Source organism: Tinamus guttatus, unplaced genomic scaffold (assembly GCF_059628265.1).
Source record: "Tinamus guttatus ecotype Peru unplaced genomic scaffold, ASM5962826v1 Tinamus_guttatus_pri_ptg000156l, whole genome shotgun sequence".
Classification (NCBI taxonomy): domain Eukaryota; kingdom Metazoa; phylum Chordata; class Aves; order Tinamiformes; family Tinamidae; genus Tinamus; species Tinamus guttatus.
In genome coordinates, this window is record NW_028288690.1 from 451,771 (window position 1) to 523,859 (window position 72,089).

Genomic DNA, 72,089 nt, shown 5'->3' on the forward strand with positions numbered 1-72,089 from the left:
TCTGAAAATAGCTTTCTGAAAGGGAATTTTGGTACCAACGCCCACAGCAGGGACCCCATCGACGGCCTGGTGACCCACGTACTGACGGGCAGGCCGGGGACACACAGCGGGACTCTGAGGCCTGGTCCGGGCAGCTGCAGCGCGCTCCTCCTGGGAGCGCCGTGTGTGGGACCGGCAGCCTGTCTGCCTGGGAACGGGGAGGCTGCTGGAGACCCAGATGTGCCAAAGTCAAGCTCAGTTCTTACTAGCACAGTGTAGGATAATTCTCTTCAGTGAATTTACCATGAGAAAGTTTGTTTTTGGTTTTGGTTTTGTTTTCCCACTTTCCACATAAGATTAAGCCAATTCTTAAGCCACTTCCAATATTCTTCTTTTTTTGGAGGTGGGGGGAGAAGGGGAAGACCATTCAGGTCACTTACAAATAGAAAGATGAATGTTTTAGAAAAAAGTATGAATTGTTCTTCTCATGAAAAGAGGAGTCTTTAATTGAAGTGCCTAGGCAACCACAGGCATTGCTGGTGCTGGTGCTGTAGGAAAGTTCAGCAGATATGCTTGTATACACCCATGTAAAATGAAACTACAAGTGTGAATGGGTTCTTTTTTTTTTTCCAGTTATTTTAATGGAAAACTGCTTGCTTTCCTCAGTGTAACATATACTATTACTGAAGGAAAAAAAATATATGTAACAAACAAATCTACTTTGTCAGATTAGATTTCTTCCTCTCCAACAGTGAGCACACTGTGAACACATACACATAGCAGCTTTGCTCTTCCCAATAAATCAAGCTTTCTTGAGAAAAAAAAAAAGTAGCTTTATCCACAAGAAAATGCATGCTACTACCATGAGATGTTTATTGGCTCTGCTACCCAAAGACATCCAATTTTCTAAGTTGGCAATTTGTACCTCAATTCTGACATTCTTTCCAAGTACACATGCATAATTTCTCCATACATAAGCAAGCTTTTCATTGGCAAAGCTGTTTGGGAAGGACGCTATCTCAGTGTGCCAATGCCTCAGAGCTATATCTACAGCTCATTTGGATATGAAGAAAATGGCATTGAAATGAGATATTTGATTTAAAATCAACTATAGAAATAAAGCATTTTAGAAAATGAATTCATTTCTATTCATTTCTATTAATCTAGGTAGAAGTCTTCCACTTTATCACTTAAAATGAACATTTGAGTCATTTTTAGCAATTTGTTTATCCACATTAATTTATTGAATCATTTTTTTAAAAAAATGGCTGATTTTAATTCAAAATATTTAAAGGTTTTTTTTTTTTTGCTAATTGTGTCATTATAATCTTTCATTTGGAGATGACTGTTTGGGTCTTAATCTTGTTCAAGATTGAGAGTTTCAAGATTAAGACACTGAAATGCAGGTAGCTACTGCCTGTGGGTGTCTACATGTGCTTTAGGTGATCAAATCCCATTGTGGCCAGCAGATCCCTAGTTAATACTAGGAGCAGTTAACACTCATCCAGGTGGAGCCTGGAGCAGCAGCAGAGTGACCAGGGCCTGCTTTAGGGTGAGCTGGGCCATTGGGCTCCACTGTCTGAGTTGACTAAAAGAGCTCCGCGAGTGGCACCAGGCGCCTGTGCAGGGGCATTTGGGCTGAGGCCCCTGGTGAGTGTGGGGACACCTACAGCAGAGACTCAAACCAGGTGTCTCAGTGGGAGCTGAATCCTGCCTGAGTTTAGCAGGGAAAGCATATATTAACAGCAAAACTTTAAAAGTTTCCTTGGATCTTGAATTTCGCTTGGCCATAGTACTAATCCATAGCATTTCTAACTCCTGTGAACTTGCTTTGGTTAAATGACCTTTTTTTAGAACAATTCATCTCTCCCAACTCATGTTTGTTGTGTCTATCATCAGCCCTATAAAAAATAAGTTAATGCAAAGCAAAATAATCTGGTCATTATCAAACAATCAATCAGAGGTAAATTTTCCTCCAAGAATGTCAGATTATTCCAACAATACAAAGCAATATAGAGTTCCAACTCAGCAAATTTCCTGGAAATTTGCCATAAATTTTGCATGCATTTTAAATGCATTTGAATAATCCATCATGGCTTGCTACAAATTGGTTACTCAGTCTTTCCTCAGACCAACTGCAAAGCAAATATATATTTATTTTTAAGACACCTATACCTACGCAGAGATGATGAAACAAACCTATCTGCCTACTCCCTTCCTTACTTGCTGCCCTGGAGACACACGTACCCACTGTCTGTATGCAAGGTATTGCAAAGCAGACACAGTTGTTATGCCTCCTCAGGAAGACCTGGCTTTTCTGTCCTCCAACTTTCTCTTTTGAGGGCAATTCTTGAATGGGACAGCAAAAGGGGAGTCCGCATTTTTTTATTTTCCAAGCTGCACGTGGCAAAGAAACACATTGGTGGAAGGCACCCGCTGGGTCACCCTCAGGCGGTGGGAGAGCAGCAGCTCAGATCTCAGGGATGCCCAGGTCAGAATGGGGGGACCAGGAAAAAAAATCACTTTGCTTCCTCAGGAGACTGTCATGTGCTCAGAGCCTGAAAGCCAGGCAATCCACACAGTTTACCAGCCCTCCACCGGCATTTTAAGTGGCCTTGAGAAACACTCTGGGCATCCCCAGCCCTTGTGAAAAAAGCAGATAATAGCAGTGCCTTCTCCCAGCGTCCTCAGCATCCAGCATCTCTTCCCCACGTGTCCCAGGTGCGGGCAGGGAAGGACAACATTGCTGTCAGAGCCCACAGCTAGTCCTGCTGCTTTTAACCAGCCCAGCTTTCACCCCGCCACGGTGAAGGTCCTTCACAGATAGGCACTGCCAGCACTGAGGCCAGCCAGCTTTGAAAAACACGTACAATAAAAGAGCATTTGCTGGGGGCTTCTAGTGAAGGGAATCGTTTTAAATCAAAAACAAACGAAGGAAGGAGAGTAATAGGAAAACAGAGTGAGCTTTACCAATTTTGCTGGTGAGAAATGAGACCAGCAACGCCTGAAATCAGGCAAAACGGTTCGGAAAACTCAAGAAAAAAAAAAAGAACACTTACTGAATAAGCTGACCTACACATGAGAAACAGTTTGCAGCTTTACAGTCTGGGGTTGGTGGTACAAATCAGGAACAGGCCAGTTTTGGAAAAAGGCACATACAATAAATACACATGAAATATACATTAGATAGATAGCTTCTTTTACATCCCTTTTGCTGGATCTGCTCCTGTTTTGTATATCAAGAATGACATTGCAAAAATCACCACTACCTTTGACATTGGTTCTGATAAACAACCAAAAGGCTTCAGGTGCAGAGAATTTGAGGAGCTGCTTCCGCTTTTCCAGCTCCACAGTGGCTGGAGAACAACACAGACAATTTTACCTTATCTCTATAAACAACATCCACTGCTGTTAGTGCATCACTTTTCCGAGGTGCCTTTAAGACAAAATTTCTCTTTAATATGAAAGGCAAAATGTTAAGGAATATACAGTTTTCAGACTGGAAGAAATCTCTCCTGCCCAACTTTGTGGAATTTGTGAAGGAAGATGAAAGTTATTAGACACAAGGAAAGCATTCAGAGAGGCAAAAATCAGACTTTGAAGAAACCTACTGAAAGTTTTGCATGTGACAAACCTACATTATAAATGACATTTTTCCATCACAGAGGAACACACAATTCAGTAATTCAGCCCCCTCTGCCATCACGCAGTAGAAGCCAGCACTGCTTGTCCATTCATCCAAAAGTGCACACTCTTAGAAACTGAACAGTGAAGTTCCTAGTGGGCTGCCTGCATGATAATAGTAAGCTGTTTCCTTCTGAGCCCACTCCATGGCAATTAATATAGCTTCAAAGATGGTGATAATCACAATTTTATACTGTTCTGCAGTGGAAAAAGGAGCCTTTACTAGTTCAATAGCTGGGATTTATAGGTTTGCTGAGCCCAGTTGGGCCTTACTTGGGAATCCTAAGAAAGAAAATGTTACTAAATTTTATTATCCCTAGAGGAACCTTGGGCAACTTTGGGGAACCTTGATAAGCTCTCGTGGCATATGGTTTCCACAGTGACTATTTCTAGCTACAAATACTCCACCTCTCTGTTCTCTAGAGGGAAGAGCGGGGAGCAGTTTCTACTCCAACTTGTAACTGCTCACTTTGGCTGTGGTATAGACAAGGCCTCAAAGTTATTCCTTAGACAGAATCCTACCCATTACCCAGAATACAGAAAAATCAAATTCGTATGCATGCAATCAAGGGCTCCATCCTTGGAATTTTCAATACCCAGGTAAGACGAAGCCATAGGTGACCTAAGGGGACTGGTGATAATCCTGCTTTGAGCAGGAGGTTGGACTAAATGACATCTAGAAGCCTCTTTCAGGCAACACTTCTGTGATACTTTTGAATGTGCATTAAAAGCCTGACATATGTAGAATATGTTGGTTTTGCATATGAATTGCAGTCTATTTGCGATGGAATCAAGAACACTCTGTTTAAACAATGAAGGTACTTTTCCACCACGCTGGTCCAGGACTTGGGATCACACATACTATCAATCACATGCAGTGTTTATGTAGCTCATCTATCAGTTCCTTGGTTTGCAGAGTGCTTTTGATTTCAAAACAGGAAAATGGAACAAGTCAGTGTGGTCCCTCCCATGCAAGAAGGATGCAATTAGCTTCAGTCACTGTCCTGACCCAAAAACAGAAGGCTCTGGTATCAGAGGAGCCGTTGACACTGGTTAAAGTTCAGAGAAGAAACTTCCAACAACTTGCAAACAGCACAAAGCCCTTAAAAGGGAGCAAAGGAACAACACAGATCAAGAATTCTCCTTATTCCACTGAATGAAAAATGTTTAAAAGTATGTAAAGACTCTAATTCCTCCATTATGTTTGGATTATTTCACATGTGAGAGGTTTTTTTTTTTTTCCTCTGAAGTGTTAACAATAGCAATACCCTAATCAAGACTGAATTCAGGGTCTTTCATGTGTGTTTCAGAGTGGTAGTCAAAGGGCATCCTCCCCGCAGGGAGCTGCTACAGGATGCTGTGTTTTAGGAGTACTTGGGAAGCAGTGCTGCCTAAGGGAGCACTCCTGAACGTTACAGGGGAAGCTGTGAAGTACCCTGGCTCTGAGGTTCAGGCTCAGAGTCGGAGGGACTAACGAGCAGTGTACATTTGTGTCTACTTGGGCCACGTGAATATTTTAGGGAGTGCAGAGGAAAGGGCTATAATTTAAGGTTGGGCTGAGAAAGGTTTGGTCTTGCCTGTGTAATTTGAAATCCAGATTAGTAGGAGGAAGTGATTAGCATAGTTTTAAAATATTCATTATTGACTTTCTATGCATCTCATTTCCTTTCCTTTAAAGTACTTAACGACCCCATTATTTTAGTGCCTGAGTATCCCAGTAGGCACCCTTGAAGTAGAGAATATTATCATGATATCTTTCAGGTGAGAAAGATGAGCAGGAGACTACAGCCAGGTGTTGAAAGGCACCTAAGCACCTTTGAAGATTTATGTGTAATTAGCTCAAAGCCATACAGAACATCACTTTCAATGTCTTGTATTTTTGCTCACTAACCACCCTAATATCCTTCTCTTCTGTTATTTATTACTCCACAAATTGATGTAATTAGATTACGTCAGTAGGTGCAAGCACCTACTCATTTATTTCTAAAGACATGAATAATAATTTAGTACTGTCAAAACCATGTGCTGTCACCCTCTCTGATTTATTTGGAGATTAATGTGGTAGTGAATAAAAAACAATGATGTTCTATTGCTCCAGCAATGTTGTGGGGTGTTGTTGTTGTTGTATTGTTTGTTTTTTATATTTACCATCTACGGACAGAAAGGGGCTAAATCTCCTCACAAGAAGTCTTAGGAAAATATCATTTCGGTTTTCAAACAGCTTCAAGGCTGGCTGAGATGTGGCTATTTGAGGAAAGAGAAAGAAAGAAAATTAATATTTTTCTGTGGGCTGGTAGAGAATATAAATATGTTGCTTAATAAGGAGAATAACTGTATGAGACTTGATCAACTGAAAATATCAGCGTCATTGAGCATGGAATGTAATACTGCTCTCATACTGCCCTGTTCTATTTATAGCCATTTTTCATTTTGTGCAATTTGTGAAATGGGAAATACGCTACCAACATGTTGAGAAATCGATATTAACATTCACTTGGCTCTTTTCAGTGCATGATTCTTCTGTAAAAGCTAATGGGAAACCCATGCCCGCACTTTACACTGTTTAATTCCCCAAGGAAAAGTCAACAGTGTTTCAAACCGGAATTCTCCACAGAATTTAGGGCACAGACTAACTATTTCTCAAACTTCTTGGAATTCAAGTGACCAACCATTTGAATTCTCTTTATATCAGTTTTCATCACCTATTTCTGACAGGCTCGGGGATTTGCATGTCTGACATTTCCCTCACTGGCCTGCGGTGCTAAAATATCACTTAGTTTTTCATCTAAGTTTCATTTACTTTTCATTCTAGAATTATGATAATGATTTGCCCTTTCCAAATCAAGCAATGTTTGAGAAAAAAATTCATCTGACAATTGCTTTTGGAGGAATTAAGTTTTAATGCTAAGCAAGTGCAATCCATTTACTTAATCTATCAAGTGATCAGTTAGCAAGACTATCTGAGCCTCTCTCTCTCTGTTCTGTGGGAAGTACAGAGCATGCACGCTATCTTTTTCCATGTCACTTTCTTCATTTGACTCTCACCAATATTCTGAAATGAATTTCCTATATTTTCCCCAAAGACCAAAGCAGGAGCCACTATAATTGTGCTATGAAAGCATGCTTCTGAAAATGAAGTTATTGGAGGTGACAGTACAACCCAAACTTGACATTTGTTGTCTGATTTCGTTCAGTCCTCAGTGTTAAACCTTGCTGCATTATATATATCTTGATTAACTTCACAGAATATCTGTCAAGTGTTTGGTGTGTGTGTGATTGATAGCACAGAAAGCAGCACAGAATCACCAAGTCATTTGAGTCTAAAGGGACTTTGGGAGGTCACAGTGGGAGTAGACTCACTTAAAGTTCATCTTCTAAATTGTGGGTACCTCACACACACAGTCCAGGGTAACTCTCTAATCAGTAGAAAAAGAAAGAGAGAGGTCTGTTCCTAAGGAAATTTCATATGTAAAACAGGTGTGCAAAGCAGGTAGGTTGAACTGATACCTACAACTACCTAGGATGATCTACTGACAAGAGAAAGAGGCCAGCCAAAAAGTTAATTAATTAAAAAGTTAGTCCTAGTTAAAGCAGAGGCCTAACTTGCAAATGGCCAACTTTGGGTGAAACAAATCCTGCTGGAAAAGATACAGGTTTATGTCTTTGGATTTGCTTGCCATATTTATGTGGCACTGGGCAAGAAACATCACCTCTTCATTCTTCTTTTCCTCCGCTTTAGAAGACAAGGGTAATGCTTGCTTTGACTTGTATATCCGTGTGGTTTGACATATGGAAAGTGCCAGATGAACGGGGAGGACAAAGGTCCAGCATGAAGCCGAAAGCAAATGAATTACTGGGCAGAAAACATAATCCTTTTTAAGTGGCACACTCCAGTGGTAACAAAATGTAACTTTTTTTTTCTTTTTCTTTTTTTTTCCTTTTTTTTCAGTATTTCTGGTTGGTAAATAGATGAAGTATCTCTAACAAGCCCTGACAGGGGACAGGTCTTGTAAAAGGACACAAACATGAAAAGATTTCTCTTGACTCTGCCTGGAGAATTCCTAGTCTCTATGGAGAGCAGGCCTACAAAAATCTTTCCTCGTTACAAAGTCATAATGAAAACATATCTATATTATTAAGAAAAGGGGGTGGAGGGGGAGAAGAGAGAGAACTGGCCCTCCTTAATCTTATCTCTGTAACTGCACCTATTATGGTTCGGTACACACCTTCAACTAAATACAAGTAACATTTGAAATCTTTTTAAATCTGATTTTTCATGTAAGTGTTGTAAGAAAATGATTCAACATAGTAATTACCTCCAGCCATAATTGTTTGTATTTGTTTACATGGTAGATTATTAACAAAACAGTATCTGAAATTGAACTTTACCTGTAAGCACAGTTAAGATTATTGCAGCAATATACAAATATAATGTCATAAATGTGCAGCAGGTGGCTACTTAGCTGTAATTTAGTAACATTCTGCATTCAATTTAAATATGATTTTTGGAACCAAATTAGTTTTCTTGCAAGAGTGATTAATTTGATCAAGAAGGCACTATACAATATGACTTATAAGCAATATGCTGTGTTATGAGCCAGTACCTCACAGCTACACCCTGATGTCAATCTTTGAAACTCTATTTTACAAAAGGAATGAATGGTCTGTGTTTCTTTTGGGATCATCTATTCTAGGAGCAGTGCAGTACTTTGTAAAGCACAGATTCATCACCTTGTATAGCCTGAAGCCATTATGCTCTCCTGTAGCCAACTCACACTCCAGATTTATAACACTCTTTGAATGAAATGCAGTAATACTGTGTTTGATTGAGTCCCTAACGACACAATGGTTAGGGTAATATTCTAGGTTTCTGTGTAGAAACTGCAATTTTGATTAAAAGGTTGGGTTTTTTTTGTTTTGTTTTTAATAAAGGTAAGGAAGGTAAGTAATGTTACCCAAACTTTCTGGCTATACTAAGGACAGGCTCATGGAAGAACTAAATCCTTTCAGCACATCCTTCTTCATGCTCTCAGAAAAGTTAAAATGCTGCTGGAATTGAAGACAGTGATGTTGGAGACATTACGGATATGGAGCCCCAGGCACACAGTTCAAAGAGAATTTTTGAAATAGATGGGAAAGGAATTGTGGGGAATTGGGAAAGAGGAGAATATAGGGAAGCCAGGACTGCCTGTCCTATTGCAGCACAGACTCCTGAAGCCAGATACTGTGATCTTATAGTTTTTAATAAGCAGCAGCAAGCCTGCTACGAGGCTAATATATATGCGCAGCTCCTTTCCCATGCACTTCCCATCACCCCAGTAAACTCCTTCCAGCAGTTTGTTACATCCACTCTTGTGCCTGTTGCAAGCAAGGGTCAGCGAGAGCTGCAAAGGGCTGGGCTTGCCACGGTACTCAGCAGCATTAGAGCACAAACTGGGAAGATTTGGGTTTCCGTCCTTGTAGACAGAACATTTGCACTTGTTCTGTTTGTTCAGAGGGGAGTATGGTGAGATACTGAGCCATCTTTAGGGAGCAGCAATGGTGCAGACGGTGGGCACGTAGGTGGGTGTACTGCATCGTGGTGGAGTGTGAGAGGGTCTTCCTGGAAAAAAAAAAAAAGAGAGACTTTGGAAAAGGAGATGTCTACCTGCAAAATCAAAAAGTGTCTTTAAACAGTTAAGGAAAAAAATCTAACAATTTTTTGTAACATTTGATAAAAATGAGGTACACTTTTCAGAAAAGGTTGGTATCTCAGATTCTTACAGAGTCAACCTCTAGTGTACTGTAAGTCTCACTGAGAATCTGAAAATGTGTCTTTCCAGCTAATGTAAACCACAAACTGCTAGGCGGGAATGATTGATTTGTTTACAAAAAGACAGACAGGAAAAAGTGGAAAGAGAAGGGAAAGATTTGTTTCAGTGGTGGTATGGAATACTCGGTCTTACTTTGAGTATAATTTAAATTGAATTTGAGGATCCTTAACCATGATGTTTCTTAACCATAAGCTTCTTCCAGGGTGGAGCCTTTTCTGTATTCTTTTACACACCCTATTTCACCAGCATATTGTTTTATGTCAGATATAATCTGTAGATCTTTCAAATCCCACCCAATTTATTAGCTTTCTATGCCTGGCTGAATTAAGGCAATGATGACAACAGACTTAATTCCCTTGTATAACCACTGACTTGCAAGTCACTAATGTATGGACAGCTCTAGGCAGTCCATACATTATATCTAGGACTCCCCACATTCACAGAAAATCTGTGTCCCAGTGTTCAGCCTCCCCAGTCAGGATGAGGAAAATATCAGGATCCCGAGGATAATATTTTAGAGTATTTTACAGTTTACATGTGAGTGCTTGTGACACCTAGTGGTTTGGGCTGAAAAATGCAAAGAATGCAAAGAGGGGAAGGGGAAGCAGCGGGTGGGCTGCGATACATCTGCCTAAGGCAGCCACCCTCTGTTTCCCATTACCTAGCAATTCAACTGTAAGAAACGTTTCTGTTGGGCCCATGTGGTTATAGTTGTTATAGATATTATAGATGTCTGTGTTGGGTGATGAGATGAAGGCTCAGCTTCAGCTGAGCAGGAGGGAGCAAGGGAGCTGTGAGTGAAGAAGGGGTTCCCTGGCATCCCAATGACATTTAAAGACACATCTAGATTCAGGCAGTAAGACATTAAAAAGATAGCCAGTTAATTGCTGCTTTTTACAAAGTCGTACTTGAAATCTGACACTTAAGCAAGGTATCTTAAGCCTGTATTAATAACTTCACAAGATCACTTGAATAGTGTGAACTTCAAAAAAAGACCAGATCAAGAGCTAATAGCTCCTTAATGCATATCAATCTGTTTGGAATTCGATGGCAGACACAGTGACGAGGTCACATAAACTGTGTTGGCTAACTTCATGGCAACCTGCACCTTGAAAGGGACAGTCCTCTTGCTGGTGCAGTGTGGCACACTGCAAATCACCCACCCAGACTTTCCCACCCACCCAGACTTACCGTGTGCAAAGCGCCATGAGTCTTGGATATTAGAGGTTCTTGAGAGAAAACTCTTTTATGTTACAAATAGCCATGTCCCATTGCTTTTAACAGTCTCTAGAAGAAATGCAAACAACGTATGCAATATAGTGCAAAGCTTCCTCAGAAACAAGTATTCAAAATTAATTAATAAACCTATTTCTATGCACTTGACCATTAATACAAAATACCCATCTTCAGATGTATGTTTAGAAAGAGATAGCACACACACACACAAGAAAGAAGCTATTTCATAACTAACCCATTCTGCGCAGCCAGATGAAAGACGTAATAAAACATATCTTGTAAGCCTGTGTGTGTATATATATATATGTATTCTTATGTATGTACTTACGTATGCATGGCTTGTGTATGGTCAGTATGACTCACGAAGTACGTGGTGTGATTCATACAACTCCTGTGTCTTTCTCTGAGTAGTGGATATGTCATGGACCTCCTACTATATCATAGCACAGCTAGTGCTATAGCTAACTATACCACATATAGTACTACCTAGTTGTTAGTAGCATCATATGTCTCTGAAAGACTCTGAAATTGCTCCCCAGACTCTGCCACCTGATATTCCCAGGTCACATCTATCCCTCTCCACCACCTCTGCAGGAGCACAGGGCAAACCTGGTCCGTTTTTTAGCTCCTCAGATGGGTGCTTTGGAGTAGATGAAGTAGGATGGACTTGACAGCATGATGTACCTCACTCTTTATAACTCCTGTCAGATGCTATTGCTAGGTTTGTCCAGTGAATGGATGAAGTTCAACTGTATGAGTTCAGCTTCTCATGAGGCATGAGATCAGATCCCTTATCACTCCCAAAGCCACTCTCAGATGTTGTAATCTTGTTTGGACTTATCTTTTCGCTTATAATTGTCATCTTATTTGGTCTGCTTAGCTGTAATTGCTTGTCTTAGGGGAGCATCATTGTGTGTCCCTTCATAAATAGTTATAAAACAAATAAAAATATATTTTGTTAGAATGCTGCTACTATAATAAAGGAAAAAAATTGATCTTCCCAAGAAGCCAAGGTGGAAGCTGTATGCCATCAGAGATAGGATTTGTTGTATGGAAAAGTAATACATCTGTCAGTAGGAGTGAAACCTGCTAAATTCTGCTAGAGAATCATCTCTGTTTCTTCAGTCCAGCCCTAAACTCCGTAACTGCAGTTAAAAATGGAAACTACATCAGCGGATACATTCCTATCCGCACCATACTCCCATTTTCCCACGTGAACCCTCAGTCTTGCAGGAAAGCCAAGAAATTATGAACTGTTGGGCCAGCAGAGAAGCAGAGTCACTTCAGAGGCATCATGTGACCTGGATAGATCCAGAGTCTGACTAGACTTATACCCAGAATAAACAGAACCTGGAGAAGTAATCAATTTGACACTAAGACCTTATCAGCTCCACCTCACTGTGCACAATGCAGACAGCAGAAGACCAGATGTCTTGCATGATAGGCAGAGCCTGTAGGAAAAGTGGAAGCAATTGGGATGAAGTTGCCATGATAGCCATCTTTCACTTGTCAAGGGCAATGAGAAGAATAGTTTGACTAGGTTTTTGACATTCATATCAGCTTATGTGGTAAGGTGCAGAGACAAACTGCAACAGAAGAAAGGTTTTGTTTTGTTCAATGTATGAACAATGTATTAAAAAAGAGTACACTGACTGAATGAAATTCACCTATCGAATGCTAATTGCATGGGAGAACCTAGATTTGTTTGTCTTGGTTTGATTTTCAAACACCACTTTCTCCAAGCTGAGGATTGGTGCATTCCTACAAGAAAGAAGTCAAGAAAGGGTGGCAGGAGATCTGCATGGATCGGTTAGGAGCTGTTGGATAAACTTAACAAGAAAAAGAGCATTTACATAATGTAGGGCCAGACCACATGAGAAGAATATAGGAACATTGTCATAGAATGCAGGGATGCAACGAGAAAGGCCAAGGCCCATCTGGAATTAGAGTTAGCGAGAGATATCAGAGACAACAGGAAGGGCTTCGATAAATACATCAGCAGCAAGAAGACGACTAGGGAAAATGTTAGTCTGCTGCTGAATGGGGGCAGAGGATGCAGGGAAGGCAGAGTTACTAAACGTCTTCTTTGCTTCTGTCTACTGCTAAGGCTAGTCCCTATGAACTACAGAGCCATGGAGCCATAGTAGACACCCATAAATCTATGGGCCCGGATGGGATGCACCCAAGAGTGCTGAGGGAACTGGTTGGGATCATTGTTTAGCTGCTCTCCACCATCTTCAAGAGGTCATGGAGAGCGAGGGAGGTGCCGGAGGACTGGAAGAAAGTCAGCGTCACTCCAGTCTTCAAAAAGGGCAAGAGGGAGGAGCTGGGAAACTACAGGCCAGTCAGCCTCACCTCCGTCCCTGGAAAGGTCCCTGGGGCAGCTCATCCTAGAGACCATCTGTGGGCTTATAAAGGAAAAGAAGGTGATTAGGAGTAGTCAGCATGGTTTCACCAAGGGAAAGTCATGTTTGATGAACCTGATAGCCTCCTATAATGGGATGACTCTCTGAATGGATGATGGGAGAGCCGTGGTTATCAGCTACCTTGACTTCAGCAAGGCTTTCGACACAGTCTCCCATAACATCCTCATGGGAAAGCTCCGGAAGTGTGGACTGGATGAGTGGACTGTGAAGTGGATTGAGGACTGGCTGGATGGCAGAGCCCAGAGGATGGTGATAAATGGGGCCGAGTCTAGTTGGAGGCCTGTGGTGTCCCGCAAGGGACAGTACTGGGCCCAGTGCTCTTCAACTTGTTCATCAATGACTTGAACGAGGGCACAGAGCGCACCCTCAGAAAGTTTGCAGATGATACCAAACTGGATGGAGTGGCCGACACTCCAGAGGGATGTGCTGCCATTCAGAGAGACTTGACAGCTTGGAGAGTTGGCAGAGAGGAACCTTATGAGGTTCAACAAGGACAAGTGCAGGGTCCTGCAACTGGGGAGGAATAACCCCAGGCATCAGTACAGATTAGGGGATGATCTGCTGGAAAGCAGCTCCGCAGAGAGAGATTTGGGAGTCCCGGTTGACAACAAGTTAACCATGAGTCAGGAATGTGCCCTCGTGGCCAAGAAGGCCAATGGGATCCTGACCTGCATCAGGAGGAGTGTTGCCAGCAGGTCAAGGGAGGTGATCCTGCCCAACTCTACTCTGCTCTGGTGAGGCCGCACCTGGAGAACTGGTGCAGTTCTGGGCTTCCCAGTACAAGAAGGACATTGAGCTTCTAGACAGGGTGCAGTGTAGGGCAATGAAGATGATTAAGGGACTGGAGCATCTATCTTATGAGGAAAGACTAAGCAAGCTGGGCCTGCTTAGTCTAAAGAAGGGAAGGCTGAGAGGAGATTTGATCAACATGTTCAAGTACCTGAGGGGAGATTGTAGGGAGGATGGGGCCAGGTTCTCCTCCGTGGAGGTCAATGACAGGACAAGGGGTATTGGGAACAAGTTGAAACACGGGAAGTTCCATCTCCATATGAGGAAGAACTTTGCTGTGAGGGTGACAGAATACTGGAACAGGCTACCCAGAGAGGTTGTGGAGTCTCCTTCTCTGGAGATCTTCCAAACCTGCCTGGATACAACTCTGTGCCTCGTGCTCTAGGTGTCCCTGCTGGAGCAGGCGGGTTGGATTAGATGATCTCTAGAGGTCCCTTCCAACCTTAACCATTCTGTGATTCTGTTTGGGCATTAATAGCAATCATGTTAATAAAAATGTGTTCTTATTTGCATATCCAAATTAGCCTCAAAATGCTATTCTAAACTACATCCAATTACATTCAAGTACATCCTTCAAAATCAGAAAGTGAAGTCAGAAAAGTCAAAGAGATATCTCACAGAATCATAGAAAAGTTGAGGTTGGAAGGGACCGCTGGCGACTAATCTCAAGCAGGGTCACCTAGAGCACATCACACAGGATCACACCCGGGTAGATTTTGAATAACTCCAGAGAAGGAGGCTTCACAGTCTCCCTGGGTAACCGATGCCAGTGCTCTGTCACCCTCACAATCAAGATGTTTTTCCTCGTGTTCAGACAGAACTTCCTGTGTTTCACTTTGTGCCTGTGACATCTCATCCTCTCACTGGGCACCTGGGAAGAGTCTGGCCCTACTCCTATAGCAGAGTCCATAATTTGCTGGTGATATGAGAGCTATACAAAAAATGAATCTGTATTTTCGAATTTGTGTTATATCCATAAGACTTATGGTAATAAAATGGTATCAGGTTTTCCTTTTTCAGTGGTGGTATGTTACGATGTAACCATGTGCAACTTAATAGGGAACAATTTGTCCTGATTAGTGAGTAATTGGCATTTTATTGCATGAATTTAATTTAAAGACATGAAAAAAAAGACATTGAATCCTAATGTTTTTTCCTTGTTTATCTGCCATCATAACATTAGTGAAGTTATCAGTGAATTGTTATTGTAAGATGCAACTGAATATCCTTCCTTCTAAAATCTGTTGATACTATTCAAGGCCAATAAACAATGTAAGGGAAATGTTTTCCCTGTGATAATGTAATTAAATAAGAATAACACCAAGAGAATACAGTATATTTTGGGCTCTATTGCATTTCCACTGATTATGCACTGGTTTTATTCCAAGAAGACAGAGACAGTATTATAAAACCATATTGACAATGTTGATACATTTTCTCCATGGTAAATTTTAGCCTCATCAATCTATCATAATTATTAAGTAATTCATCAGAACTTACTTGTTGCCAGAATTTTATTCCAGGGAACTCTGTTACCATTTTAAGTATTATAGAACTCAAGGAGGAAACTTACCTAGATTTTAAAGAGTTTATAATATGTCTTAAAAGAAATCTTTAATTGTTCATCTCTAATATTAGTCTTCAGTTACAAGAGCCTAGCCAAATCTCACTGACTTAAGTCAAGACTATCAACGTTGCTATAACCATGTTTAGCTCTTGGTCACAGCTGGAATCCAGATGAGAAATACAGCTCAGTATGCCTCTACCTTAAAGCAGTCATTAGGTTTCTAGTACAATCTATAGAATCAATTATAGAAAACATCCCCTGCTATATCTGAAATTGAAGTGGTATGTACAACATGTGGAAAAATCCCACTAAATGGAGCCAAAAATGAATTTTATTGTTTTATTATCTTAAAACAAAGTCAAGTTGACTAAAAATTATTAGCTGGGGAAAAAAGGGGAAACGTTGTAGACTTTTGGACATCCTCCCACATGAAGCAAGCTGTTACTCACATGGAGAGGTGTTCAGCAAGTCCCTAATAAGTTAGCATCTGCATGAGTGGGAATTATGGTGAATGGCATGAGTTTGCAAGGCCTTATCAAAGATTTTTTAAATCTTGGTACACATTTTTTAAGTCTTGGTACACTTTATTTTTAGTGACAGGTAATGTTTGTATTGTGTTTTCCTTATCTGAAACATTCAGTATTCCTAATGGAAAAGAATCTTTGTGGAAATCTTTCTTTCAAGACTTATTATTTTGGACACATAATATCAAAAGATATTTAAGTCGGCAGATCCAGTGAAGAAGCATGAGTATAGGAACCTTCTATGGGACAGTGTATTATCCATCAGCTAAGTGGGAAGCATATTATTTAGTAACTTCCCAAAGCAGTGAATATTCCACGGATAAAAGCAATTCTCCGGGGAAAGATCTAAAAATGGGAGACTGAACAAGATGCAGCTGTATTCATTCTTATCTTTCCTAATGCCCTTTCTAGTAATCAGGCCAACTTCAAGCTCAGAATCTAAATCCAAGAGATATGATGATCAACAGGGCAAAAGAAGAACCTGCATGCATACAGCAAGCATCCAGCAGGATGATGTGCAACCTTAGATAAGCTTAAATCAAGTTATACAAATATATGGCAAGAGGCAAAGGGAGTGAAGATGCTAAGGCACTGACACATGTAATTTTTGCCTATAATAGATTGGTTTCCTCTCTTCAGGCACAGTATCAGAAAAGCAGCTATTGCTTAGCCAGTTAAGGGACACCAAATTCCTTAGATTCTGAAAAAAGAATGTGAATATTCAAATAATACTGCCAATAAAGATATGCAGCTTGAATTTTTCATTCTGAATCACACCAAAAGAAAAAGAAATACCTGTAAAAGAATGGAAACATCCTATTTTCTCATCTTTATTTATGTTGAATTAAATATGTATGAGGTGAGATGGTTTAAGAGAATTAGTGGAGATGAGTCAATAGGAAACACTCAAAGCAAAACCCAGCATAGGCTGCTGCTTAATGTATTTTAAGAGGTGGTGGTATTTGCAATATCTTGCTTTAATTTCATACACCAATAAAATAGAAACAGTTACTACTCATCTACTTCACTAGGTTACTTAAATAGTTAAAAAGCAAAACCTAGGCCTGGCCCTAATTTCTAGACTGAGAAGTGAGTTCACGTTGCCTTCAACTCAAGCTCCCCTATCTACAGAGAGCCCTTCTGCTTCAGGAAGCTCTGAGTAATGGATCCTCTCATTTTAGGCCTCAGGGTGCTGTGGAGGGCAGGAAGGGCAGGTTATTCTTTATGGAGTTCACCGTACACTGATCATACCTCACAGCCCCAGAAGACACCCAGAATTGCCCCAGGGAGTGCTTGAGCACACCCAGCAGTACACTGCAAGCCCAGGCTGAAAACTGCATTCAAGCCTTTGATTATCTCTTTAGCATTTTCACTGTGCAATAATCTGAGGTGAATCTGTAGTGACATCAGCTGATGCCTTCTCCGGAAGCAGACTCATCAATTTCAAGCAAGAATTTCTAAGTGGAACCAGGTGCTGTGTTTGTGGATTCAGATGTGTGGCCCTAAATAGGTAGTAAGCATGGTACTCGGAGTGGAATATTTGCCTTCTGAAGTTTAATTTCCTAGTGTAGATAGGATAAATATATTACTTTAAAATCTCAATTGTAATAATTGGAATTTAGAAGATTTTTGCAGGCTATTAGCGGGAAAAAATATTCTGAAATATTTCTTGCTGAAATTTTACATTTCTTCTGGAACTGTAATGGACTTCACCTGGAAATATCTCCAAAATGTAATTAAGACAATCAGGTAGAGGGAATTAAGTTAGTTTAAAAACATTTTTTCAGGAAAGGAAACCAAATTCACTCTTGGGAGTGGGGTCTCTAATAATGTTTCCTCTTCCTTTAAAATAATACTAGATTAAAACCATTCTGGGAAGTGTCAACAAAATCTTAATTTCATGTCCAATGGCAGAAAAGCCAAAGCCAGAAGAAAAATCATGTGACAAAGTGTGTTTACACAGATGCTGGACTGCCTCCAAACCTATGCAAATAGTACTAAATCTTCCCAGGGTTGAACAATGGGTCTGAAATGAGGCATCAAAGAATAATTAATATATATTAACTTGGTCCCATCCATTATCACGCTACACAGAGTAGGTTTTTTTCCCCATAAGCAGAAATAATCAACACAGTGCAAAAGTTTCCTAATCCATTTGTGGATTTTGTGTGTGTTAAAATGCAAATATATATTCAAGAGTTCAGTAGCAAGGGTTTGGTTGGTGCTGGTCTGCACTGTTGCTTTTATTTTGTAAAAAAATTGCAGGTGGAATGCAAACCCTTTCAGAAGTCTGCTGAATTGTGCAATGACAGTTCCCTCATTAAATAATAATAAGAAGAATAATATGAGTTTTTGTACAAAAGTTGCAGGTGCATGTCTCTGTTGGTATCTTATCTTGGGGAGGTGAATACTGGCAAGAGCAAGAGAACAGGGGCTCCTGGTGCCGTCCCATCTCCCTGACCCAAGGGAACAGCACTCCAGGGAGTCAGGTAGCCCCAGGACTGGGAGTCATCAGGTAAAGCCAGGACTGAAGCCAGCAGCAGGACACTTAATTTCAGCATTCGACCTCAGCAGGAGTTACTTTGGAGTTACACTACTTCATGAGTAAGGGTATTTTGGACATAGTGTGCTGAAAGAGGAGGTAGGATTGTTTATATGTGCTAGAATCAGCAGTACTCAATTTTAAGGAATATCCTAAAAGCACAGAGTGCCTACTCAATGTCTCATTTTCTTTGCGAATATAGAATTTCTTCTTTTACATTTATCATAGCTAATATTGCCCAAGTCGCTGTTGACAGAGCTAAACTGTCTTCCTTCACTTGACCTCCATACTTCAAGAAATAATCATTACTCTTTTTTCTTATGACATCTGACAGCTAACAGTGAGATAATAACCTCAAAAATAGAGAGAGTTCCATTTATTTTGTTTTTTTTTAAAAAAAAAAAACTTTGATCTGAAGTGCATATGTGAGGTAGGGAGGGGACAGGAAGAGGAAGGGGCAGTATTAACTGTAGAGAGCACATGCAGGCTACGATAACAACTTTGAAATAAATCATATAACCAAACCACAACAGGAAAATCTTTGATAGTCTGAACATTGTATAGAGCTAGTATGGTCTCCCCAAGCACAGTGCCTTTTCATTGGTGTTCCTGGAAAGCCTGGATATGAGATTTCCCTAACGTGGTAGAATATCAGATATAAATTGCTAAATAACCTCATTTTCCTCTCTTCTCTTGCTTCCCTACCAGAAAGAAAAAGCAAAAGACTGCTACAGAAGAATTTGCAAAGAAATAATTTGAAACCAGTAAGTGAAGACAACGAGATATAAAGACATGAATCAGAAACAGCTCGTTACTTTAAATGAACGTAAGGTGCTGTGGATAAGGGCACTGTGTCTTTTAGCAAACATTACTTGCAGCTTCAGTCTGCTAAAGACGTTTCTTACATTTCTCCGAAAATATTTTCAAAAGCACACACCAAAATGTCACACCAATTCTTGTTTCCTTATCTTTTAACTGTGGAACATAGTTTCTTGTTGTCTCAAAGGGACAACAACATTCCTGGATAATACCTAATTTCATCTTTTTCACTTGTTCCAAGAGCTCCTATGGTGAATTATTCAATTTTCAAGACAATTTTAGCACCGACAAGAGCAGTTTGTTTACACTCTTTTTAAAGAGTAAGAAAAAGCCTTTTCACTTGTAATGTACAGAGACAATTTGGATAGAAATGATATTTTCAAGCCTTGAGCATTATAAATATTGGCCTTCGGTGGTTATAAAATAAGTGTCCTTTTAATCTAGTTTAATCTAGATCTGTTTAATCTAGTACAACAGATTTTATATGTGATAGTTCTGGGTCACAATACACTTACATAGAAGCCACCTGCAAAATATGCTAAAGCTCAAAATAAAGCAAATAAACATGTGAGCCTAAGCAGTTTTAGAGATTTAGTTCTGAAGAACTGTAGTTTCCTGTTGAATTGTGCCTTATGGTGTCTGAGATTACTTTTTATGCTTGCCAAGAGTGCTTATAATGTTTTTCTTCCATTCAATGTCAAACAAAGTGGGACTCCCAAGGGCAGCCTCTCTATCACCAGGCTGCTTCAACAGCCTGTCACATTTATCAGGCACCTATTTTCATGTCACTTGTAGAAGAATGATGATCTCTGGGACTTCTAGCCTCTGCTTCACATGTGGCTGCAATCAGAGGGCATGTTCAAAAAATTATTAGGGGGAAATGCACATACACACACATATACACAAACACAGATTTTAAGTCTTTTTTTTTCCTATAGGAAATCACTGTAAAAATATACTCTTATGCCTTTTGCTTTACCAGAAATGACCTCATAGTAATTAAAAATGGATGTCCTATAAAAGACACTGGATGCTTTTTCCATCCAAATGAAAAGATAAACAGTTAACACTACACAGTATCAGAAGAATAAACAGGCAGCAGCAAGTGACAGACCAGTGACCTCGAAGAGGGTACAATGCAGTACTTAAAGAAATAATGTTCTGTTACTTTTGGAAGGGCGGCAGGGTTTTTTTTTATATTATATGATGAATTACTGCATCCATCATCCTGCTACTGTTTAGTGTATTTCTAATTGTAAAACAAATTCCTTTTCAGGTCAAATTGCCTTCTATTTCTGCTGTGTCAATGGGAGATTCTCTCCACTAACAACAACAACAAAAAAAATTCTTCTGTATTCTACACTAGAATGCCTTCAGGGTTACCATTATATCAGGAAAAAAAATACAAAATAAAAGTGATATAAATTTTGGCCAACTCAAAGGAGAAGTTAGGGGGAAGGAAAGATTTTACACAGAGTATGGAAAAAAAAAGATTGTAAGAACAATGTTCCATCTATAAACGCCTTCAGGTAATGTCGACAGAAGGCATGATTCATAAACACTCAGGAAATCATGAAAGAGATAAATGATCCTTCTACCGGCAGCTGCAAGTAGCCTCACAGTCACAGACCCTGGTTCTCATGCGGGAGTTCAACCACTCTTAATATCCTCCAGCTCAAGATCAACGCACTCTTATGAGTAAGAAGTCAAGCAAAGAGGGTAGGAAATGTGCATGGATGAGGAAAACTCAAAGAGAAGGTGGTAGGCAAAGCACTTGGGAAGAATATAGGACTGCTGTGAGGGTATATAGCGATGCAACAGGAGGGCTAAGGCGCATTTAGAATTAAATATGGCAAGGGATGTTAAGGACAACAAGAAGGGCTTCTTGAAATACCAAAAGGGGGACTAGGGAAAATATAGGCCTGCTGCTATATGGGGTGGGTGCCCTGGTGATGAAAGATACAGAGAAGTCAGAATTACTGAATGCTTTCTTTGCTTCAGTCTTTACTGCAAAAGCCAGCCCTCTGGAATCCCAGACCCTGGAGACAAAAGAGGAAACCTAGAGAAAGGAACATCCAGAAGGCCAATAGTATCCTGGGATACATTAGGAAGAATGTTGCCAGCAGGTCAGGGGAGGTGATCTTCCCACTCTACTCAGCCCTGGTGAGGCCACATCTGGAGCACTGTGTCTGGGATCTCCCCGTATAGAGGGACATGGAGCTGCTGGAGGGAGTCCAGTGTAAGGCTACAGAGATGACTAGGGGACTAGAGGGGGCCCTAAGCTGGGCCTGTTTGGCCTGCAGAAGACAAAAAGGGAATCTTATCGATGTATGCAAGTATCTGAAGGGAAGGTGTCAAGATGGAGCCAGACTATTTTCAGAGGTGCCCAGCAAAAGGACAAGAGAAGTGCCATAACCTGGAACACAGAAGGTTCCATCTAGATTTGAGGAAAAGCTTATTTACTGTGAGAGTAACAGAGCACTGGAACAGGTTGTCCAGAGAGGTTGTGGAGTTTACTTCAAAACCACCTGGATACAATCCTGTGTAACATGCTCTACATCACACTGCTTGAGCAGATTGGGCTTTGTGATCTCCAGAGGTACCTTCCAACCTCAGCCATTCTGTGACTTGTAGTGTCATAGGCTCCATTTCTCAACTAGTGTAAAAGTAATAGTCAACACACTGGTATTTCTTATCATTTATTATGGCACTTAAAGTTATAAACTCCATTTCTAGCCCATTTAAAAAATAGGCTTTTAGATTTTAGGCAATATTTCAATGGATTTTGTTTAAGAGTTTTCAGAATGTTACTAGATAGTAAATAAGAATCTTGCTAGGAAACAAGGAGTGTTCTCAAAATAATGCTTCCTTTCAGCAAAGTGCTGAAGCACTTATAGGTTTAAGTTAACCCTACCAATTGGTTTGCTAGTACATATATTTTAAGGAAAGAAATTTCTGGATGTGAAATATGAAAAAGAGAGCAAACCTATCCCTGAAAATACTTTCCTTTGTTTAAAGCTAAAACAAGCTTCTGTCTTATCTATTCCCACCCAGGTCCATTTACTTTGTAGCCCTCAAGCGAGGAATAGCTCCAGAAATGGAACTGAGTAGACTTTCTATTTCAGAGTTTACTACCTTATCAGTAAAGAATGGGATGTTTGGTCAATCCTCAGTTTGCTATTAACCATTCCTTACTATGAATGAGAAGATATTGTGCCATCTTAAACTGAACCCAGTAGGGCCTAAAACCAAACTGAATTTTCACAAAAGCTCACTTTATAGTAACAACATTTCCACTTTGTATATTTGAAAATTTTATTTAATAGCCTCAATAGATCAGAATAGTTACATAATAGTTACATCACGGCTTTTAAAAAGGATTGCACACAGCTACTCAGTCCATTGAAATACTAGAAAACAGGGAAAAGGAAGAAAATGGAGTGTAAAGGAGCTCTGTTCACTGAACTGAGTTGTTTGTAGCAAGTTCTTACTGAATATGAAGACCTGTCCTCATGCTTTCTGGTAGACTCTAACACACTTGACACCATTCATGTCACATTCCTAGAAGATATAGAAATGAATTCATTAATTTTCATCAGCCCAAATGAGAAAACTGGCTGCAGCTAAAAATCTCTTAAACGTTACATGTCAGGCTACTAGCTAGCAGCACTCAAACAGAAAGCAAAGCTGAACTCACCACCACCAATTGACCATCCACTAGTTTCCGTGTTATTATGGTCTTCTTGCCATCCCACTCCTGTTCCTGAATCAATGACCCATCATCTTTTAAGCTGACAAGGGTCTGAAAAGAAAACAAGAACATTAATATTTTACCCATGGCACTTGCCAAAGATTGTTTTCTAGCACCTTATTTCAAAGGAAAAATTCCCACCCCAGGTCACTTAATAGCAATTTTGACGTTGACTTCCACAAAGTCAGGATTTGATCCCAAGCTTTAATTGATCCCATTCTTGTATTATCACGCTGGTTGTTCAGTCACTGCTCTGGCACAAGCCCAGACGAAGCAGACCTTTGACAGCATGCACAATTCCAATTAACAAGGGCAGACGATGTTCTCTATTCATCTCTTTGTACATGGGCTTCAAGCTTTTGTGCCACATTTATCTGATCTTGCAATAACAGATGAATTGCCAGTGTGTGACCAAAAGCGGGTAATACGACACAGAAAGCTCTCAAACAAGAAGACAAAGAGACATATTTGAGGGTTTCTTTGTGTTTAACCTCCTCTGACATGAACATTCTCCCTACTGAGGGCAAGGAGAGTCTCCTTGCCTCAAACTGGAGATTAGGGGCTGTGACTTGCTTTTATGCCTTCTGTATCAGTTATCCAAATGCACACTCAACTAGACTCTTGTTATGCAAATATGACGGAATGAGCCATAAGGTTCACAGTAGGGCTGCCTCTGATTAAACATCAATGGGATTTTTTCCATTGGCTTCAAATAAACTGGCAGTTAGCCTTTCACATGGATTTAGAGGGCTGTTAGTTTTATCAGCACAATGCCTGTCTTATATTATTAGTTTCAGCATTTTTCCGCTTTGCAGACTGCTTAATGCAGAAAAAAATCAATTTCAATGAGACTTGCAGTGGTAGCTGTCTATCAAACAAGGAAATACTAATGTGAACATCAAAACTGTTTTTAAAATACTATCTTTGTTTGCGAATCCCCCAAAGGATGTGGTTACTCAGCAGAACGCCCATATACTGACCTGAGTTTTTCGGCCATCTAACGTATTTTCCTCAAATTTCTCACCAAGCTTGAAACTGAACTGTGAAGTTTTGAAGGTGCTTTCTGTTTTTATAGTGAATGCATCTCCATCCTTAACAATGTAAACATCCGGTTTGGCCATACTTCCCATTTTTCTCATGGCCATACCCACACCTGCAAAGCAAGAGAAACAACATCAGTCAGTTAAACCCCAAGGTCAACACAAGAACTCAAACATCTAATTCCCATTTAATGGACTTGAGTACATTTTAGAACTAAAGCTCAAGAGCCACAAAAAGAAGATATTATCCATTGATAAGGAAGGGGGAAAAAATGCAGGGTTATTGTCTTGCTCCACAGGGAACTGAAGCTAAATCTACTTTGCCCTTTAGAGGATTAGCGAAAAAATGACAAATTCTCAAAATTGGACACTGAATTTTTACAAAAACAAATAAACAATACTCAGAAAAATAAAAAAATGCAACTAATATGGTTCCCTTTGACTTCTGAATGCTTTAAAGATTCTGCAGATAAGACTTAGCTGACAGGTGAATCCACCTGCATATTTATTTCAACTTACTCCAGATATCCCCTCCTTAGTTCTGCACAGACTTTTAAATATGCTGTTTTTTAAAATTTCATCCCTACATCCAGTAAGGAATTCTGAATGAGTCTCTTCCTACCAACAAAAGTGTTCTCAGTGCACACACATATTCAAGGACTTTGACAACATGACTCAAAAACCAGCACAGTGAGAGTGTCATCCAGAGAGATGATCTTCAAGGCCCTTCATCAGAGAAGAGTCACCCTACTTAGCCCCTTCGGGCACTGCTGAAGAACTCTGCTTGAGTCTTTGATCTGATAGATGAACAAGGAGGTATACAGGCAGCAAGATGGGATCCAGCAAACTGATGGACAAGCAGGACCGAGAACAGATAAGCAATCAAATGGAGCAGAAAGCACCACCAAATAAGTGAACATCTGTGTCCTGCAGCTGGTACCATTAGAAAACACTGTGTCATACAGTGTTCCTCTGGAGAGGATAGGTCATTTGGGTGAGGGCTGACTCCATAGCATAAAGATAACAATTTCATCAGGGATGTAAATGAGAAAATAACACCCGGATCAAAAACCAGCCCTCCTCAAAGCTGTTTTTTGACTGGAAATGAAAATTGTCATGGCAACTCTTCCTGCCTTTGCTAGTGCCCAGCACAGAGTATTAAGTGAGTTATTTCATCAGCTACACCTTGGAATCCAACTAAACAGACAAGAGACATTTTTCCTCAAGCTGTGCATTTTCCCCATACAGCAAACAGCAAAATTCAAAAATCTTCAGTCTATTTTTCACTTAAATATTCTTCTATGCAGACTGAGCAGAATCTGCAGAACCTCAGTGCATCTCTCTAGGATCAAAGGCAGAGATTTGTGCAAGTAGTCAGCAAGGGCGAGATGCAGTAAAGGACTGGCTTCTAATGTGCAGCTTGAGATAAACTCAGTAGCCTAAATTGTAATTGCAAATAAAAAATGCTTTAAGATTGAGATCTTTAAAAAAGAGAAAATAAGCACTCAGCTGCTGCCTACACATGGGAGGTGCTCAGTGGCTGCAGTGCATAATTTCTGCTTTGAAATTGCAGCCTGAGCATGTGCCTCATCCTGGCTCATCAGACATGGGCAGGGTGGCACCAGCGCATGGATGAACTGAGATGAACCTGCAATCTCACCCACCCTGCACCAAAGTCTCCCGAAAGGCTCATTCTGGAAGGCATCCTCAGATCTTACCTAATGCATATGCGTAACCCAAAGGGTAATTGCAGCCACCACTGTCTGCAGACTCTAAGTGCAGCAATGGCTTTTGTGCTCTACATGAAGAATGTGAGATCTGAGCACCTTCTTCCTCCCCCTGCAGTGAGATTCAAGGCCTCATTGCCCACCTCTTGAGAGGTTAACATAGCTCTCCAGAGCAAGCAAAGCACAGGGAATAATTCAAGATTCACTGAACTACATGCAGACACTACAAGGTTTCTGCAACCTGTTCGCAGGATGCTCAGGGGGAAGCACAAAACCCAGGCTTTCAGAATAGGCTCCAGGCATCAATGCAGTCCTTTCCAGAGCAACTCAGGCTTACAAAATATGCTGTGACCTGGCATTGGGAATAGCGAGCCAGGACCACACCCTCACAGAGAAGGATGCTGCCCACAGATAAAAAATAAATAACAATAATAAACAGCAACAAAAATACCACTGCATGGTGGCAATGCAGGTAGCTGTCAGTTCAGCCTGCTCTCATTTATCTCCATCTGCAGCACGGAGGCACCCGAGCCACCTCCCTGGAACAAAAACCACCCTCAGGAGGCGGCTGCGGGGGCGCGGGGCAGCCCCGCGGACCTTGGCCGGGGCCGCGCACCCGCAGCACCGCGCGGAGCCCCGCTGCCCCCGGCGGCGGCGCCCGCCGCCCGCTCTGCTCACCCAGCTCCTTCATGTACTCCTCGAAGCCCTCGCTGGAGACGAGGCACCACTTGCCCAGGAACGCGTCGACGGCCATCGCGGCGGTAGCGGCGGGCGAGAGGACGCGCTGCGCTGCGCCCGCGCCGCCTTTATAGCGGCGCCGCCGCCACGCGCCGCGCCGGGAGCCAATGGCCACCGGGACCGGCCCGGCGCCCCCGCCCCGGCGCCCCCGCCCCGCGCCGGGAGCCAACGGCCACCGGGACCGGCATCCCCCGCGCCCGCGGCCACGCGGTGGCCCCGAAGCCCCGTGGCGGAAGGCGCGTGGTCGCGGGGCCCAGGGTGCCGCTTCCATCCCCGTGGGGCGGTGCTGGTATCTGCCTCTTCTGGCTATGGAAAAGCACAGGCGGACTCCCCCCTTCCCTCCCCGCGCCCCCCAGAAATAGTGCCGCTTCCAAGCAAAGGGAGATGCCGGGAACCCCTCGTGCCGAGGTTTCCTTGGGACAGGGGTGTCAAAACTGCACAAAGACACAAGGGCTCTGCTGGTTCCAGGCTTTGCAGCACCAGAAGGTGACGCAAATCTGAATGTTTGGGCCCGCTAAAAGTAAGAAGTGTGGCTTCCCTGTCACTCTCTGCGATGGGGCAAGTTAGTAACGCTGAACAGAATCAGAAGTTTCAAAACTTTATTTATACTATTTACTATAGTATCATTTTTATTAGATATACTATTATTAGATTTATATAGACAAAATATTTTGCTATTTTTTAAGTGTTTATTTTTTTTTAATCCCTGCGCTTAACTATCCTTCCCTGCTGAGCTGCCTTTAATTACCTTCCACTTCTCTGACTCTGTGTTTTCTTTTAATATGCAAACAGTGCTATAGCATCTTCTCATAAGGCAGTAGGCACATTGGTTTTGTTTTGTTTTGTCACTAAATAGGTGCATTTAAATACAGGACTTTGAGCTTCTTTCCACTTTTACACTTTTTTTTTTTTGTGAGTGTCTTACACAAAATATTCTTGAATAGATTTTAAATTAGGTTAGTGCTTTCCACCTCATTCCTGTTAGCAGAATAAGAGTGCTGTCTGCCCCATAGTTCCTTTCTGGTTGCTTTTAGAAAGGATAATTGATAAACAATTAGATCAAACAGAACCTTTTTTTTTCTTTTTCTTTTTTTTTTCTCCAGGAGTTAGGAATCTTCGGTCCTGTGAAATGGGGCCTAGAAATCAAAATCTTGGCCTTAGTCTATCTATGCTAGCAAAGAATTTCTGATCCACATGTCTGCAGTGTTGACTGCAGGTAGCTTACAATATGCAAACAGTATTCTGACAGAGGTGCTGATAATGCAACAGAAGATGAAAAATCCACTATTTCCATCTAGTGGTGAGAGAGTGTTTCTGGATCTGAAGTATATGAGATCTAGCAATCTACCTGTGCAGAAGGTAGCTGCATTTCTGGATTCTAGAAACCTTTTGCTTAATTCAATTTCTTTGCAATTTTTCAAGTCTAGGCATGTAAATTCATATAAGATTATATAAGATTATCCTTTTTTTAAGAAAAGAGTATCTTTTTCCTTTTTTTCCCCATAAATAGTTAACATCTCTTTCATTATTTACAAAAATCTAATGTTCCGAATATTAGTGCTGAGATGAAGTGGTCTGTCAATGCCACATCTTGAAAATTCATTGAAATAGAATATAGTGCTGAAATCTGTGGTATCCACACATCAAAAAAAAGTCTGAATGTGACCAGAGATGTGTCTTTCTGGGTAAGATACATGTAGTCTGTGCTACAAAGTAATATTTATTTTTATACGATGATGCTATAGTATATATTAGTCTAACATTTCAAAGATGAGGGAGTTCATTTCCCTACTCTGGCAGCAAAAATAAAAAAGATTAGATATCCAAAGATACTTAACCCACTGGGGGTTAAGTTTACCCCCTGTAAATCCAATTCCTGCTTGATAGGAGGTTGACATCGCAAGGTCAGGGGTTTCCAAGTGTTGTGTGTGTAGTCTCCTCTCCTGCCTAGATGTACCCAAAAGAAGTAGCAAATAGATACTAGCAAATACTTCAATACATTGAATTTTCTTATTATGTATTACTGTTTCAGTGCAGACAGATGTTCTCTGAGAGAAGTTTCGTTTCTCTCGAGGTTGGGCCATGCATTCATTGTCCAAGAGAAGCAGAACTGAATTTACATTGAGAGCTGTACATCTTCCTTTGAAAACTGGTTGCACGGACAACACGTAGCCACAGTGAGAAGCAACCACCACTCAGGCCGGCCGGAGAGGATGCTTTCCCAAGGCGGTCCTGCCCTTGGGTCTTGTAGGAGGGAGGATATTGCACTGCTTTAACATCAGTGCCAAAGAAGAGGGACAAGGGAAAGGAGAGCAAAGAGACCGTCACCCCACTGCTTTGGGCAAGTGCGCGTGGTGTAGCTATGCTGCATCCGATGGGAGAGCCAGGAAGCTGTGGCTTGAGGTTTCTCCTCACGTAGCCATAGCATTAGCCAAGCCAAGCCAAATTTTGCCTTTCAGAGTCGCAATACCTGTTGCTTGGGCAGGGCAGAGCACCACCGCCTCTTCTGCAACACATTGCTGATCAGGTTGCATTGGAGGTGCAACTCTTCCCCTAGACCTTTACTCATTAAAGTGCCGTTTTCTGATAGTATCGGGTCTTGTCTATTGTGTAATAGGGAAGATCTCGCCCTCCTTCTAGCATATGTGTACTGCACTGCACATTCTCTAAGTGCTAGGCTTAGATGAGGCTCCCTCTTAAGAAAGCTCTGAGAAATTGCCAAGAATATTGAACGTCACAGCCCAAATTTTACTCTTCAGCCTACACCTAGTTGAAAAAAAAAATCCTATGAATAATATGAATAATAGTTACTCGCCCTCAAGGTATGGATGAGAGAAATTGCACAGGTAGCATTGCTTTGTTTCTCTTTCCTTATTGTACAAGAGCAGTTTTCCCTTCCCAGACATGTCATCATTGGGCAGACATGATGAAACATGTGTTATGGTTGCATATGGCTGCGTAGCTGGCCCAGGTGAACTCAGGAACTCATTTCTTGGGCAACATTATACCAAGGATTACGAAGCAATACATGAAAGCACACGTTTCATTTGTATGTCAATACACTCAAGATCTTCTTACCTATGGGTATTTTGTTTACCTCTGAGTTAAAAGTGATGGGCATGTCCTGGGTTTCATCAACAGGTTTTATACAATAAGTCTCATTTTTTTTTCCAGTCAAAACGAATCTGTTTTACTCCTCGGCATGGGTTTAATGTTCAATGTTGGGATCTAAGGAGACTTTGTGATGGATCTGGACCTTGTTGCTCAGGCTGTCAGACAGGCTGGCTCCCAGTCGTACGTGTACAGTGTCTGGCCCGTTGGAGCCCTGACCGGAGCTGATGCCACAAAGTATTACTATAATGCAATTATCACACTGCCAGCCTCAGCATACGCTCTGTACGCGCTCGCCAGCATGTTCACAACGCGTTCAAAGGGAAACGCTTACGCTGGGGCAAAACCTCCCGCTGCAACACCGTGACAGCTCGCTGATTGTACCCTGCCCAGAATGACCGGGAGGAAGCCCAAAAGCTGCAGTGAGGAGCACCAGGCTTCACCATTCAGAGGAAAATGACCTGAATTCCATTCCGTGCCAGCACAGTAACATCAGATATAGGAGATTGCATCTAATTCTGGAAGCTTTTAGAAATCCTCTTTATTTAGTAGCAGCACCTACCTTGAAGAGTAATCACCCACACATCAGTATGAAAATATTTTTATTTATCTTCAGAATTTGATAATCGCATAGTCATAAATATGTTAAAGAAGAGATTAGGATGGTTACAAATTGTACATAGCTGTAGTTTGATCACTAAAAAGGCCTTTAGTCTGCATAAAGGCAAAACTCCTAGGGAAGATTTTCAGAAAGATAGTAACATGAAATGGCTTTTTAGAAAACTTAAGAGTATACAAAAGCTAATCCAAAGCTCTATAAATAAAACCAAATAAAAACAACTTCTTTGTATTTTCTGTGTGGTCTCAAGAAATAAGGACATAAGGACAAGGACTTTTAGTCTAATGAATGGCAGACTGATTTAGAGTAAGTAATGATAAAAGAAATATTTTTGAAAACCACGAGTAGGTAGCTTATGAAATCTAGAATCACAGACTACAGACTAGTCGGCTGGATTTTGGATGTGTATAAAGTATTTAATTGAATATTTTAAGTACAGTTTTGTTACTAAGTACTATTTCACAACTACAAAAATACGACCATGAAAAAGCTTAGGTTATAGTTGTAGTAATTGCACTACTTTTCATTCTCAGGACCCCTCTAAGGAGAGTGTCACACACATAGAAATGCGGAGGTCAGGAGCTGCCGCACGTGCTGTGCGGCGTGTTTCCATACCCTTACTTAGCTTGTCCATTTTTTCCTGCTTTAGTGGTAAGATGTTATTTTTTCCCTTTCTGACACTTTTACTCATAAAAATTCCCATGTGCAATAAAGGAAGCAATATCACAGCCACGTCATTCATCCCTTAGGCAGGATTTCACTCAGAACACAGACTCGAATGCCAGCTCAATGGTATTTGCATCATTCGCTGTTCATATGATAAAACACGTCTAAGAAAATGGAATGACTAGGTATTAAACACCTAAATATTTTAATATCATCATCTGCTATCAGAAACTCCATTTGTCCTTCAAGATACGGCATGGTATTTTGTTAATCCTCATATTCTGGAGGGCTTGTTCCAGTTCCTCTTATATTTAGAGAAGTGCCTATGTTTTTGAAGGGAACAAAAAAATAAAGAATTGTGGGTTAAGGAATATAGAGAATAATAATGTGCCAAGTCACTGCTCCTGCTCCTGGCTTTGAGCTGTACAACTGACCTTAATACCCTTTATATCCCCACGGCCTAGACAGCGCGTGTCACTACACAGCAGGTCACCGCTCTGCTTCGTTCGATCGCTCGGGAGCGGAACTTGGTGCTGATGAATGCACAGCTCAGAGTGAAGTTATTTAACTGCTTATATCTTACGTGTGAGGCTTCTTCAGGTAAGGACTCAAAGTCATGCTACATTTTTTTAATCTGGAAAAAAAAAGAATAAAAAAAAATCTCATTTGAAAATCCCTTGTTCTATTTGATCCGCTTTCTAAGATGCTCTTTTAGCTTCCCAGGATTTGAAATTCATTCTTTCCAAAAAAAACAAACAAAAAAAAAAACAGACGTTCTCAGAACTCTTTCCACCAGAACAGAGCTCAGCAGCGGGTTCAGGCACTTGGCTTTCTGAGATCACGCCATAAAGCTGGTGGTTTAACAGCAGGGTAACAGGCTGGTATCCAAGTCAGATTAAATCAACTATATGGCTCTCATGTCCAAATTTCACTGGCGGAACCACCCCAATCATCTTATCTCACCCTCTTTATCTATTTCTTCTAAATACATTGGAGAGGTGTTGTAAAATGCCACCAACTCTTTAGCACAGCGCTCTTTTGCAACGTTACAGCATTAGTTTATCTCCAACACCCCGGTTTAGAAGTCAGCAGAGACCTGCCTTGAGTGCTGCAACGTACTATGATGTTGCCATAAGAAAGGACAGCGGCCATTTACAAATCTGGACAAAAATGAAATACATTTGCCTTTAGAAACAAGACTTGTGTCCTAAATCTGCAGCAGAATTACCTTTGGAAATACATGTATTACAATTCTGTAACAGTCAGGCATCTGATTAACAACAGGTAGGATGAACATCTCTCACCTCAGGATTATCCCATTTGATTCAGAAACTAAAACTTGAAAGCAGAACAAAGCAGAACACCTTCATCTGCAGAGCTGAGATCAGCCCTCCCACATACACAAAACTCTGCAATAGATGAAATTCCTAAACATTTGCTTCAATAAATAATAGGGTTGTATTTATAACCACAGTCATGCTTTTCCTTTGATCTTTACAGAATTTTTAATGAAATTCCTGAAAACTGAGTGACAAAAACATTACAAAACTGAATTTCAAAGACGGCCCTTTCTCCCAGCTGTCAAGAACACTAACTTATCTTCCATTTGAGATAAATGTTGCTACTTTTTTGCAGGATAAGTAGCTTTACTATGTGTTCACAGTCCTATTACCTTGTCACTTTAATTGCTGAGCTAAAAAAAAAAATCACATTAATCTCATACTTTCTTGGAAAAAAAAGGAAGAAAAGGTGGGCACTTGGTAGCAAACATGCAGGGTGTTATAAAACCTATGCTGTATTTGCAGGTTCCTGCCCCTCAACTAAAGTCAATAACAAATACATAGGTTTGTTCATAAATATATGCATTTAATCGTGGAATTTTAGAAATAATGACTAAAGAGATGTCTTGATTTTCGACGTTTATTAATTTAATAACTAATGTCCATTATTCATATGCAAATACATGTGATTTTAGTCCAACATGCAGATGGCCACGAGGCAGCTGTTCAGAAAGATGAGCTTGTGGCATAAGCCCCTTTGACCTGCTGGCGTTAAACCCTTTGTTGCCCCAGCACATTTCCGTTGAGAAGAGGCAGCAACCTTGAAATGGTTCATTGTGGTTAAACTGGTCAGCACTTGGCCAACTTTCCCTTTCAGATTTTATCACATATGAGAAAAGCCTTTGATGCAGCCTGCTGCTTTTGACACACGTAAATGTGAACGTGTGTGTTTGGTTCTTCAGGGATTCTTCTTCTTGCTCTTCTGTTCTGCTTGAAGCTCTTTTGCATTACATCTGGAGCTCAATGCTGTTAACATTTCTACAGCTGTCAGGTGGGCTCCTTTCATTATCAATCGGTCTCCATCAGCTGTAAAAGGAACAAGTTTTAAGAATTCATAAACTGTAAGTCACAACTGCTTTAGAGGACAGTTCTCTCTTGCATGTAGAAATAGGAACACCCTGTTCATCTTGTCTCACGAAAAAGTATTTCATTTCCCAAAGAACCTGGTTATACAAGGACACTGTAAAAACAAATAACAAATTGCACACAATACATACAAAATTTTATTTCTGGATTGTACCATTCAAAAACCAAAAATGTTTCTCTAGATATACATACAGGGGGAAACATATTTGATCTGAATGGCTCACTCTGTGCTCTCAAAGTCACCTCACAGAAGGCACAGAGGCAAAGAAGGGACTAGAAGTCATAATTCCCACATACGGTTCAGCATTTTAACAGCATACTGTATACAGTCTGCTTAATTTTTTTCTTTAGTGAAAACAGTAAATTGGTTGATACAATTTGGTAGTTGTAATTTAAAAAAGAAAGCAAAGGAATTTTTAATTTTCTCAAAAAAAACAAAACAAACAAACAAAAAACTTTAAAACAGGGAAGGAGCATTAGAGGTATAGCACCCAAATTAACTTTTTGATACACTTGCAAATATAAAAGCCACATATTCAAACCTCTATAATGCAACACCATGCACAGAATCCAAGTTCCAGGCCTGTGTCTGTCAACTACAAGGGTTGTAAACTCATCACTTGGAAAATAATCAGCTCTTGGAAAGCAAAGAGTTCAGAGCTGTAGCTCTTGGCATCAGTGAAATAAATTCTTTTCGTTTTATACTGTGAAAAACATTAAGCTTTACTGCCTAGGTCTTAGTACATCACAGTTAGAGAGAAGGATAGGAAAGGCAGAGGCATGGGAGAAGGACAAGGAAGCACAGTCAACACTGTAAGGACAAATATTTCAACACTCTAGACATTCCTACTTATTCACTAAATACATGCAAGTCCAAGAAAAGGATCAATAATAATAAAAACTTTAACGAGCCACATGCCCTATTGGACTATTAAAGCACAGCAGGAAAAATGCAGCCAGGGAGAAGGACAAAAGCAGATTAGAGCCATCTGTCCAAAGCCCCAACTTTGGGCTGTTTCCAGAACTGACGGAATATTCGCCATCACCTCCCACCTATGCACAGAACCACAGAACGACCAAGGCTGGAGGGACCTCTGAAGACCACATGGTCCAATACAAATTCACTAAGCTTTTTGAGGAAACCAAGAAATTTCTGTCATAGATCAGCTGAGCTCATTCTGTAAGTCCTTCTACGTGCATGAGAAGTGTCCCTGGGAGCTCTTCCTTCACACTCAGTAAATAAACAGCAAGTTCTGCAGATGCACAAGCACCTAGAGCATTCCACTTTCTGGTCTCGAGACTGAGGTGCCTCTGCCACAACGAGAGGGACAGCATGAGAATACAACTTACATCCAAACAAAGCTACCGTCACAGGAATTCCACCTGAGCTTCAAGGGCTCACAACTACGTCACTTCAAATGTGGCCTCTAACCTAAAATTAAGACAGCTTTTTGATCTAAGATCCAGCATTTCTAATTATAGTATGTATGTATATATATATACACACACACACACACATATTTATCTATACACTAGCCTGTTAATAATTTCCTCTTCCTTTTTTCTTCTAAACTGTACAACATATAGCTGTGAACTGGAATCAAAACAAAGCAACCACAATAAATAAATATATTAACAGAACCATAACAGCCCAAATCTGGAAGGACTTCCTGCATAGATTAAAAATGAAATCCTTACCAAACGTAACATCTACAAGTGGCTCAGATCCATCATGTCTCACATCAGTAGTCACTTCACAGTTCCTGTTGGTGTCATAGATGTTTTTATGATATATTCGTTGAAGAAATATTCTGAAAATACATTTGAAATGTAGTAATTATAGATATTTCTGTAATTAATTTCAATTGCTTGATATTGATAGCTGATCAAAGTATAAATAATGTCAGACATGTACTTCTTATAAGATAATCAATATAAACATTTAAAGAATATTTCAAGCTAATATGAAAAAAACATACCAAAGAATTTTTCAAAATCCAGTGTATGCACTCTCTGCATTGCCCTCAACTGGGTTAATAATATGAGAAAAGAAGCATCAGCAAAACCATTCTCATTTTTCTTTACACTTTTTCAGATACTTTTATACTGTTTTACTGTTTGGATTCAGACCGCATGTAGTTATTTAAGCAGTATCTGTTTCTCACAGGTTTCTCACAGGTGCGAAACCTGCTTGACATTCAGTTGACTTAAAGACATTCTAGGTTGAGCTGTGTTAATAAGAATATTTCAACAGCAAGAGTGTGGGCAAGTCTATGGAAAGTGACATTTTATACTTGTTCCATGCAGAACTGGCAGAAGTTGCATCACTTGAGAAGCACTTGGACCTCTTGAGCAGTCAATTACCAAGACAGCATCAGCTGTTTCCTCCTTTCTCTCCCATTACAACCGCTTGGGCTAATAACTTTAGTCCCACACCTAAATCCTGAGGAGCTGAGAGAGCAGCATCTCTGTAAGTAGATGGGAAGAGTCAAACACACGCATTTACATGCAAGAGTCTATACTCAGACATGGAGATCCTCCACAAATCTGCTTAAAACTAAAGCTGACTTAAAACTTTCTGACAATGCTCCATATGAGCACAGCCCTTAAGACAAATACAGTGACTTCTCACTGGCTAATAAAATATTACGGTTGTGTCTGCCCTAAACCAAACTATAAAGCCAGGCCTCAAAGACTAAGATCGTAAAAATTACATAAAGCATACAACAGATGTAGCAACTTATTAGAGGGTAGTTCTTCTTTGAACAATGACCAATAAAATAAATTAAAATAATTAAAAGATATTTTCTTACATATTTGCTCCCTCTGCTCTTGCCTTTCTACTCACGGCTCCGTGCAGGGTCACAGGCCCCATCAGGGTCCTAAATTCGAGCTTGAACATACAGCCTAACTCTTAAATGGGTGCCATTTGGCATAACCTCACCCCCGGATGAAAAATAAGGGCACAAACCCCAAACCCTACAAGGATGGGACACAGGAGGGGCTCTCTGACCGCACCTGTTGAGGGAGCCCCTAGGCCCGAGGGCAAATGGCGGCCGCCCCAGGCCGCCTCCCCAGCTCCCCCCAGCAGCGAGTCGGCGGATCCGGAGGCAGCAGCCCCTCACCTCGTGCTCTCCACGTTGGGCTCGAAGGGGCAGAAGCGGACCAGGATACTCTTCACGGGCCGCAGCGGCACCCGGATCTTCGCCGCCATCTTCCTGCCGCCGCTCCTACTACAACTCCCAGCAGACCCCGCGCAGGAGGGAAAGGGAGAGGCCTGGCCGCCCCCCCACCCAGGGGGTTTCTGGGAAATGTAGTGCGGGGAAGGCGCCCTGCCGGCCGCCATGTTCTCCCCTGCCCTCAGAGGTACCGTTTACCTCCCTTTACCTGTTCCCGGTATCTTTGGAAGTGAATATATATATATATTTTTTTTTTTCCTAAAGGTTTAGATTCAACAGTTTCATACGTAGCCTTGAAACAAAGGTCTTTAGCTATTCAGGGATGTGTTCCTGGCACTCACACACTTTCCACTAGATGGCGGAAACCTCCTGGATAAATCCTTGTCAGGGCCTCGTGACTGTCCCGCTCAGGAGTATTGAGATAAGGAGTTAAGGAGTAGCTGTATAAATGCTATATAAACTCCTGAATAAATCCAGGAGTAACGATACTTACATGCATGTGGTGAATTTCTGCGGAATGGTCAATGCAGACCTGTGTTTCCAACTTACATAAAATGCCTGGCACCCTTTGGAAAGCATAAGCTGTTTTTATTTATTGGCAGCTCCTTTTCTTTAATCATGTAACAACTGAGCAAAAATGTCCCTTTTCACTGAGATTTATCTGATGTAAACAAAGTAGAAAAACTGAATTCAGAAGAATCAGTGCAGTTTTAATGATTCTATTCTTACTTCTATACGCCATAGTCTTGTATATGCCATAGTGCCTTCTTTAGGCAAAAATGTTTTCTTTTTAACTTTGCCTGAGTAAGATATGAAGGATTAGATCCAGACGAGATAAATAGATTTGTGTGTGTGTGTATTTTAGAAGATAAACTTATAAATTACAAAATTACAACATAAATTTCTTAGGTATAGCACAAAGAGATTTATTCATTCTATTTGAAACCTGTAGCAATTTTTCCATCGGATTCTCTGGCATCATTGCAGAGATGACAACAACAAAGCAATGAAGAAGTGAAATGATCCCTGGTTGTTTTAGCAGCTCCCTTGCACACACTACTGGTCCTATGGCACTTACTGACTTCAAAATAAGCATGGCAAAAGTAATTTTATATTTTCTTTTACTGTTTTTTGATAGTAGTTTCATGTAGAATGTGCATAGCTTAGCGCAATTCAATCATAGAATCACAGAATGGCAGAGGTTGGAAGGGACCTCTATAGATCATCTAGCTCAAATCCCCTGCTCAAGCAAGGAAAATGAAAGGGAAAATGAGAAGAAAATTCAATGAAAATAATTTTTTTTATTCTCTTTTCCACAGGCAATTCAGTTAACTTTTTAGCATTTATGGTCAGCAATAGAAGTTGAGTCTTTCCTCTTAAGATATCTTTTTGCAAGAGTTAATAACCATCCCTGCTCTGCAATTTTGTTTTTGAAATCTGAAAGATTTCTAATAGCATGAAAGCATATATATTTGGTAACTGAAAACTCTATATTCTTTTCCTCCCTTAATAGAGTAGAATATATCTGAAGTGAAACCCTGGGAACTGATGACTTTGAGTATGAATATCCTGAACTTGGATCTTCCCCAAACTTGGTGGCAACCAAGTTGTGTTTTTTTCCTACACTCACATCAAATGCAGAAATCGTAGCTTGTGATGATGATCGTTCTGTTAAGAGTGCTGACATTTACAGTAATTAAATGAGCTAGCCAGCAAAGTGACACATCTATTTAAAGAAACAGTTCATTCAACTCCAGCAAGCAGTTTGGGAATTCTGAAACATCTGCATTTGAGACTGTTCTTTAGGGAGATCGCTTGGAAGCTGAATGACTCATGATTCTTCCACCTAGTGACAATTGTATACATTCCCAAAGTGTAAAAACGCAAAAAGATTAAAATATTATAATATCATAATAGAAAAAAAAATTCCTTTTACCAGAGTATTTTTTGAAAAATGTTTTCTCATCCCAAGTCTACAGACTTTCATGTCATTAGTTTCATTGAAGTCTAGTCATGAGCCCATAGATGATTTATATCTAAGCACCGTACACAGCAAGAAAAAAAAAAGAAACAATTTTTACACTCTTATTATGAAGAACGATAGAAAAATATGATAATTTTACTTGGTGAACTTTCCTCTTTCCTCTTGGCTTCTTCCAGTTCTCTTAGATCCAGAGAGGATTCTTCTGTTTATTCTCTTTTTTTATTAATCATTTTCATTTTCTGTAGTTTTTCTGGCTACATACAGGATGAAATATGAGAGCTCTCCATAACTGAGCTCTCCATAATGAGAGCTTGTGCTCTTTCAGTTTTTTTTTTTTTTTTTTTTCAAAACATTTAATGGGAGAGGGCTCTTGGTGCTTCATTCCGGGTGTGGTATTATACCTCCTTTGGGTTCATTATCTCCTCTAGTCCTCAGCTGATTTCTTCCTTTGCATCTTTATTTCTTTTTCCCGAATCTTCCTCTGAGTTCTGCCACAAATGTCTGTAGGCCGGGGATTCAGCAATCAAAATTTCACGTCCGCACGTCTGGTTACCACCCTGTAATGGGGCCTTTGGGGCTTTAGAGGTGAGCCACAATGAATCCATCGTCCAGGCCGTTTTGCGCTGAGGTGATGTTTCCAGACAGGCAGCCAGGAGAGTGTCCTTGGCAAAGACAGCGCGCTGGGGTTGACACTAAAAGGGAGTCCTTTCTGGAAGCAGAAAAGCAGGCCGACAAGTCCAATATCAAGAGACATATCCTCGTAAGAGCTATGGACAGAAAGGGCCAAGATCACAAAGGACTTGTAGGAAGTCATAAAATACTAGTGCCACATTGAAGGAAATGTCGGGATAGTTTCCTTCAGGAGCATTGCTTGTAGTAACTAACTGAGTCATAAAAACATAAACCAGTCTGTGTTTTCTGTCTTGTTTTGTTTCCTCCTTTGAACTGAGTATTCCTACTCCGTATGTCACTGAATTTTAAAAATATAGCCTCAAAGAAAAGAGCTTGTAAAGGTCCTTTTTTCCTCTGGAAACTAAAGAAGTTAAACATAGCTTTAAGCCAATAGTATACTAATTTTGTGTCATTTATAACTCTACTAATAATTTCCTGCTGTTAACAGTGTTTTCAGAAATAAAATTAAACTCGATCAGCAAAAGTACCACTTAAAACAACTTTGTGTTATAACTCGTTCTGAAATAGCAACTCTGCATATCAGCGAAGAAAAGCTTTTATGAGAGTGAATAAACAGATTCCCTAGCTGCTCTTTACTCCTCTGCAAACAGACATTTCTATTGCCTGAAGTTAACAGCTGCTAGCAGAAATGTTTGCTAAAATAATGTGCAGTATTTAACTGGCAAAGAACATATTGTGCCAGTTCCTGACTTTTATATCTTAACTTCTCGATGATAATATTGGATGATGATACTGGAGTTTTTCAAGCTACACCTTCAAATGAGAAAGATGAAAAGCTTTACTTCATCTGCTTTTCTTTTCTGTCTAATAAATACCATATTGAATGCATGCTGCTATTGTTTGGATGTTTTGTGTTGATTTAAAACATGGACTTGCTTCTCACAAAGAGAGTTCATTGTCGTACAAGGCAAATGCTGAGCTTACATGAATGGCAGATACCCAAGGTTAGCGCCTAAGTCACTGAGGTCTGAAATCTAAGTCTGAAACTCCAAATAGGTTAAATGTGCATGTTTTGACCTTAGAGGTGTCTTCAAAGATTGACCCAAAGGTACAATTGCATTTGACAGACCTAACTTTGATAGAAATGTTTTTGTAATTTAAAAGGAAACAGATTTTCAGAAGTGCCCTCACTGCAGAATTTAGAGAAAGCGGCTGTATCGGAATCTGCTCTGTTTTTTTCCAAGGCTTCCTGAAGGTGTGTTTGTGCTCTGAATAACTTGTTAGAGATTTTGAAGAGCTCAGCAGCCTGTTGACATTTGTTCTGTCTGCTGTTGGCATACTTCAGTGCTGTGAATACTGTAAGCAAAGCAGTTTGTTTCCACTGTCTTTTGCTATGAATAACTGTGCCTGTAGATTGATGCCTTCGGTTATTGGTATTGTCAGCAAACTATAATAATAGAGTTTAACATGGTGACCAGCCAAAAGAGCCTCTCCATACACTCAGCTTCCCATGGCAAGAATCTTCACCTCACTTTCCACAAGCTTATTTATGCACCAATTCTTACTTAAGTTTTGCTACCTCCACACAGGTAGCTAGAGGTATCTACAGATTACAGTATAGAATTCCCACTTACAGGTAAAGGTATAAACATAAAGTGCCTGGTTAGCAAACATAAAGAAATTAGATATCAAAATCGGCTTTTTTTTTTTAAATTTGATCATTTTATGTAACTGTTTCATGTGATTCAATTGCTTTCACTCAAGAATTTCAGGTATAATGCAGTCAATGATACACACAAACTTACTGCAGCAATTAGTAAAATAAAGATCTGAGCCATTTTGAAGTATTTGTCAGGTATCTCCTTATGTGATTATAACAACAGTGTTATAATTACATTATTCTCTACTAATTGAAATAAGCATGTCAGAAGATAGAGGAGAACAAATAAGGTAATGCGGGAGATCGTTATACATAAAGAAATGGCATTATATAAACCATAGGCAGCAGATGACAATTTACATAGGTATTTCCAGGGAAATTATGCTACATGGATGAAACTGGGAATATAAATAGTGAACTTGGTGAGTTTAATTTAACTACATATTGCCAGCAATACAGATATGATGCAAATATCATACCTTAAAGCAGTGGTTTTCAACTTGTCACCTGTGAACCCTGAGTGCTCTAGAGACCATGTAGAGTGGGTATATGAAGGGTTATTTTAAAACAAAGCTACTCATGCTCGTCCAGTCAGTAGCAAGAAGTCTCCACCTCCACTTGAAAACTGAGGAACCCATGGATGAAAACAAGATTAATCACCTCTGCATAAGTGGTCACTGCTGAACTGATAAAGCCAGGTAGCAGAAGGTCGATTACTAGGCTAGTTCTAAATAGTTAATTTTTCAGATGAGTATAACTTAAAAAAAAAAAAAAAAGCTTTTAACATTTAAAAAATACCATAGATTCTCTTTGGATCACTCAGAAGCTCTTACCTCGATTCACTTACATGTGCAAAGTATATTTCTGTTAAACAGAAACAGAAGGATGAGTCAGAGATTTCAAACACTTCTGTTCAGTTTGCTCATATATTGGTTTTGGTCTTACACTGAAATGTACACAGAGAAATTACTTGATAACATTTCATTTAGTTGACCACCCTGAAAGGTCATGCAGAAGGCAGTTAGTTCAGAGAAGTAAGAATCCTCTAACACCTCAGTTAACTGCTAAGTTTTGTTCCTGTCCATTTCCCTCTCTAGTCTTGACTGATAAAAATCAACCAGTTGAGAAATACAATGATTATTTATTTTCCAAGGATTATTTTTAGCAGTAGGCAAATTCATCTTGGCTTATCAGAGCTTCGTTGAGAACATTACTGACGATCAAACATTTGTGACCACACGTTAGCGTATGAAAATAGCTTTACGGAGATTCAGGTAGGTGTTCAAGCAATAACTACTTCAAAACGAGGCCAGTTTTGGCAGATTCTACAAGTCATCTTCCTGTGTGAAGAGTAACTGTGGATTTAGCCACGTTTAGTGAGTCTAGGTCTACTGTAGCAATTCCATATCACAAAAGGAGAAGTAAAACATTGTTCTCCTGAGAGGCACAACCAGCTACACTTATAATGTGAGGTTTTAGGTGCACCAGCTGTCCTTTTTTATATTTACAAAATCCTGTGTACAGTGGTAATTGGGTTTATTGGCAATCATAACAATGTCTGATCATTCATAGCCCACCCACATGCTGCAAGGACAAGCAGGTTTTTCTGTGCAAATACCCTGTAGTCAGAACCCAGAAGAACAGTGCCCTTATCTTTGCTGTATAACAAGGAATATACCATTTAAGAAGGGCTGCGGAGCGCAATGAAGAGGAAACGTCTGGGGGTGCTCACACAATATTTTCATGGCAGCAGACTTGAGTGGTTGCAGTGACCCAGTGGTCTCTGCTACCTTGTCCTACACTGTCTTCAGTCTTCAGTCACTGACAGCCTTGCTCTGCCCTTGGTGCATCATATAATTTCGTGTAATTGTCTGCAATCAAGCCGAGATAATCACCACGCAGAAACGGATTTCTCTGCTTTCTTCCCCATTTCTTTTCCCAGTCTTATGCAAATATACGTAGTCTATTTCCATTATTGATTTGAGCTATTTAGCAGTGACATATTTGTTCTTATAAATCCTCTGTGCTTGTCACTGTCTTAATAAGCTCCTTCTGCCTCCCCCTCTCCTGGGGCTCTGAGAACATAGTCAATACCTATAAACTCTAAAGATGTGACAGGAAGTTTCATCTCATAGAGGTGCCTCTTGTGATTTGTGTTCACAGTGTCTGATCTTTAGCACCGTTGTTGTCTCACCAACGCGTGCTGGGCCCCTGAGCAGTGTAATCAAGTATGTCACGAGCCAGCAGAGCTCCTCGGAGATTTTTGCTTCATGTACGACCCCTTCCTTGACCATTCTCGTCTTTTTTTTTACAGATTCCCGCAGTAGCTGAATGAATAAAACCTTTCTTCTAGATCAGGTTCTGGGGAAATCCTTATGTTACTTTCAGATATTGATTCTCTACTATATTTTTCTCACCTTTCTTATGCCAGTAATGCATTTTTTTCCTCTTTAATGGTACAGATCCTTGAGAAAGACCAACTTTCTTTAGAAATACCATACTTGTCATTTTTCCCCCACTGTTCTTTATCATACCTATAGTTCTGTCATGTTAACTGGGTTATGACTCATCCTCTTCCTCCCTCTTAGAGCACCACCAAGAGGCTTAAAGGAGGTCACAGGGGATAAATATAGGCAAAGGAGCCGCTACCCAGCTCCTAGCTCACAACACTTCAAAGCGCCAAGAGGCAGGTTTCTCAGCACGCACATGGGCATGAGATGACAGCCATCTCCCAGGGCATCTCATTGCTTCTTTGTGGCCCAGCAACGCCGGCTTTGGCAGTCTCTGCTGGATTTCCTGCTGCTAGGTATTCGTATTAATCAGTCAGCCCTGTGGTAGCACAGCCTTGCTCTGCTCACGCATGCAGCCCCAGCATCGCAAGCTGCAGCTGGGCAGCCCGAGAGCTGCACGTGACCAAAGAGCCCCAAAACTGCTACCCACAGTGTAATGGCAACCAACAGTTAGCATTCTCTCCAGCCAAATAAATTACACTGCTCCCTCCTTATTCTAGAAATTCATGGAGAGCAAATCCAAGGAGAGGGACTTTCCACTGAAAGGAGTTTCACAAAGATAGAGGGATCCAGAGTCTGTGCTCAAAGCTTGACAAACACCCGTCTAAGTCATTGTCCAGACATTCACAGTGTTCACAAATGTCCTTTTGCAAAGAGAAATGCTTGAACAAGATCCTTATACCCAGCAGAAGCTTGCTGAGGTCACCAATACCAACAAGCTTATTGAAACTGATAATTTTTGAGTGCTGCTGTGCACTCTTGCAAGCTATTAAAAGGCACTATCAGCATGTGATTTAAATATATGCAATGTTGGCTTCACATTGCTCAAGAATGATTAAATTCTAAGAGCAAAAATCATAAAACTGCAAGAAGTACTGTGGAAATTAATGGTTTATATATTTATGCAACCTTTTTGTTACAAAAATTCTGAAGTGTGAAGGCCTGCCTTCATATAAGCACTATTCTGTAGTATTCATATAGCACAAAAATATGCATGAAAATATAAAAAGAAAACAATTGTAGAAGAAATAGAAAAGTGATACCAATCCTGTTGTTCACTATCAATACATTAGAGAGATTTCCCTGCTTTTTCTTTCAAGCAATTCATTGCTTGAAATGTTAGCTGAAAAGGCTTACACATATTTTGCCTTCGCTCAGGATAAGCATTCCCAAGAAATGTTGAATGCAGTGAAGTGAAAAAGACATTTTATTAAGACATTCAGTAAGAGGTGTCTCAGTTAAATATGTACATTTAAAAATGTTAAGTATTGGATCAGTTACCGTACCAAAATGAAGAAATAAGCTACTTGATAACTGATGATTAATGGTAAAGGATAATACTGGCACAGAAAAAAGAAACTAGGAATAAAATGCCAGCTTGACTATTGAGTCGTGATGAACATAAATCTAGAAAATATTGAAGGCAAGGTAACCAGTAATGATGGAGTAGGAACAACAGCAATCCCCCTGAAATAATTAGCAATATCAATTATTTTCAGCAGTTTGATTATCAAAGATAAGCAACTATACCATACTTTGAAGTACATCAAGCTGGTGGTTCCTTGCAAATGCATTAGATTTTCACAAGCATCATTTTTGGGGGGTTATACAGAATGATTTTATGCTTTTTATTGCTAAATATTTTATTGCAATGGAAATGTAAGCTTTTGTTGGTGGAAATTCATTGAAGCCATAGGTATTCCACAGTAAAACTAGAGCCGTGGTGCAGTGGCTCCCTAGCTGAACCTCTGAGTCGCTGAGTGCTGATTTCAGAGGGTAAGAGTTTTGTTCAACTGTTTGGGTCCATATGTTGTCTTTCCGCCCTCTGGGGGGGACCTTTCTGGGCAAAGAGAAGAAAAATCATTCAAAAGCTTACTTGCACGTTACATATATTTAGTCATATTGCCCTGTTTCATATATTTAGTCATATTGCCCTGTTTCGCTGTGCTTGTCTCTGGGATAGCACTGTTCAAATAGAATACTTATTTTCATCCAAGAGATGATGTTTCGTAGACATTAAATTTATCTGCATATCACTGATTCAAAATTCTGGCTCATATTTCTGAATACAATTTTTAAAAAAACTTCTCGAATGTAACGATGGCCTTCCAGTTAGTACTAATGAAGTAAAATATATGAATGTCTTAAAAAATATTAAGTGCCAAAGAAATCATGACAGTTTCTAATTGTGTGACTGTTATGTGAAGCTCACATTTTGCAGAAAGACAGGCCATATTGGATTTTCTTTAATGGATTTTCCCAGAAAGCATTTTCTTGAAGTGCTATACAGCTAAACGGCCAGAGATCGCGCAAGTCTTTCCTGGGTGTTTCACAAGGACATTTTTCTGTATGTGAGACTCCAGCTACAGTGCCAGAGCATGTGATGTTGGCAACAGAAGTAGGTAATGTGAAATTCATATCTCACACCTGCTTTTCTGTGCCACTTAAGCTGTGCCAAAGTGCTACTCTCTTGTTGGAAGCTAAGCAAATACCAGGTGCATTTCACCTTACTGCCTTGTGCAACCACATGCCACAAAGCACTCCAAGGCTTACTTGTATTTTGAATAAAAAACACTCAGTCTGTTGGGGTCTTCTATCGCAATCACTTCTGTTGTAGGGATATTCCTTTCCTGGCACTTACAGATTGCCTAATTGGTCTTGTCCATCTAAGTGTCCCTTTTTTAACATTATCATCTTGTTTCTGATCTGTTCTACCCTTATTTTTTTCCAAGTGTCTTAAACATGTCCAATGAAGGTAAGCTAATAAAAGTTAAAAGACATCTCCATTTGTTTCTTTGTTGTATTTCTTGCTTCTTCTGCTGGATGCTGCCCTTTTTGCTTTTGGGGGAACATTGATCTCCAGATCTCCAGAGAGTCTTCTATGATTTACAGGTGTGTGAAAACAGTTGAGCCAGTGCTATGTGTTTAAAAGATGCTAGAGTTCCCTACTTCCTCATAATGTCACCATCTTTTGCAATCAAAGATAACACGTGAGCATACTTGGCTATATCATGGATCTCAGATTTTGAACTGCGAGCCAACGGTGCTCCTAATTCCTTCAGTTTTCTCCCAGGAAAGCAAAGAATTTCTCTGCAGAAAAAAAAATACTTGCCAAAATATTTTACTCTAGTGTTTTACTGCATCAACTAGGTTCTTGTTCTGTTGAATAAAAGAAAGCTATCAGTATTTTAGTCACAAGAGCTTAGAATTATTCAGAGTTCAGATGGAAAATTCAGCTTCTTGATGTGTTGTTACTATGTGGCATCAAAGCAGAGTGAAATATATGGGAGATATGGATAAGCTGGGTGTTAAGGAAGAAGAAAGCACAGTTTGGATTCCACTCCTCCTCCGCAGGGACAATGATGGGACTTGACTATGCCCTGATAAAAACCACCCTTCCGGGGGATTCCTTTGGCCTTTCAAGTCTAGCAGCATAATGGATCTGATGCTGTTTATTGCAGTGACAATGATGAATACCTTTGAAGAAGAGTAGAGGGAAAAATTTCTTTTCGGACTTCTCCCGGGAAGACTTCGGTGTGATTTGTTGTCACTGCTAAAATCCATCATCTGGGGTCAAAGATGAAAAAAATGTTCTGGTATTTTGGGGAAGTATAGCCCTGTCTTGGAAGAGTAGCTTTTAAAAAGGAACAACTCTGGAATTAAAGCATGTGGCCACATGTGCAACCTCACAGTTTGCGACTTTCTCCATCTAGCTAGTATCTACCAGGCTTTTGTTATTATAACAAAAGGCCTTTTTTTTTTCTATAGAATTTAGCTAAGCAATCAGGTGATTTTTTAAAGCATTGGAGCATAGAAGCATAGTATGTTTTTTTCCACGTATAGTGCGTTAACAACAGTATTCTTTTGCCTGAAAACTTTTCATTTTTCCTTCAACATGCTCAAATGAGCATTCTTTAGATAGATGCAGGGATCACTCGCAGGCACCTTTAACAGAAATCGCTCCAAAGGCTACTTCAGCCTTTTGGAAACAGCGTATGGTTGGAAACACGCAAAAAGAAAAACAAAATCAGCTTTGTTTCCTCCAAAGAAACAAACCAAAATGTTTAACCATTTAAAACTATTCTCAATTACTTATTTCTGTTCACTAACAGGCACATAGGTAAGGTGAAAAATAAAGAGAAAGGTGAAACACTGAAGCAAATCTAGAGGATTACATTGCACAAAATGGAAAGCCATGTTGCAAGAGACATGGAACAGTAGTAGTTTTCACTGATTCCTTGTCAGTAAAAAGGGAAACTACTAGGTTTCAATATTTCTATTTTCCCCAATTAAAAAAAAAATAACAGCCTCTTCAATATTTGGTTGCAAGAATACTAAAGAAACTCGAGTGATTTTTTGCAAATGCAATTGGCTATTTTCTGTTCCTAGAATGTACATACCTCATTTAAATTTATGTGATGGGATTTTAGTGCTAAGCTGTTGAAGTTTGAGTGATAAGGTTTTGTTGTAATAAACCAGGCTTGTCCTGAGGTGCTCTCAGGCTAGGTGACTGTGTATGAATGCAAAATTTCAGTTGCAAAACAGTTGCACGCATGCATGTCCCAACATCTTTGAAATGCACGTTTTGAATATCACTGTCAAGCCGATAGATATTTTGGGGGCTGTTTTCAAAGTTGCATGGGAATAAAACATAAGGGAACTGTAAAAGTGTCAAAGACTTAAAAAGATGATTAGACAAATTCATGAGGATAGGTTTATGAAGGGTTGTGAAATGCAGTGAATCCATTGCAGTTCAACTCCCTTAACCTCTGATTCATAGAAACTAGTAGTGCATAAGAGGCATCCCTCAGTATTTGTGGTTTTTTTTATATTTCTTTATATTTTCTCCTATTGGATTATAGTCCTAGACAGGATACACATAGGGACACACCTTTGATCTGATTCACAATAATAATATTGTTTTGGAAGAAAAGACAAAACTAGTATAACTATTTGTGTGCATATTCATGGAAGCTATTTTGCAGGCTCTACGTAATGCTCATAAGTGTGTATATACCCTTTCAAAGATATGTAAAGTTATTCATGTTTGTTTAGATACAAAAGATGCATTATCAGCATGTTTAGCGTATAGAAAAATATGCTGCAATATTTGCAGTTGCTGTGACTTTAGCAAAGGCTGGAAGCTGCTGCAGAGTTGCAAGTTAATTGCATTGCCTCCTTCAGATTTCTTTCTGTGCTAATCTTCTACCTCTTCTGTCATGTCTTCCCTTTTACTTACACTAGAATTGCTGTTTAAAAATGGGGAGGTAGCACACCAGTTCCGCTTCTCTCAGCTGCCAAAATACTGTCTTAAAAGGCAAATTGCCCCAAGGAACAGAGACTGGAGAGAAATGGGTAGCCCGACTCCTGCTCTCCCTTCTCCTCCACTCCTCGAGCCTTTCTATATTGATTTACATCTAAAATGGCTTAAAAGGAAAAACCAATGGAGAAACAGGAAATCATAGAAAAAAAACATGATTAGGAGGGCTGTAGGATCTGTGACAGGCTTTACCAGCCACATAATATCTTCTGACGTGGGAGCTGCCTTGCATGGCCTCCTGGACAGTGCTGAATTAGAGGCCTGCTGGCCATGCAGAGGGTTGTCGTGGCTAGATTCCTTTTGTAATGCGGACAGCTATGAAGTGCTCATTGGCAGATGTTGGTATTAGTAGAAAAGGAAAAAAGGAAATATGATGTTACTCCCCTGCACAGCCACAACCATTGTATTGTGTGATTTCCAGAGGAAAATGCCCCCCGCTGAATAAATCACTACATCAGGGCACTTCAGAAGCCCCAGGCCATGTGCTTTTGGTTGCAATGCTTTAAGTCAGGTTCAACCCTGCTGCATACACAAGCAATACCTCCTGATTCACATTAATATAGACTGCAGCAAAATCTACAGTCATCTTTTCTATCTAGCCATTTGGTGCATTTTGAATTGTCATTAACATTTTACCAAAGCTTTGGAGATTCTAGCAAGGGCCTTACTGCTGGAGGAGAGCTGTGTCTCACTGGAGGATTTAGCAATGTTGTTCCCAGGCTGAACGGTACAAATCAATTTGCACTTTGACACCTGAATATTTGGGGTTTAGAGATAGACCTTGCCTGATATTTTACTGACATCAGCACAAACACCAAGCTATATTGTAAATTCACCTTGATCACTGTTGGGCTTTTCTGTTATTTTTTTGTATTTAGTGTATATAAACAAGTAGTTTGTTGAGTGGCAGGACTAATAGTATTAATTTCCAGGAGACTGGCAAATGTTTAAGAAGAAATAAAAATACCTAAGTATTTTCTGCACTCAAGGTAGTGCAGAAATTCTTCCTGTATGTGTGGATTCTCTAACCTATATAAGACTATTGCTAGAACAGCACAACAAACATACAAGATTTATTGATACACCTAATCAAAATACTTTTTATGTGATTATGTTATAAATTAATTGTTTATAATATATGCTTGAAATGAGACAAGTAATTCACGTAATCATCTTTTGCATAGAGAAATGCATGGCTCGGATACCTTCATGAATAAGAATACCACAGGAAGCTTATGTAGTCTTCTGCTTTTCCTTAAACAGCCTTAAGGTTTCTGAATGGCCACTCTTCAAATAATAAAATTCCATACCGTAAGTATTTTAATATCATCAGTAAGAAGAAACCTCTCATACTTTGAGAACTGGACTTGACATTCCCGAAGGTTATAGCTCGTATGAACCAGTGGGCCTTCTCCTGTAAGGCAAGAGCCAGCCCTGCCTTCCCTTTTGTCACACCAAATCCCTTAATGCCTGCTCTCCCCGACTGCCTGGATAAGTTGTGCCAAGATACAACAAAAACCCACTAGCAAGCAAAAAGTCGCCGGGCTGATACATCGGGCCCTCCATGAGGGCTCCTTCTGTATTTTTTCGAACTCAGCCACAACCAGCTGTTACCATCAGCTGGAAAGAGCTCTTGGCAAGAGATGTGTTACAAAAGCCTGCCAAGCACCAGTCCACTGAAAAAGTGGACCATCCAAATTCTCCCTGACTGAATTTCCTTTGGAAATGCATGGTTTTGCAGATCTGAAGACCACAGTGCATGTTACTAGTTGTGCTTGCTGCCTGCATATCTCCAGGTAGCTGTTTGAAGATAAGGATATTAGACTGAATCCATAAAAGTGGAATAGTAATTTTTCATGAGTAATTAGGGAAAGCTAATTTGAGTTTTAAACACAGATATTGTCATTATTATAGCAGTAACACCTTTTTGGTGCATTTAATTTCCTCTAAGCCATCTTTAATAATCCCTATTTTTTTATTAAATTCCTAGCTCTAGGACTAACTATTAGCATTGATTTAAAGAACAAATTACTAATGAAATGTTTTTCCATCATGATTTCATCTTAGTCTTACTTAGATACTGGAAACTGTCGGACTACCAACATAAAAAATAATTAATCTAAGCCTAAAATTAAGCAGCTAAATATATCTGCATAAATATAAGTTGACATCTTTAATCCCATAGAGAAAATCCTATATTCCAAAACCAGATCCTGTCATTTAAGATTGCATTAGTGTTGAAGTATGGAGATCCTCTTAACATATGATTTATTTTTAAGGATTTCACTGAAATTATGAAACTATCACATCTCTCTTGAATGGTTTTAAGCTGTTTCTTTTACAGTCAGACTTGAGACCTGCACTAAGATTAGAAAATATAGAGGTTTCACCTCTGGAATAGCATTTTAAAAAGGATAGATAATTTTTCTACCAGTATCTTAGGAATGTACCTTCAAAACACCCATATAATTTTAAGTAAAATGCAAGGGAAAAAGAAGAACAAATCAACAGAAGTAAAAGAAAACCAGTGGCATAGTCCAGAACGACAAGTCCATCGTATTTGTGCAGAGTTTGATAGTTCAAGCCTTTATAAGCTATGTTGCTTGTGGCCAATGGAGTAATTCAAGACACTGTTTTTTAAATATTTTTTTTGAAGTATTATCCCCATTGTAATCTTTGTAACAAAAATCTTGATTTAAGTTGCTAATCATTTATATACATGTAGATACTCTTTAAATGACAAGTGTACAAGCTGCTTTGATATCTACATCTGTTCCAGCTCATTAAACCCAGCTGTTCTTTACTTTTTCTCCATTTTCCTTATGGCTCAGTGGTAATAAAACCATTCCTCCCAGGCCATAAGTGTGAAGCAGGAAAGACCTTAGCTGCAACCAGCTGGGAAGCATATCAGTAGTATCACTTTTCTTGAATTTCCATGCGTAAGTGTGAATTAATCAGGAAAATATATTCAGTGCAGAGAAACAAGGTTAGTTTTGCTTTGGAATTGTAAATCACACATAGAGTTATCTTCAGATTTGTAATTATTTAGTACTACAGCACTGTAATGATATATCCTAGCTGAAATGGAAATATAAAAGTCCTATTAAGCAAATTTAGAAATCCTGGTATGAATCTTAGTCATTGTACGTAAGAGAAGTATTTGTCCTCATGCTCGAGATGCCAGCATAGTCTGTGCGTCGCCAGCTGCCCACGAGGCCAAGTCCTGCAAATCCGGTTCTTCAGCTCTAAGCGTGATCATTAAATGTGATTGCACATACTGGTGCTGTTCTGGTTTTCCTCCATTCCCTATGGCAGGAAATACCTGCCAGCACTGGGAACTGGTGTGAGCACCTGATGCAAGATGCTTTTCACCCTGCACAACACGAGTCTTCTCCAGAATCTCGCGCCTTCTTACGAAGTTGTGGTAGGGCAAGAAGGGGTGCAAGACAGATATGATATATGGAAAAATGGGTTCAAAATCCTGCTGAAAGCATTTGGGCTGAAACTTCACTGTCCATGTGGTTTTTTTGAAGTGTGAATATTGAGATTTGTTTGGTTTGACCAGCACTGCACCACCAACAGCTGTCCACAAAAAATAAGCTTTGCTCCAGATTAGTTTTGCTGCAAGTTAAAACACCAATGATAATTTTCTAATAGAAGTTTTACAAGGGCTTCACCCAACATGGGCTCTACAAACTATTCTATGGTTTTTGGACATTTAAAATTGGACTTTTAAAGCAGGATGATACCACCAGCGGCCTTCAGGAAAACTCCAAAACAGAGGAGGCAGAACAAGGCCGCAGGCTAGAGCAGGTCCTGAAGCAAGCATGAACGCAGCTGTCTGCAGCGCCTTTGGGTGCAACTAAACACCAGAGAGGAAGGATCAGCAGCACTGGAGTCACAGCTGATGCTGCCTGCAGAAAGATTCCATGCAGTCTGGCGACCGGTGCAATTCTTTTGGTAAATATAACTTGCTCAGATGGCTTTTGCTTCGGTCAAGGGATGAAGCTATGTGTTTCTCTTTGCCAGTCAAATTGTAAATAGTCAAAATACAAGCCTGCAGCAAGATTTGATTTCTACTAGTCTCTAACTGAATGATGTTTTCTAAAAGTATTTAAAAGGTCAGACTTAACAGAAGTGACTGTATGATGCATGTCTATTATATCTATCTACATATAATATATGCTGAGTTTAGGACACTTAATACTGTTAGCGGCATTCAGAGCGTGTGCCAGGTTGTGTCTGTTATGAACCGTGTTGGCAGTACTGTCTTGTAGAGGCCCTGAAGTGCTGCCTGGTGTGTGCTCTCTGAGCGAAAGGAGAAAAGAGAAGGTGGATCTGGTGCGCGCAGGCCTCTGTGTTGAGGTTCAGCATCCTGCTTATGTTTGTCCGTATTTTTTTCATTCTCAGCCGATAAAACCTGATGATTTCAAACTCAAAGGAGTCAGTGGGATTCTTACCTCCTCTTGTAATCTACAGGCCTTCTTTTGCCATTGAGTGACAAAAGCTTTTCAGCAAAAAAAAATTTATTTCAGAGCTGAGAAACTTGCCTTTTTTCAACAGAGCATCTGCAGTAAATTAACATAGATGGACTGTGATACAAAGACCATAACTGGTAAAAAGGTCATCTTTGAAGTTTTGCCTGCCCTTCTGCCAAGTCTAAAAATATTTTCTTGATTTTTATAAAAATAACTGAAATCTTAAGCCATGCTATCATTTCTGCAAACTAACAACCTGGGAGGCAAATGCTTCTGGTAGGACACATAGAGAGAAAGAAGAAAGAACAGCTTAGTGAACTGTGAGAGGCATCCAGCTGTGACCTTGCTAAGGGAAAGAATATGAAGAGGTGTTTTCTTTTATTACATTCCACGGACAAAGAATATATTGTGATTCATTCATTGGTGTATGGCAGGACTTGAACTTTTTCTGCAGCAGCCACTGAGGACTTTGAAGAGGAACTTAATCTACCAGGGGAGGTGAGGAAAAAGAAGAAATTGTAAAGATTTGCTACAGGATGCTGAGTCTGAGCTCAGTCACCACCGCAAGTGAGAAGCTAGAGGAAATATGGGCAGGTTGCTGACAGTCGAGGAGAGCAAGATGATATCAGAATGCCACAAACGTTTAGGAGGGTGAGGAAAAAGGGAGCGGGAAGTGAGAATGGGAGGAGGGGAAGTCACGGAGCAGATGCCTCCATAGCTCCAGCACCATTTCTGTGCTATTATTGCACTCGTGAGCTGAGAAAGCCCTGGGAAATGCTGTGGCAGGCACTGGATCAGTCAGGACATGAGGACTGCCATGTGCTTGGGTATGTGGCCCCTGCCTTCTCTGCCCACGCAGCAGCGGGGAGAAAAGCAGACCTGCTGATAGCAAGTAGCTCCATCATTAGGGAAGCGACACTGTTTGGGGTCAGGATCCTCTCCACAGGCGGCATGGCGGCCACTTCGCTGCCGTTTGCAAACTCAATTTCTTGTCTGCTTGGTTGGCTGCTTCATAATAAAGTTATTTTTATTGCTTTCTAAACATTTTTACCTGCTCTAATAAACATCTCCGCTGGCAGATAAGTACTGCGGAAACATAACAGGAAGGCTCATCCAAACTTTCAGTAGATTTCAAAATTACATAAAGCAGTGGGCAGTTGCCAGTTGGCATGGACAGGACAAGGTAATGCAGCATCACATTTCCTCAGCTATTTCCCTGGGCACTGCCGCTTGCCACGCGAAGCTCCAGCATGCAAAGTGCTTTCAGTGCCTGCCTCTTTTGGACTGCCCCCAATAATGACAGATGAGCTTTCTAGTCGCCAGCACCAGGCCTGCAAACTGGTGGTGTCCTACGCCCACTCTGGTGGTAGCTCTTCACATTATCCTTGCAAATGTTGGGCCATTTACCTCCTACCCCCCTATTTCAAAGAACGCTGGGCACTCTGGCACCTGAGCTGGCTTATGGACCGTACCATTTTGCTCTCAGTTTGGCTAATAAAGGTTCTGCTTCCACTGAGCAAAAGCTCAGTACACAACTGAGCCTGCTCATACCAGGTGCTCTCATAGCAGGAAATGGCCTCCTAAGCCAGCATAGTTGAGGGTGCACTGAACTTTCCTGAAATAATAGCAGGTGCACATATTTTTTACAGAGGAAAAGATGCTTTCATATTCAAATAGATATGGCTCATATGACTCTCTATTACCATGCAAATGACAAGGTGCCCCATGGCGGTGTTCACAAAGGCTATGTCTATAATACAAAATCAGATGTGCCCAGGAACATTCCCAGGTACTGTGGCCAACTGGCACTGAGTAGCTTGCATCTATGCTAATAAATTGTCTCATGCTCCAAAACAGGGTTGCTGCATGCAGACCACCTACACCACGCTAACTGTGCCCAGGAATTAGCCAGGAAGTGGGCGAGCTGCCATGGGCCAGGCGGGCGCCGTGGAACAGCCCAGCAGCTTCCTAGGCAGGCTTGAATCCTTTAGCACAGAAGCAGCCAGATCTGCCTTCCTGGTCAACCACACCAACCCCAGTGGTTCAATATTATTCTTTCCTATTGGCATGTCTGCGGAGTCCCTAGAGCACGAAAGCAAGCATATGATTTCTATCATACATCTCCATAGAGAGAAACATTTAGGAATGCTCTTATTGGCACTCGAACTCTGTTCTGTTAGAGCCCGACATCATTGCAGAGATGATAGGAACATTGACCATTTTGCAGACACCATACACACATTATAACCTCACAAATTTCCACCACAACTATATCAACAATATTCTGGTTGGCATCAGTGTAATCCATCACTGGCTTCTAACAAAGTAGCCACCTGTCAGATCTTGACTGCAATCTGTCTGGGCTGGTACTGCCTTCTTTGCACAGCTCCATGAAGATAACGATAACACTCTGCGTGCAGATGCTCTTTAGACAGGACCTCTCATCTTGGGTCTGCAGTGTTGTGGGGACAAGAAACACAGTAGTGTTAACTGCAAAATATGAAGTCAGAAGATGTAAGAAGTGGAAATTCCTCAATCTTAAGACCCACCTTCTTTGATATTTCCGTTAATGACAACGTACAATAAAATAAAAGGCTGTCTATTTGATAATAACAAATAACTCCATAAATTAGGACAACATTGGTACAAGTCAACATTTGCATGCTAACAAATACAGGTAGGTTGGAAATTAGGAAATGTTCCTGTTTTCTAAAACAGTGTTTCATGGATCAGTCATTTAAGCATGCTAAAAAGGGCATAAGGCAAGACTTTTTAAGGTGATGTGCATTAATTCATGTGAATAATAGTATGCCATGTTTACCTGTGAGGGCAGGGAACAGGGCCCAGCTGCAATCTTTTCCTTCTACGAGGAAAGAGTCATCTGTGCGTATGGGCTTGTCCCCACAAACTGGCATGCACAGACCATGTGCAGAGGCTGCAGCCTTCATCAGCTGTCTCCGCTCCCTCTCTTCAATGTTCTCCAAGACATGGTCTGCCCCAGCTGCTTTGTCTTCTAAGGATCTTATCCCGCACCTTGTTATATGTTTATCCAAGTTTCATATCTGTTGTTTGAACCCTTTTTTGTGTTAGCTATGCAGACTTAAAATTAATTTACTGCATTTTATCATTAAAGCCAGGGCTGGTAATTGCTGTTGGCGTCAGAAGTGAGAAAACTGTGTGATCAAAGCTCAGTAGTTCATCATGTCAGAGGGCTAAGAAGCAAAATTAGGGATTGAGACAAGCTGTGCAGAATGTAACACTCACCTCCGTACCATGAGGGCCAAAATATGACCCCTAAAACACAATTTGCCTGATACGGGTTACTGTGACGGCAGCGTGGATGTGAAAGGCTGGGTATGTTCAATGCTGGAGCTCTTGGAGGTGGTTTGGCTAACTTGGGCACCAGGATTGGGGTAGGTCCTGCGCTGGGTTCATGGTCACTCAAAGGAGGCCACTGGCACTCGTACTGATTCTGCTGTGTGACAGAAGGAGTGCAAGAAAGACAAATGAGAGAAATGCCTGTCCCGGTGGTCATTACTTCCCATCAGAGAGACTGAATATATCTGGAGGCACAATTAAAAATATCACAAAGCTGGTGAAGCCCTGAGGCCTGTCAGTATGAAGTGAAGCATCATTAATTGATACAAATTGTTTGTTTAAAAGTGACTCATTTGTCACGGCTTGCATAGTGCCTTGGATGAAGAAAATCCTTCAAGAGGGAGTAAAGCCACGTGCTGTCGTTGTGGAGGAGTCTCTGGCACAAGCTGCACATATGCTTTCGAGCAAAGCTCGATGTCTGCCAGAGCAAGACTTTTAGCATTCGTTTTCCGGTACGAGTAAGTACGAATCTCAAATGAGCAACCATAGCAGTTGGCAGCGGATGCCGATTCTGGCTGCGAAGGAGGCGAAGAGCTTCAGCGATAGAATCGGCATTGGGTTTAGTGAAGTGCTCCGCCATGGAGAGCAATAACTGCCTTTCCGAAGTGCAGCGTCCAAAGCAGTTGTGCAAGGGAAGGGAGGGAGCGACGTGGCCAAGGAGCAGCAGGAAGGGGCTCTCTGCAAGGGGCAATGCTGGACAGGTAGGACGAGGACATCGGGGTCAGTGATGGTGACCGTGGTCAGCCTCAGAGCTGGGATCACCAGACAGGCAGGCAGGTCACAGGTTCCCAACGTAGCTGTTTTTGCCACAGCCGGATGCAGGCAATGCAGCTGTGGAGCATCGCTGCAGACTCCATGGAGCAGGAAGGAGCCGCAGAGCCCGTGTGCTGGCAGGCAGAGCCCCAAAAGCCATCAGCACCACCACGTTCCTGCAGAAGGTTGCACCCCCTACCCAAGGGAGAAGTCCTGTTTCTAAAACAGGGAGGCAGCCACAATAGAAATTTATTTCATCACTTTTTGGCACAGTTTTGTTATTTCCTCTTCCAGGGCACCGTTTCCCTGCAACTCTGTTTCACAAGAGTGAAGAGTGGTGAGAAGGGGCTTAGGAATGCAGCAACATGGGATGAAACAGCTTCTGCAATGGGGAATGTCGCAATCCAAAGCAATGGTCCTCCAAAGACAATAACAAAAAAAAATTGTGCTGCAAGAGGTGAGACAGGTACTTGCCAAGTAAGGAGGCATAGGGGTTAGAGGCCAGCTTGGGAATTAACTCACTGGGCTCTGGCACAAGATGTGAAAGATTTGGATGCAGTCAGCTCAACAAGCATTAGTTGTGGGAGTCTTTTCACAGGGGATGCAATGCTTGCCAACTACTCACCCTGTCCTCCAGTCTGATACTGAGTACAGCAAATTTCCTCCTTCGCTCCAGCTTCAGCTTACTGATTTGACAGTTAGACATGCATCTGGTAGGACTTTACTAGTGAGCAATCTTTTATGATTTCAGTTCTCTACCTGACACGTTTTGCGCATGACTCAGGTCTTGAACCTCTCTTCCTGCAGCCAGTTTTACGTTTGGAAAATATCGGTAGTTTGTCTCAATTGTTGTGGGCCTGATTAATCACTTCTTTCTGTAAGAAGCAGACAATTTTAAGATATCTCCAAGCACATAAAAGTTGTGAACTAATATAAAACTGAATATTTTAAGGTTTCTGTTGACTGTATGTAGCGGTATGATTTTATGGCATGGAAGCTACTCCTAGTGGAAGTTTTGTTATTAATCTAAAGAAGAGCAGGTAGTTACCTGGGTCTCTGCTCTATACCAGGTTGTCTCAGTGACAGTCCTGTATGCACTTTTCATTACTCTGAAAAATGCACTGCTGCCCCTCTTTAGCTTCTAGAAGGATTTCCAGAGAGTGTTTTCCCAGCAACAGTTCTCTATGTAGCAGTTGCCTCTTTCTCTGCCTACTGGGCTTTTGCACCACGATTAGCTAACTCTGGAGAAAAAGTGTGGGAAAGAGTACGATGACCAAGGACACGGTGTCACGTGCCATTTTCTCAATTGCAAGGCTGTCTCAGGCAGTTCCCCTCTCAGTTTTGGCTGCTTGTTCTGCCCTCCTCACTGTCCCTGCAGCAGTGTCACTGCAGCACAGGCGAAGCACATGGGCTGCTGGGCTGAGGAACCCATTAGAACTAAAAATAACCCATTTTTAATGAGACCATTTCTGCCAGATCAGCTCACGCAGTCCCACCATGGCCACTTTTGCAGTCAGAGCAAACCAATGCGTGCCCAACCTGCCGATGAGAAGCTGTTCCCCTCAAGACCCAGCCATGCTATTGTGTTTCTCAGATTTGTGCTTTGATAGCTATAGGAAATCAGACATACTGTGTAAGGGCTCAATATATTCACTTCATGGTGTGTGGAGAAGGTCAAGCTACCATTACTGATTTGGAAAAATCACTGTGCAAAGATAAAACTCATTTCTACCTACAGGTGCTTTGTGTTTTTGTAAATTGAGAAAGTGGTTTGGAGTTTAATTGAATTTATCAGTTAGAAACGTTGATAGAAGTTAGTCCTTATGAGTCAAATAAATACAAATTATTACAGCAGTCATTAATGTAACTGAGAGAAGGAAAGTATTACAGCTACCAAAACGCACGTTGTAATTACTACTGTTATCTCAGTGTTTCATATTAAAGGTTCTCTGTTCTGGATACTATTAATGAATATTGATTTGGAGAACAGAAAAAGAACTTCTCAATATTAAAAGCAGTTTAGCTTTATTTAAACCAAGACAGTTCCTTTTTTTTTTTTTTGGCCTTGGCTGTATCTTTATACCCCCATCTAACAGCAGCTGTGATTTATTTTTAGCTTTTTTTCTTTGCATATTTAAAAGGGTGTTTCCGTATGGTGTAAAGCGTAAGCTAGTATAGCAATTAACTGGCAAAGAGAAAGAGCTTTACTATTCCAAATAACTCTGAAATTAATTTCTGGTATAAATCAAAGGCGACTACACAAAGTGAATAGCATGCCTCTAGTATATATGCATACTTGGTAGAATATGCACGCTGATTTCAAAATAAGACATGTAGCAGTGAGTTTAAACGCCCAGAATGCCACAATTCTGGCTGAAGTGTTGTAGTGCTGCCTTTTTAATTCATATTATATAAATTGAATATTGAAGAAATACTCACTAATCAGCAACATCTTTTCAGAAGCACTACTATGTATGTCTAATGGAGCATGATCCAAAGGCTACATTTGCATCTAAATACAATGATCCATGCAGAAAATATCTGGCTTTTATTTATAAATTACAATGAGCTTTTCTTTTTATCCTAGAATGGTTCCCTATAAAGAAAAGGAAGCTCGATCTTCCAAAGGGTGATGAGCAACTGATTTCATATTGTTTGGTTAAGGTACAATGATCTTGCCAGTCAAGGCATGTTACACATCAGGAATTATAAAACTGTGACTATATAAATGGGCTTGCTATATCCTCTTTAACTAGTCAAACAGCCTTTATTAAATAAATGATGCGTCTAGAGAGAAAAATCATTTTACACTGCATCTTAATTAGGAATTAGATTAACAAGTACTCATAAAGAAATAATTAATTTCAGGATCTTCTTTGATTTTCTGTTTTCTAATTCTAAACAATTCTCTGGAGGGTTTTTCTTTTTTGGGTTTTTTTTCAGCCTAAAAGACAAAAAGGACCTTCACAACTACAAAGCATCCTGTTTTAGCATTCGTGCATGTTAGAATCGTAATAATATAAATCAGTGTATTATTTTCCTACATAAAATATTCTTGGATTTTTTCTGTTCAGTGCAGTTTTCTTTCAGAGACAAGGCAGCTTGTTTCTGACCTCTATGTCCTCATCAGCAGAGATGGGGAGGAAGGGCTGCGGAAGAGCCTTCCTTCCCTATTCTGTTTTGGTAATTTATGCTGGTTTGCAAGGTAGGCACTTTAAATGAGCTGAAGCATCTTCTCAGGATGGACTAAGACCACCCTAGGTCTGCTTCAAGCCTTTCCAGAAAGGCCCTCCTCTATCCACCCAATTAAAGAAAAAGCAGTTCCACCTGCAGAGAGAGGTCCAGCCATGTGCAAAGATCTCATCCCGTGGCTCTCTCTCCACCCAAGCGCCCTGAGCCTGTAGTTATCGCTTCCACTTGGCCCCTTTCCAACTGGATTAGAAGTATCCTGTGGGTACAAGCTGTCCCCAGCTGTCCCCAGCTAGAAACCCTTTTTAGCTCATAAGGAAACAGAAAATCTAGCTGCCCACAGTACAAATGAGCATGTTTGCAAGCCATCCTGGAAAATACTGTTTTAACCAATTGCCTATCATCATAGCAAATTGCTGGGGCCTGTGATAGAGCCTAACCCCTCTTCACCCTACAGAGCCCCTCGTTCTTTCCCTAGCACCTTTTGAACGTGTCTGCATTGCAGTCACTGTGCATACGAGCGCTGCCAGGCTGGGTTAAGCTTGCTCAACTACTGCCGAATTGCTGCAGCAGCATAAAATCCTGCTGCAAATTCTGCTTCAGCAGAATTATGTGTTGCTTTGTTTTCAAACTATCTGGAGTACAATTAGTCCAAACTGTATAAAACGACAGTCCATAGGTCAGCCAAGGGGCTGGCTGCCAAAAGAAGTGAGCAGCCAGAAGTTCTGAGAATCAGGCATTTATTTAGATGCAGAAACTCAAACACCCACTTCTAAAAAAATGTGCCCATCCTGTTTTTTTGTATGTCTACTTCTGAAAAGGTAACAATTGTATTTGGTAATTATAATCTCAAGGGAAAAAAGAAAGAAAGATTAAAAAAAAAAAGACTAGACTTCTGCTATCTCTATTCAAATGGATATTTTTAAACGACACAAAACTTAGACACAAAACACAAAAGTCTTTCACTTCTCAGTGATCAGCAGTTTGCAGTGTCCAACTTCAAGGATAATATGTGTAGATTCGTACAGAAAGTTTTTCCAGGGCTTATTCTCCATGGTTGGGTGAGGGGCCTGGGCACTAAGTCTGTGTTTATTCCAGGACATTTTGGCACCTGTTCCCTGTTTTACTTCCTGCAATGCTTCTCTAACAGTGGCAGGAATGGGAGAAACTTGAGAGAGGGGAGCAGGATTTGCTAACACCCATGGCCTGGACAAGTTTTGTCAAGGTTAGAAGAACCTGGAGTCAACCCACCTGTGCTCTGGCTACAGTACTGGAGACTTCCCTTGTCACAGCAAAAGGACTCCTACACGGTAGCCCAAATTCACCAGAAAGTCAGGTTCATATATACTGCTCTACTTCTCTTACAGGTTTACAGGAGTTGTAAACCTTCCACTAACATTGCCCAGAGCTGTAGCCACGTTATAGCATGTACGACCGAGGGAGTGACTACACAGCCTCCATCCACACTGCATTGGTGTCTTCACTTGTGTACACAAATCTTAAATGCATTTGGGGTTTTCGTGGCCTCCTCAGATACGGTACACAAATGTGTTCATTCCACAGCTATGAATCTCTTCAGGTTGCCATAAGCAAAAGTTTTGCTCTCTGTGTGGTATTCACTTCGTGTGAAAAACTTGCCCTCCACCACTCTTTCTCATTTCATGTGGCTAATGGAAGTGACCACAGCTTAAGACAGTTTAAAAGGGCCATTGTTTTCTTCATCTGTGTGTGTGTGTGTATGAGAAAAAATGCAATGTTCAGGACCAGATGAGGTCTTGGGGAATGATGCCCAGAGCAGGGTGAAGAGGAGCATTTTGGAGAATGGAGGGTGATAATTTCCCACAACACTTTACCAACTGGAGCTTCCCACGCAGTGTCCATAGTACTGGTACTAACACCACTACTGCTCTTTACTGATGTGCTTGCTAGGGAAATGAAACCTTTGGACTGTTAAAAAAGTTTTCATTGTCCATTCATACATGATTAATACTTTACATGGCCATCAAATGGCCTTCTGAGGGTATGATGGGAAAATAAGTCCCCAACATAAAACATACTGTCAAAAAATGTGCTCATGTAGTTTTAATTACACAGAGTGTTAGGCATAAACTCCACTCCAGAAGCCTATTATGCTCCACATATTTTACAGTGGGTCTAGATGTACACATAAAATTAAATGATTTGAAATGGAATACACCATTTTGACAGCCAGCTTTTGTTAAGGACTGTGCTTCTCTCATTAAAGCAGGGAGTATAGCTGAAGTAATTTGTGAATGATGGCTAGAACACAGTATTGAATAGCAATGTATAGAGTATGGTAGACTCTGAAAAATCAAAATACTTTTTTCATCATCCCTTTGCATACAGATGGTGGCACTGTCAGGAGCTATTCTTTCATCCCTCAAGCCACAAACCGAATAGATGAGAAATTCATCAATATACTGTTATAGAATTTCATCCATGAGAGAACTATGCCACTGCTACTATGGGAGGAGAAGCAAATCTTACAGTGTTTCCTTCCATGGCTGAGCCTAGGTAAAAGGTGAAAATGATAGTAGCTTTGTGAGCTACTCAAAAAGAAATCCTTAACACAGAGATGACAAATATGGCCCCTTGTCAGAGGACATGTGTCCTGCCTATTCAAAATGCTACCAGTCACCAGACCATGGTTTCTTCTTGATGAGGTGAAGTTTGAGCCCGGCCCATCCTGTCTTCCTTGAGTTTGTCATCACTCAGACTTGAAAGCGAAATGCTAACATATCCCCCACACCGCCCAGGACACAAGAAATGTCCTTGTTGGGTTGAAGGTCCATCTAACCTGGTTTCTTCTCTACCACAGACACCAGTCACAGATGACAAAGAAATGGCACAAGAAAAGAAGGAGCAACTGATGCTATTTCCCTGCTAGTTTCTCACATCTTCCTGCATATTGTGGTTCAGGGACTTCCTTCATTAGAGATGCTATTTAATAGTCTACTAAATGCACTCAATGGTAGGTGCTTAATATGCAGCATATATTTAACAGCCCTCAACGGATTAAAATTCTATTAGTTTATCCCGCTTGCTTTTTAAACCCATGTAATTTTTTACCATCCCACACACCTTATGACAAAGAATTTTAGTTTAACCACACACTGTCCAAGAAAAAAGTTTTCTTTTGCTAGTTTTGTATTTCCTGCCTGTTAGTTGCCTTTGTTGCTCTCTAGTTCTAATATCAAGAGAAACAGGGAACAATTCCCTGTTCCCTTTCTGTGCTGCTTATGATTTTATAGACTCCATTATGTTCCCCCTCAGTTGTTTCTTTCCAGGCTGTAGAATTCTAGTATTTTTATTCATTATTATATGGAAATAGCTGCATACTTTTATCTTTCTTTTCTCCTTTCTGTACACCATTTTCAGTTCTACTGTACAGTTATTGAGATAGGCATACTAGAAAGGCACACAATATTCAAAATGTGGATTTATATTCTGCATAAGAATAACTTTGATTTGTACTTCATTCCTTTCGCTATTATTAGTCCTTTCCTTAATACTAGACTTGCTTTTTTGATCATTACTGAAAATCGACTTGACATTTTTAGAATTATTTCTTTTAAAATCTCATTCATATGTGGTTCAACTCATTCAGAACCCATCATTGTGTATAGAGAGATGTTTTTTTCTTCTGTTCATCACTTTACATTTACCTATGTTGAATTTCGTCTTCCCTTTCACTACTCAGCTCACTCACTTTCATGAAATCCTTCTATATCTATTCACAATGGACCTTTCTGTTTCCTAGGTGAATACCTTAGCATCATCACTGAACATTATCTGACAATTCATTAGTTTCTTTAGATCAATTATGAATATTTTGAACAGCACAAACTCTCACATAGATCTCTTCGGGGCTCTATCTCTCCCCAGTGACCTTTCCATTCTGTAATAACAGACCCTTTAACCTATCCCTTGTTTGATATCTTTAATATAGTCACTTATCCATGTGCAAACCATATGTTTTCTCCAATATATCAAACTTATCTATACATCCTATGATTCTTTTCTTCAGGACAGCCCCTACTGATTCACTTTGTTGACTTCTTGTGCAACCTCTCCACAGGCCCAGCAGTGCCATCAGTGTGACTTCCCTACCAACAGCGAGTATCTGTGATTTCCCTTTGAGTGTCTTGCATAAGTAATAACATGGTTGTCAAAGCTGTTATTTCAATATTGACCTGGACATCTGGATAGCTCATTGAGCTATTGGCTACGGATGATCATGTCTCAGAGCCATTTTTTTCTTGGTTTATTGCAGGTTTGTGCAAGAATCTCTGCAGAGATTGCGGTCACTTGACCTTAGGATTTGTCTAAGCTGTACTAGGCAATTTCTGCTCACACACACTATCGCAGTACACATACTACTGTATTCAATGTGGGCCCGATTTTTAGCATTTCCTTCTTCACCACGTTCTGTGAGTGGGAGTGCTAGTGGTGAAGGGCTGGAATTCCTTTGTGGGAAGTAGCAGCAGAGCATTTTGAGCACATCTCAGTAAAGTAACTATCATCTCAAAGAATCAGGTTCACACTGGGGTACTAGGGTCACTGGTCCTTGTTCAGTGATGATTAACAAGCGATAGGTGGGTCCCTGGAAATGCCCATCCTGCAAGAAAGAACTCCAGGAACTGTGAATTCAAGTGTTACACTTGCTGGAATTACCACTCCATTTACATTAATAGATCAAGTATTGTTCCCTCTTTATTAGTATCATTAAAGATTTTTTCTAGACTCAAGAACAGATTAAAATTTTTGTTATTTTATTTTTAAAATTGCTTTCTGCATAGCTCCACTAGAGAGATCAGTATTTTAGAAATGTCGGTGTCTGTAGGTCCACCTATATTAGCACTTCAATTTGGATCAGGAGTGTGCTTTTGAAGTGAATCTCCTGATCATGCATTCACCTACCACGGCTCCAGTTGTCATCCTGGAGAGGTCTTGGGGGGCTTGACCTGGATCCCTTCCAGACTAAAAGAGAAGACACGTTGAAGGAACACACTCCTACGCATGCACATTCAATCCAGAGACCCAGATCTGGTCCAGAAAACCTCTGAAAGATGCAAGCATCTGATGCCAGGACATAAATGTATTGCAAGTTTTGTAGAAATACAGCTTCTTCAGCACCAACTGCTTTGCTCTAGAAATCACTCTTACTGATTGACGTTACTTGCTCAAGTCAGGGGCAAATCACTAAGATCTGCTGTGTTCAAATGACTGAGAAGAGAAAGGAAAAAGAGATTAGAAAGAGTCCTTGCCTCCAGAACAGTGAGAAAAGAACCACAACCACCATGCTCTGAGGTGCAAAGTTACCAGCTGTCACTCTCTGGCTGCCACCCACCTTGATGAAACAGCCTGTTAAGACCATTTCTGTTGCTTCACTGGAGATGTTTGTTTGTGGTTACAGCCACCTGTGTCTCTGGTGCGAGAGTCATACCAAATGCACGTAAAGGATGGAGGACAGGAGTAACCCTGCTACTTCTAGAATAGGAGTTCTAGTAACAGAGATCAGAAAAAAATGCTGCAAATAAATAAACTGACTGATGATTCTCAAGATGAGGATCAGCCCAGAAAGCTCAACACCAAATGAATTTAGCTAAGAAATGATTACATTTACATGATGAAATTATTGGTATATTCCTGTTCAGTAATCCATTTTTGGCATTATAATTTTAAATTCTTTTGTATCCAGACTCGTCAGAGCAAGTCAGTATATTAAGCCTTTCTTATACAGTCAGGATATTGATTTGCATATAAACATAGACATCCAGTTCCCTTGCTATTTATTCTCAATTTCAGATCTTTATAAAATTGCAGCTTGTTTAACTGTGTTTTGAAGTAGCTGCAGCTGTGTAATTCAAATATACAACACATCAGGAAAAAAATGCACCTTAAAATACTTCATTCATTTTAAACATTTTGTACATCTTATTTCAAGCTTTCCAGTCAGCCTTAGAAAAGCTCTGTGCCAGATCCTCAGGTACAACAAATGGAGTCTTTAATGCCTTCAGTAAAACTGACCGGATTTATTTAGCATGGAATCTCAGCTATTAGTACCTACTCTTGTGTTATGAGGCAACCACTTCCCATGCAGACATCTGAAGACAGAACCGACTCATGTAACAGGCGGTGTAGCTTCTTCATACTGCAGGTTGGTTTGTAGCAGTTACCCAGAATATATTTAACATGCATTAGGTTTAACAAAGGTGAATTACCACTGACACAGCCTAGTGGTTTCCATTTGCACACTGTGATCTGATGAAACTGTTAAAAAAGGGGAAGTTCAAGCTTGAAATCTATACCGGTGAGCATACGGTCATGCTAAGAAGCACTTTGTAAAACACCGAGGCAAGGTAAGGTCTGGCCAGATCAGCTTCCTAGGGACAAAAGTAGACTATTTTTTTTTTTTTTGTACCACTGCAATGTTTCCTAACTGGGAAGAAATGTGAAGAAAATCTCCCATTTGATACACACTTTCTTACTGAATTGCTATTATATGCAGATACATGCAGTTTCCAGCTTGTTACCTCAGAGACAGATGAAGCAGCAACAGCATTTATACATATTTAACAACCCTTTCAGACCTCCGGGAGAAGCATCCCATGTCCTCACCTAAAGCCAGTGATGCTGCTTGACTGCTTGCTGCTTCTCCCAAACTCTGCACCCAACAGCTGATGAGGTGACTGTAAAGGAAAAATCCACCCTCCAAGGCAGAAAACCCTCTTGTCTGAGGCCATTCACTCTGGTAACCGTCCCCAGACAGACAGACCAGGGTCCGTCAAAGTGGTTTCTCCCAGCACAAAGCCATCCTGTCTGTGGTTGCAGGGCTTGAGCCAATTTAATTTAATTTATTAGAGCTGAAAGGAACCTTTGCCTCTGTGACAACGGGTGAGACAATTTTGCAATGATTCTCATTGAATTGATAAATGTGGACTTGACGCTTGACAATTAACCGGACACATTAAGGCACAAGAGATGAAATCCCACAAAGACTTCACGAGCGTCTTCATGAGTCTGAGGTTTAGCTTCCTACGTCAAGTCCGTTTGCAACCTTTCTCAGTTGGACATAACCAGAGCTGTTCAGCTGTGTTTCACAAACCCCCATCCCAAAAGAAATCCACCTTTCTAAGAGAAACCATGGCCAGTAGGGCCCAAGTCACATCTCTGCTTTCAGTGTGAGATGCTCTGCAACCAAGTTACACACCCCAAAGGCAATACTGTAACCTCTACAGAGCCCCATGCTAACTAGATTTTTGTAAATTAACTAGCACCTGTGAACAAGTGAGGAACATTTAGGCATGCATCAACTATAAAACGACTACAAAAAATTAAATGTTCTTTGCAAGGCTGTTCCAAAAGAGAAATCTGGCTCTCTGGAAACACTCTTCTTTCCTAGGTATTTTCCTAGCATTGAAACTTAGCTTGTTTTTATGTTTTGTCCTTTATGGTTGTCTGATTTGCCACCCTACTTTGATTAGCTTTTCAGTATTAATTAATGCACATTTTTAGCCCTTCTAATCACATGGCTCAAGGGCTGTTCTTCACAGAGCTGTACATTTAAAGCCCAGGGTGCACCACTACAGGCGCCTTCAAAACTCCCCCAATTTTACCCGTTATTTACCCAGGGAATGCCTCCTGTACACCTATTTGCTGCCTAAAGGAGAGGCATTCTTTTAAGAACAGAAATCTAATCCTGATTTAAAGATTTAGGGAGAAGGAGAACCTAACGGGAACCTCTCATAAGCTGTTTCACTGGTCAAGACCCGCCTTTTATTTTTAACCCGAACTTTAGCCCCAGCTTCCGTGCCCTAAACGGTTTCTGAACTCTGAAGACGGGTCGATTCCTGAAGCACAGCCCTCGAGCCTGGGTATGATTCAAGCAATGGATCCATCATCTGTGCATCTTCTGTCACTTCAAGGCTCCCACAAGCGCCACGACGTGAAGGAGCTCGTGTTCCCTGGTGACCCAGGAGGCTTCCCAAAGCCTTGGTGAAACTCCTCCCCAGCAATCCCCATTCTAGGCAACCTAAAGTTACATGGACATTTCTTTTTTAAAAAAAAAAAATTACTGACAGACAGATGATTTGTCTTTTTCATCACATTAGTCCAAGGGTCTCTAATTCAATAGTATTTGCTCTGAGAGCTACTCCATGCAACATTTGTAAGTTTAATCACCGAGTGCTTGTCCCTGCCCTGGCTGCTTCTGGCAGTCCTGTTCAAAAGGGTTCTAATATTGTTTTTAAAAGTAATTTTCATATTATTTTTATAGTACTTCAAATTTGCTTTACTATCTTTCCTCCTTTTCCTCACCCTTTTCTCTGTCTGCAGCCTACCCGTTCTGCCTGCCAGCTAAAAACAGATTTCAGAATTTTAAAAATAGCTATTAAAAGCAGCAAACCAAGGTTGAAATGAAATACACTGCTGAAGAAGTGTTTCAGGGAAGCTCAGTGAGTACGAATACGCCAGGGCTTTCCTGCAGGGGTTTTATAGTCTTTGTGTATTGCAGTTGCACAGAGCTAAACTTACACACTTTTAAACAGCTGAACCATTGCCTTGAGAAGTTTATCTTTTATTTGAATACAGCTAATTGCAGGTTTATTTTGTGAAGAGGAATTCCAGGTATAAATTAATGTAAACGAAGCTGTATTACATATTCTTCCATTTCCATGAAATCTTACTCTCCCATCCCAATTCAATAATAATTTACTACAAAATATCCTATGTGAAATTGCTACAACCTGCATATTCAGGCAACTGAATTAAAATGTTTGGCCACAGCATGCTGTATTATCTGCAATGAGAGTTTACAGGCTAAATCTGGATTTAGATGTCTCCATTTGAGCAAACAAACTCAACAGATTTTGCCCCATGGAATTTTATGAGACAGAAAATGTCATAAGGCTTTCCCTTTAGAAATAATCAGTTGAGGAAAGATTAGTGAAGATATATTTATATTCAGACTGTCCCCTGCAGTGAGGTTAAGGGGTATTTTAGTATATACATCACGATAACTCAGATTCTGTTGCAGCATTGCAGTTCTCTTTAAAATGTATAGCCACTGACCTACTTTTCAGGTGGCTTGGTGAAAGTCACTCCAAATCCTTCTGGCATATGAGCACCATAAAATTACAATGTTTTACTAGAATAAAACATCTTCCTGAAGCAGAAAATAATACTAAAGCAAGTCATAAATTTGAATGCTAGAAACTTAATGTTGGAAAACCAACTTCCGTTTTTGTAATGAGAACACACAAATAGCAAGCTGACATTGAAGGCTCCGGCTAAAATTCCCTTCGGGAATGTGCCTCAAAGGGCAGGTTGTGTCCCCAGAAATCTTATAGTCTTTAATGTCTCTATTCTTCTTTTCTAACAAAGTTATTGGAAGAGTTTCCTTGGTTTATTTATTTACTTATTTACCTATTTTTGCATGCAAAATGGTAGCTTCATTAAAAACAGAGTTACATTTATGTGGAATTTTGCCAGCTGCTGGCTTTATACAGAAAACAACAAAATCCATCTCAGCTGAATATACTCATTCCTGAGGTTAAAATAACACCAGGCATCTTCATAATTCTTACTGCTAACAGTTTCTCAGCGAGCGCAATGTTGGAATATTTATCAGATTCGGGATAAGGGACGAAAAACCTAAGACAAATCTCTGCTGCGCCTTCCACTAGTGTTAGCATCAGGGCTCCTGGAGCTGTGCACTACGGCCAGCAAATGCAGCAGGCTAAAGAAGGGCTCAGACACATTTAGAGCCTAAGACAAAGACAAGAGAATAGCCATCCCTGATGTCTGCAGACAGAAATATATGAGCTTATATGGGGCAAATCCTTAATCTTTATTTTGAACACAAGGAGGACTTCTCATAAATTAAAACCAAACAGATTATTCTCCTAAGCTCTTTAAGGGTCTGCTTTTGAATTGACAGCCTTGGTCTTAGTGAATACTGAAGCAACATTTTCTGTAGCTACATAGGAACCCCCAAAATACATTATTTTGCAGCAGAAGTTGTGACGGACACAGTAACCGCCATGTCACTAGCACCGTCATAGCAAAATGATGTGTTGCACTGCATTAGTCCTTTGGAGAGTCTCCCGAGGTCATCTGAGACAGTGTTTCTGCTTTTCTGTGCTGGCTGCGGGACGGCTGCCCTAGAAAGGAGGGCATGGATACAACACCCAGGCAGTTCAAAATCCGCATTGATTTCCCCCATCCAGTAATTACACCAAGAGCTCTGGGGCTGTGCAGCAGAGCCGGCGCGGAAGGGCAAAAAAAGCAGCTGGGGGAAGGAAGAAAGGACACAGGTCAGCAAATTAACCACCGCGCTGTAGCGTGAAGGATCGGTCATGAGCCGCACGTGATTTCTCCACCAGCTTGTTCGGATCCAGCCCCCAGTTCAAGGAACAGAGAACATCACTTGGAGTACTCTGTATTGTTACAGCTAACAGTAGGTCAAAAAGCGGACACACCAGTGCGGCACTGGATGAGGCCAAGCACACGAGTATTTCTGTGTCGCTCTGAGAGGCTCTCCAGACTCTGCCAAGCGGACGGGCTCCGTTCCTGGCCCTGCCTGGTCAAGGCTGGGCAGGTGGCACCGAGACTGCTGGATTTCAGAAGCACGGAGAATATTCCCTCTATTGCCCCGACACATGATTTGGAGGCAGGAGAAGCTTTTAGCAATGTTCTACTGTGGGGGACTCACGGCGGGGAGGGTGAGGGAGCAAAGCAGGGAATGGACTCTGCAACCTAAAGCTTTCAAAATCTGCTATGTAAGAGTGGCCCAAAAATATGACCAAATATCCCATATTCCAGGATGGCTACAGCCAAAGTGGGACAACTGTCCATTCTAACATTTACAAGTAAGGGAATGCTTCCAATTAAGAAATTAATTCTGCTTATTTTCTTCTATATTTACTGCTTAGGAAGAAACAGTAGCAGACACTGTTATGAGTTTATGTTGCATAGGAATATAGGGTAGTATCTGCCAACAGTTTAAACAGGCTTCAGGAAATTGTGGATTAAATGTCTTTCCTAACATTAACACTGCATTAAATCAAAAGCTTTGCTCTCCCTGAATTTGAAATAGATTTGGCTATATGACTGAACAGATATCCTTTGAAATAGAAAGGCCTTTTTACAAAAAAGGACATATTCCATGAGTTTGCCTGGGGCGCGTTTTTTCCACAAGATTTGAAAAAGGTTGTCAAAGAAAGCGAAGCATCTTTCATCTAACTTATTTTAAAACACGTATGTTAAAATTTTTGCATTTCAGATGATGACTTGTTTTAATTTTATTCAGTCTGCAGTTTTTCTCTGTGTAATGGATTTTGTTTGTTTCTCATTTCAAATACATCCCTGTCTTGGGGCACCTGAAGCACGCTTTTAGCTCAGAATTAATCTCTGCTGTTTAATTATGACGGCTGCATTAAAAATGAACTTCAAGGTTATTTGCCAGATCCTTTCGTCTTATTTGTAAGACACCAACAGAGAGGGGCGAGACAAGTGACCATAGAAG

The 72,089-nt window shown here is 40.6% G+C and overlaps 2 protein-coding genes across 2 annotated transcripts; both read right to left on the reverse strand.

The window, feature by feature from the left end:
* Positions 1–22,676: 22,676 nt before the first annotated feature.
* On the reverse strand, positions 22,677–26,704 carry FABP5 (fatty acid binding protein 5). The gene is made up of 4 exons (XM_088522733.1): positions 26,576–26,704; positions 24,111–24,283; positions 23,077–23,181; positions 22,677–22,940 (listed from the first exon to the last, which is right to left on the reverse strand). Exons 1-4 carry the CDS (start codon positions 26,649–26,651, stop codon positions 22,890–22,892), a joined length of 405 nt encoding a protein of 134 aa, XP_088378859.1. The 5' UTR covers positions 26,652–26,704; the 3' UTR covers positions 22,677–22,889.
* A 6,453-nt stretch (positions 26,705–33,157) lies between these two features.
* MRPL53 (mitochondrial ribosomal protein L53) lies at positions 33,158–36,699 on the reverse strand. Its single transcript, XM_010220914.2, has 3 exons — positions 36,583–36,699; positions 35,156–35,268; positions 33,158–33,397 (listed from the first exon to the last, which is right to left on the reverse strand). The coding sequence occupies exons 1-3, from the start codon at positions 36,669–36,671 to the stop codon at positions 33,270–33,272; spliced, it is 330 nt and encodes a 109-aa protein (XP_010219216.1). The 5' UTR covers positions 36,672–36,699; the 3' UTR covers positions 33,158–33,269.
* Between the last annotated feature and the right edge of the window lie 35,390 nt (positions 36,700–72,089).

Excerpts from the sequence above, each read along its gene's own strand:
- FABP5 (XM_088522733.1), bottom strand. The coding sequence starts at position 26,651 with ATGGCCGTCGACGCGTTCCTGGGCAAGTGGTGCCTCGTCTCCAGCGAG. Across the intron at positions 23,182-24,110 it reads TAGATGGCCGAAAAACTCAG|ACCCTTGTCAGCTTAAAAGA; the intron begins GTCAGTATATGG and ends TTTTCTTTTCAG. Across the intron at positions 22,941-23,076 it reads TGGATGGTCAATTGGTGGTG|GAATGTGACATGAATGGTGT; the intron begins GTGAGTTCAGCT and ends TATATCTTCTAG.
- MRPL53 (XM_010220914.2), bottom strand. The coding sequence starts at position 36,671 with ATGGCGGCGAAGATCCGGGTGCCGCTGCGGCCCGTGAAGAGTATCCTG. Across the intron at positions 35,269-36,582 it reads CCCAACGTGGAGAGCACGAG|AATATTTCTTCAACGAATAT; the intron begins GTGAGGGGCTGC and ends ATGTATTTTCAG. Across the intron at positions 33,398-35,155 it reads ACTTGTAGATGTTACGTTTG|CTGATGGAGACCGATTGATA; the intron begins GTAAGGATTTCA and ends TTCCTTTTACAG.